General features: G+C 41.2%; 3 protein-coding genes across 4 annotated transcripts; all 3 read left to right on the forward strand.

Moving 5' to 3' along the window:
* Window positions 1-5,080: 5,080 nt before the first annotated feature.
* LOC149320010 (matrilysin-like) lies at window positions 5,081-10,051 on the forward strand. The gene is made up of 6 exons (XM_089508474.1): window positions 5,081-5,179; window positions 5,490-5,707; window positions 5,804-5,949; window positions 7,621-7,767; window positions 8,465-8,661; window positions 9,998-10,051. Exons 1-6 carry the CDS (start codon window positions 5,081-5,083, stop codon window positions 10,049-10,051), a joined length of 861 nt encoding a protein of 286 aa, XP_089364600.1.
* A 7,909-nt stretch (window positions 10,052-17,960) lies between these two features.
* On the forward strand, window positions 17,961-28,135 carry LOC149320011 (macrophage metalloelastase-like). The gene is made up of 6 exons (XM_089508475.1): window positions 17,961-18,059; window positions 18,340-18,557; window positions 18,654-18,799; window positions 23,952-24,077; window positions 26,788-26,949; window positions 28,122-28,135. Exons 1-6 carry the CDS (start codon window positions 17,961-17,963, stop codon window positions 28,133-28,135), a joined length of 765 nt encoding a protein of 254 aa, XP_089364601.1.
* Window positions 28,136-43,335: 15,200 nt separating this feature from the next.
* LOC149320012 (collagenase 3-like) lies at window positions 43,336-54,170 on the forward strand. Of its 2 annotated transcripts, none has more exons than XM_089508256.1 (6): window positions 43,336-43,446; window positions 44,180-44,403; window positions 44,491-44,636; window positions 46,288-46,413; window positions 50,646-50,843; window positions 53,892-54,170. In XM_089508256.1, the coding sequence occupies exons 1-6, from the start codon at window positions 43,336-43,338 to the stop codon at window positions 53,906-53,908; spliced, it is 822 nt and encodes a 273-aa protein (XP_089364382.1). In that variant the 3' UTR covers window positions 53,909-54,170. The 2 variants fall into 2 exon arrangements, with proteins under 2 accessions (XP_089364382.1, XP_089364383.1); XM_089508257.1 differs by having other exon boundaries at window positions 50,646-50,807.
* The last annotated feature ends 17,919 nt before the right edge of the window (window positions 54,171-72,089 follow it).

Genomic DNA, 72,089 nt, shown 5'->3' on the forward strand with positions numbered 1-72,089 from the left:
AACAAAAAAAGAAAAAAGGCTGTTCTGGAATAGCAGAGGGGAAGAGGGAAGAGGAGGAGACACTGACATCACATGACTGCGCAATCCCAGAACTGCCATAATTTAACACACCTGAGGGCTATCTCTATATCAACACAATTGGGAGTTTATGGACAAGTTTTTTCATCAGTGGAAAAGTGCAGGCTAACAATGATTCAAGGACAAGGCAGCAATGAGCGAGAGATGACATTGTGAATTAATATTTACAAAGGTGCCATTATCAAACTTTTATGGCAGTATTAAAGCCACATGTGAAAAAATCCAGTCTTTCCCAAAAACCCTCCAACTGCAGGTTTTTGGACTACATAATGATTTTGGTTTTTGGACTACATACTGGTTCCCACCCAGCCACCCATCAATGGAGCAGGTTCTTAGCAATGTAGTCTAGAAGGTAGTTTTCCCAAGCTGTGATTTAAGTGACACCATATGATTTAGGTGACATGATTCCTACCCCAGCCCACCCCCACCCCAAATGACAGCTCATCTCATTCATCAGAGCTCTTTACCTGGTGGGAAGCAAAGAGTGGGGCAGTGATTCACCTTCAGCAACTAAACTTCATGTGCTTAAATCTGGCTCCAACCTAATATGCCCTGTTCTGGTGCATGAAGAGAATTTTTGCTTCATTCATTCCCTTTTCCTCTCCTTTCAGTATTTTAGTACCTTTCAAAGCAAACTCCTCTTAAAGCAGTTCACAATCCAGATTATAAACAAGGTTTAAAAATATAAAGTATGTGCAGTTTTTTTTCCTTGTTTCAGTTAGCTTACAACTAGAAACATGTGATGAGGAATGAGATCTGTTACAAGGATATGGGGAAGGGTATAATAAAATCAACTTGAGGGTTGTTTTTTTAATGAAACATCCAGGCAGGAATCTATTCTAGACCTAAGAGAACAAAAGGATAGGCTTTTTCTTTCCTGGTTTGTGGCCAAGAGGTAGGTGCACTTGCACAATCTTAAACAAAGAGACCATGTAAAGGTGAAGGTTTAGTCATGGTGATGTTTGGGGGTTTTAAATTTCAGGGCATGGTGGTAAATGAAGTTTTCTTGATCATTTCTGTTTATTACATTTAATCTGACTTTCCACAAAAGGCTCTCAAAAGGTGCCTCACAATAAATCCTAGTCTGTCATGTTACATGTTGACTTTATGAAAGAGATCATAAAAGTTATTTATTTATTTATTTATTTATTTATTTATTTGGATTACAATTACAAGCATTTCCAGGCTCTGAGTACTATACATGTTATCTTGTGAATAAAGATCATTGAACTCAGTGGTACTTACTTCTTACTAGAGATCTACAATATTATGCTATTAGATGATGTAAGCTTAAAAGTATCATCACACTAAAACAACACACTTATAAGCATAAATTATTAAATTGTTATAAGTCACCACAAATTTAAATGTAATATTTACATTAAATGTTTTTAAACACATCCAATACTTTGTAAAAATCATCTAATAAAACAGAGGGCTTAGAAATAATCACTTACAAATAAAAACTTTCTTGTAATGAATTCTCTTTTCCCAAAGTATAAGGAAAGTATAAGGACTTCCATAATGTAGCTAGAGATAACCTCACTCCTTTCGCATTGTACTTGCTTTTATGTTGCATGTGTTCTCACTAAATGGGAGAGGAGGAATATTACGTAATTCCAGTGCTGGCTCATGCTTTGTTGTTTGAATTGAGATGGCAATGAGGTATAGAAAAGGAGGTATGTTTTGTAATAAAGAGCAGTGGCTTTTGGCATTCAAATAAGTTTTTTAAAAAAAATTAATCAGTAACTATTATAGTTACTTGTGAGAATTAAGGAAAGAAAAGAGTTATTTCTTAACATTTAAATTATAATGGGCGGTAGCCAGCCTGGGCAGCCCTGGCTCTATAGTTCAAACAAATTATTGTACTATTTAAAATCTTACAAAACATTCAAAGTAATGGTTATAGATGGGCCACATGTACAAAGCTCAACTCCATGCGCTGCTTCAAAAAAAGAGGGTGGGGGATGAGAGATGTCACAGATGCGGTTATTCACTTTAGAGTACCAGAATGATGGGAAATGTTGTTCCACACAGATTTTTTGTTCTTCCAGGAAATTAGAAGCAAGTAAATCACAACAGACTAGGGATAGCTGGAGAATCTGTTGCTGTGCAGACCATGAATCCACTCCTGATCTTATGGCCTCTGCTCTCAGCTGTTCTGACTTGTACAGGAGTTTTCCTATAAGAACCGGGGGACCAAAAGTCCAACATTTCAACCTTCTGTCCAGGAGGAATTCCCAAATGTCCTCCATGCTGAGCATAACTAAGAAGCATGAATTTATATTTCTATGAAAGTTTTTAACTTTTATTTTTGTAATGTTTTACATCTTTCTTGAATGTCCTACATTCAAGGGAAATTTTTTTAAAATGCAGTGTTAGTCACAGGCAATAGTTAAAGGTACTTCCTCTGAGATTCAAGATGTTCCCATTCCTTGTAAGGTCACACCCCTCTTTGCTAAGTTAACACTGAGTCTCTCAAGACAAGCCTCCATGTTTTTGAATTAGGAAAATTTTAGGTACTGGTTTCATAAAACATGTCAAATGTAGTCCCACTTTAATGTAATCCTGTTAGGCAACAATTTGTTGTTGTTGTTGTTGTTTGGGGGAGTTAGTTCTTTGCTGCCTTTCATCAGTGCATAACTTCAAATCATTTCCAACTTATGTTGACTGTAAGGCAACCCTATAATGGAGTTTAAAAAAAAAACCAAGAAAACCCTATGAGGGTCGTCATAAGTTGGAAATGATTTGAAGGCACACAACAACAACAACAACAACAAATGAAGCACTAGAGTGCTATGGATGAGATTTCTAAATGCTCCTCCCTAAATAACCTATCCCAGGATTCCATGGGATATTGCCATAGCAGTTAAAATGGAATTTTAACACTATAATTGGGTGGTATGTATGGGCCTCCAGACATTCATTCTGGGTTTCTCCCACATTCAGCTAATAATAATAATAATAATAATAATAATAATAATAATAATAATAATAAAATTTATTTATATCCTACCCCTCTACAAGATGCAGTAGGGGCAGCTTGTTCTTCCCACTGGAAGAAATGTTCAAATTTTGGTAAATTCTTAAAATGAAATGTGTAGACTTTGTTAAATTCTGATCCAAAGCAAGCTGGAATCTATAAAGCACACACACACATTTACAAACCACAATTTTTCCATCTGTCTCTCCTTGCAATTGAATGTGTCAGTGTTAAAAGACACAAATTTTCTTGTCACTGACAAGACAGAGTCTTTCAGCACAGATGGCCACATGATGTGAGAGTTTTGGTTTGGTTTGGTTTTTTGGTTGTTTTCATCTTGATTTGCATTTCAGGACAGTGCAAAAAAGAAGCCCATTCTGCACAAAATGTTGAGAGTTTGCACGAAAAGTTTTCTTGAGCAAATGATTTTTTCATTGAAAATTCCTCCCCCACAAGGCACTAAAAAGTGCACAAAAACTCTTCCATTCTCAGGAGAAACCTTATGAAATTATTTCAGAGGTGAAGATTTATATGCCACTTGTGTGTATCTGTATCTCATCCCTAAATCTCAGGTGGCTATTGTATTGTACCCAAACACAAGGGAGAAATTGTGCTATTGAATGGTTATTGTATTTTATTCAAACACAAGGGAGAAATCATGAACCCTGTCCCCTCTGCAATTCCCACTCCCATAAGTTTTCATTAAGGAAACATCAACAAGTATTTTCAGCAAATTAATGATGTACAACTGAATTCAATAATAATAATAATAATAATAATAATAATAATAATAATATGAAGCCAAAGGCTTTCATGGCCGGCATACATAGTTTTTTGTGCGTTTTTCGGGCTATTTTATTCAAACACAAGGGAGAAATTATGAACCACATGGCCACATAGCCCGAAAAACCCACAAAAAACTATAATAATAATAATAATAATAATAATAATAATAATAATTTATTTTTACCCCGCCTCTCTGTCAGGATCGAGGCAGTTTACAATAAAAATCCATACAGTACAACAGTAATCCCAATTGTTCCCTCTCTCCCCTAAAGCATCAATTAAATAATATTAAAACATTAAAATAATCAGAGAAGGGAGAATGAGGTTGCAGGGTATTCAATATGATGGTCGTTTTGATGGGTGGCTGGGTTCACTATTCAGGAAAGACCTGCTGAAAAAGATCTGTCTTGACAGCCTTTTTAAAGCTGTCCAGACAGGTAATATGATGGATCTTCTCTGACAGGCCATTCCATAATCTGGGAGCGGTTGAAGAAAAGGTCCTCTGGGTAACTGCAGCCAACCTGCTCTTCATAGACTGCAGTAGATTCTTCCTGGAGGACCTGAGTGCACGGGGTGGATTGTATGGAAGGAGGTGATCCCATATATAGGTTGGACCAAAGCCATTAAAGGCTTTAAAGGTCATTACCAACACCTTGTACTGTGCCCAGAAACTACTGGGGAGCCAGTGGAATGATTTGAAAATATGTGTTATATGGTCACTTCTGGTTTTACCAGTCACCAACCTGGCTGCCATATTTTGAACTCCCTGAAATTTCCAGACTAGGCACAAGAGTAGGCCGTGTACGGCGCATTGCAGAAGTTGAATCATGAGGTTACCAGCGTATATACCACAGTTTCCAGGTTCCCCAGTTCCACGAAAGGACACAGCTGGCGTATCAGCCGAAGCTGATAACAATTTAAGGAAGTTGTCTTCTCGATGTTTTCTGGGTTAGTGGATGACATCAAAGAAGAATGATGTTGGCTATTTTCTATAATAAACTGACATGAATAAATCTTTGAAAACGCACCACTTCACATTTTTCCACACATTACAAAATCCTAATTCTTAAAATATTACACAAATTCTCAAAATTATATACAATGTGACCAAATGAGTCACCACTAGATGCTAGCTGGTTGTGTATAAATATGCCGTCTCAGCTTGGTAGACATCAGAGGTGGAAAGATTACTCCTCCATTAGAGATAATACAGAGTGTTCAAGGAGGTTCACAATGAACTACTTCCTAATCTGCTCTGTACTTCTCCTGCCTTACAGCTTTGCCATTCCAATAGCTGCAGAAACAACTACTGAGGTTTGGAAGCTCCTACAGGTATGTAATATCAATACTTTTAGCTGTAAATCATATCATGGCTATGCTTTTGCTCCCCTTTGGACTGTTTTAAATTAGTGACATTTTAACATAGTTGCTGAATTCCAACATTTTTAATCATTGCTGTGAGTTGCATTAGGTCTCTTGAAGTGATATATAAATTAAGCAAACAAACATACTATTTTAAATATAAATATTAATAATAGCAATATCCCAGACCTCTTCCCATTCTCGACATTATTGAAGCATCCCTTTCAAGAGACTGGGGGAAAGTATATAAAGTGACCTCTTTTTTTAATTCCTGATCTAGGATTACCTTGACAGGTTTTTCCCATCAGTTGATAAGACATCCCACCATAGCCTGGAAGAACGGCTCAGGGACATGCAAAAATTCTTCCATTTGAAAGTCACAGGGAAAATGGACAAAGAAACTCTCAATGTCATGAAGCAACCTCGGTGTGGAGTACCAGATGTCGCAGAAAACCGCAGAGGTACAGTAAGATGGACGAAAAATGTGCTCACTTACAGGTTAGTTGTATTTCAACTCTTTTTGGTTTGCCTCTTTGTTTGTGAAATACCAAAAGCCCCAATCACTGAATATTATTTTTTTTCTTTTGCTGAAAGGATTAATAACTACACCCCAGATATGCAGCCAGCTAAGGTGCGTGAGGTGATAGCTAAAGCCTTCAAGGTATGGAGTGATGTCACTCCATTGCAGTTCAGGAGAACATCAAGGCCTGCTGATATTGAAATTTGGTTTGCATATGGTGGTAAGTCTCTCCTTGTTTACCAACTGTTTGGGGGAGAAATAACAGCACACATTTTTTTTTTCACAGTGAGATTGAGAGTGTAACTTTTTCTAAAGCATAATTTGGAAATGTGCGGGAATCATCACAGAATTGTCTCAGCTAAGTACATAAGAAAAGGAGGATGGAATTCAGTCTTCATCAGTTCTGGTGCAAACACCACTGATCTGTACCTTTAATTCAAACACTAGTTACCTAATATCTTTGATATTTCCCATGTTTGGTTCTAATTGAGGTTGCCAGACTGAAAACTGGAGAGGGCTCTTGCACCTTTAATGATTGTCTAGAAGAAGGCATTTCAGCATCTTCTGCTTGTTACTTGGTTGCACGACACACAACATCTGATAAATGCTTGCTTCTACACAACCATTACAGGCACAGGAGACCTCTCCAGCTTTCATTCTGGCAATCATATTTGTTCAAAATTTGAAGGGGAGGATTGAAAGAAATTTGAAAGAATGTATGTTTTAAAATTGATTTAAATGTGTATTTAATTAAACAAATATATCCTTGTATATTTCAAGCAAGCTTGGCCATGTTAGCTGGAGGATTCTAGGAGCTGTAGTCCAAACTCTAGTTAAGCTGCTCATCCTACTTCTAATTTAGTCAGTCAGCATCCACCATTCTGTTTATGCTAGGGTGCATTTACACTGTAGAAATAATGTCATTTGAGATCGTTTTATGTGCTGTTGCTCCATCTTATGGAATCTTGGGATTTGTAGATTTACAAGACCTTTAGTTCTCTCCGCCAAACTACAAATCCCAGGATTCTGTAGGATGGAGCCATGGCAATTAAAGTGGTATCAAATGGCATTATTTCTACAGTGTAGATGCATCTCTTCTGTTCTCTTCGAAGCCCTGGTGGCACAGTGGTTAAATGACAGTACTGCTGCCACTCACTCACAAACCACAAGGTTGTGAGTTCAGTCCCAGCCAGGGGCAAAGGGTCAACTCAGCATTGCATCCTTCTGAGGTCTCTAAAATGACCTCAATTGTTCAGCTTGTTAGGGGCAATTAGCTTACAGTTGTAAACTGCTTAGAGACTGCTTATTAAAGCGGTATATAAATGAAGCTGCTATTGCTCTTCCGTATCCTGCCTTAGCTCCACCTCCTCTCTGAGGCCATGTTGGCTAAGCAATTTTGGGAAAGTAATGTATCCAAGCTCTTTACTGAAGATTCAACAGGCAGTTCTGTTGGTTTATGCAACTGGAATGCAGGTGGAGGGTCATCTTCTTGTTCCATCTCAGGCAAAAGAAATGTCTTGGAGAATTCTGATGATAAATATACAGAGCATGTATGCCATAAAGCGAGCATGCACCTTACGGTTCTGCATCTAATAGCACTATATTTTTCCCATTTTGTTGATGTTTACCTTTAAGTAATTTCTGATTTAAGGCGACTAGGGCATATCTACTACAAGGTTTTCTTGGCAAAATTTGTTCAGCGGGGATTTGTCTTTGCCTTCCTGTGAGACTGAGAGAGTGTGATTTTCTCAGGATCACCAAATGGCTTTCTATGGCTGAGCCAGTCTCCAGAGTCGTGTCCAATGTTCTGATCACTACATCATGCTGGCTCTCTTACACTTATGCTCTTTCCTCTTACAATAGTTACTGTATATTTCCTTTCAAAATTTAGCCCATGGAGATCCTTACCCTTTTGATGGAAAAGGAACTGTAGAAGACAATGTTCTGGCTCATGCTTTCTATCCTCTACGACACCTAGGATCCCTAGCAGGGGATGCTCACTTCGATGAGAGTGAAAAATGGTCAGAATATGACAGAGGTAAGGCATTCCTTCAGAAGCATTGATGGACCTTTATAGGTATTTCCATGCCATCTTCCAGTGTACAGTGTACAGAGTAAATCAGGGATAAAGCACTTTACCCCCAAATTTTAGAGCCCCCCCCCCATGATACTGTTATAAGCCACTTATGATAAACACGATCAGTTAATAATGAATAATCAATAATAAAATAGCAACCATGATGATAAATGCCGAACAAATATTAAAAGCAGCAATCAACAACAGAGGCCAGTTTTTAAAGGGTATTAGCCACAAAATACTCTTCTCATTTGTGCATAAAATTAGGGAGCAAAAATTTTCATATCTATACTTTTAGAAAGAAGGGTATCATCCATCCATCATTGGGAATACAAAGTTATTCATCCTTAACTGTTTCATATTCATGATCATTACCTGGCCATAATTGTAATCCTTGTTGCCATGATCATAAGTCCTTCCCCACCCTATTTCACTCGGCATCAGCTATATGGGGAGAAACAGATCCATTCTGTTAACAAGTGGAGCAATGATGCTTCCATCAGATTTTGGGGAGTCCGGTCAGGAGAGATTACTCACTTAAGTAGCTGATACATAACTAAGCATCTGATAGAGAATTTGAGCATATATCTAACATTCATTTGACACTCTTTCTATCCCCTACCCCCTCCTTCTCTCTCCCTTGTGCTCTGTGGTTTAGAGACTAACCTGTTCCTTGTTGCTGCACATGAATTTGGCCATTCCTTGGGACTGGAACATTCAAATGTCCTTGGAGCCCTGATGTACCCTAGGTATTCCTACACGAACCCAGATACCTTCTCCCTTCCATATGATGATGTGAAAAGGATTCAGAAATTATATGGTAATTTCTCTGTGCTGTGTCTGTTTTTTATGAGAGTAAAGTCACTGTACCTCAGTGGTGATGTCTGCTTTCCATTTACAGGAGAATAGCAGTAAAGCTTGAAAAATCCCTCTGCCTTTCTAGGTGCCATAGTCCAAAAAGTAACTTTTCAGTCCTTTACCAAGCCTCAGTTAAATTCTTTCTGCTTTGGAAGAGCAGAAGAGACTTAAAGCTGCCTTGTTACTTGGGTCTTTTTCCAAACTTGGTCATTTTTGAGACATGACTGTCATCATATTAATCTACCCAATATATGAAAGAACCCTCACTCAGAACAATATCATGCATACATAAGTGGACTGTATCTCTATAGAATCCTAGATTCCTAGAGTTGGAAGAGACCTCAAAGGCCATCCAGTCCAACCCCCCTGCCATGCAGGAACTCCCAATCAAAGCATACCCGACAGATGGACATCCATTCTCTGTTTATAGATCTCCAAAGGAGACTCCACCACACTCCAACAGAGCATGTTCCACTGCAATCAGCTCTTACTGTCAGGAGGTTCCTCCTAATGTTTAGGTTAAATCTCTTTTCTTGTAGCTTGCATCCATTGTTCTGGGTCCTATTCTCTGAAGCAGTAGAAAACAAGCTTGCTGCATCCTCAATATTACATGCCTTCAAAGACTTATTCAGGGCTGTCACACCACCTCTTAACCATCTGTTTTCCAGGCTGAACATACCCAGCTTGCTAAGTCCCTCCTCATATGGCATGGTTTCCATACCATATATATGTCCACAAGATAGAGAGTACAAGGCATGTTTACAGATTGCATGCCTCAACCCCAAGCTACTTAATATCAACATAAAACTTACTAATGGGTCTGGATCAGGGCTTTAGGATTATGCTGGAGAGAAATAAGTAGAAATAAACAAACTGGCTCTTAAAATCAAATTGATTGTCATTGCTGAGGAGAAGGAGGAGGTAACCTGAAAAACAACAAAGGCTTTTGTTGAACCTGTGATTAATAAATGAATTGTACTATATGAGTTTGCATAAATCAAACTATATATAATGAACTCTCTGTGTAAAGTTCTTGTGCTAACTCCATGGGAGTGTGCTATTCCTTTCGTGTCTAGCTGGTGGACTTCCCACAGACATCAGGTTGTATGAAGAAAATGGTGAACTAGGCTGTTAGTCAGATTCAACATGACCATCAAGATGCTACAAGACTGTTCTTTTTGCTGCAATGGGCTATTACTATGGGAGTAGCAACCTGGAACTAATCTTGTCTGAAGATATTGATGTAGATCTATTTGCTTTATGCCTTTGAGAAGAACAACTACTGATTTCCAATCTCCTAAACAATATCCTTCTGTTTCTGTTTCTGTTTCAGGAAAGAAAAAATGAACCCCTTGAAGAACTTCATTATGTCTTTCAGCAAACATAAATTATTTCTGTTTTGTGCTTGTGATATCTATTTTGGAAGGGAGAAAAAACTCTTCTTTTCATAATAAAGCAAAATGGAAAAAAAGTTCTTTCTGTGTATGTCTCTTTACACAGTGGCCATACAGACCTCACACATGCTGCTTTCTAAGGGACAGCTATAGGATTTTATAAGATGTCCTTACCTGATGTTATCATCTGTCAGCTGGACTTCAAACTCCATTTAATTCCAGATATAATGGTGGTGCAGTAGCCATGCTTTTGGGATGCGGTGGGTTGCCTCTTTGGGGGGAGCAAGAAAGAAGGATCGTCCTGTTGCTCTACCTTTTTCCTTAAAACACACAAGTTCTTTAACTTTACATATAGCTGGGCCTGGAACAAATTAGCAAAGGTTGTATGCAAACTCCTATTTACCATTACATTTTACCATGGCCAGGGTACAGAAGCCCAAATATCTGGGGTCCCTCAAGGATAAATATGGGGACAAAGGTTTTTCTACATGTTCATAAATGGCCTGTTTCTGCCAAAAGCAGATTTGGGGAGGAGCAGTGGTGTCATTTTTCCTTATGGTGGCACCTGGTGCAGTCTGCATCCCCTGCACCCACCTAGTCATGCCACTGTGAAAGTGATATCCACCAGTAGCATCACTAGGGTGGTGAGGAGTGCAGGCCACACCGGGTGACACCATTGAAGGCAGAGAGAGGCAGAGGACCTGGTGCTCCCCATCCCTGCCCTGGAAGTCGTCATTTTCAAGCCTCACATGGCAGGTAGGCAGAGGACCCAACATTCCAGTCTTTGCCCTGCGTGGCTTTACTATAAGGTAAAGCCATGTGGTGCAAGGACAGAGGGGCCTCTTTTGGCTCCACCCCAAAGCCCCTGCCCCCAAAGCCCCCCCACTGGGTGCCAGTAATACACTGACCCCCATTAGATTTGAAAGAGACCTTCAGCATCTTCAGATTTTCATTCATTAATTGATTAACTGATTAAAAACCAAACAGTTTTTAGTCATTTCTCAGACACTTTACCACCTGTTTCTTACTGCAAAGAGGAGCTGGTTGCATTTTCACACCTGAATGGCTTCATCCCTAGAGAACAATTGAGGAGAATATGGGAAGATGAAGAGAAGAAAGACTCTGGTTAGTTATCTTGGAAGCTAAGAAAGGTCAGCCCTGGTTAGTATTTGGCTCCATCAACTGAAATCTGGAATTTGTCATTTTGTGTAGCCCCAGAGCTCTCTGATAGAAAATTCTACTATTTCACCAAACTACAAATCCCAGGATTCCATAGGAAGAAAACATATATGTTAAAGTGGTATCAAAGTTCTACATGTGTATAGTATGGGTATGCTGCAAGCCTTATCTTTGCAGAATTTAGTAGACTCATCCCTCTATTTTTGTTTGTTTTGTTTGTTGTGTGCCTTCAAGTTGTTTCCAATTTACAGCAACATCATGGGGTTTTCTTCACAAGACTTGTTCAGATGAGGTTGCTATTGCCTTCCCCTGAAGCTGAGAGAGTGTGACTTGCCCAAAGTCACCCAGTGGGTTTCCATGGCCAAGCTGGTCATGAAACCCTGGTCTCCAGAATCACAGTCCAGCACTCAAACCACTTTGCCACTTAAAGGCTCATACACACACATATATTTTCGCTTACGGATGGATATAAGAGCACATATTTCCTTTGTCCTTAAAGAAGCAAGGAGGTGAGAGAATTAAAGGCAGGGAGGAGGGAAAGATTGGCAGACCTGCTCAATGGATTATTATAGGTTAATTGACTATTCTGGGGATCATAGTCTACCAAGCCAATGAGCTTGTTTTTATCTGTCTCCTCTGAACAACTCTTGCCAAGAAAACTCCATGATAGTTTCGTCTTAGGGTCACCATAAGTTGGATTGACTTTAAGACACACAACAACCACAATAAATAGTGGCATATTGCTGGACTAGCTTTGTGCTGTTCCTACTGTGTGTTATGTTTTTAACAGAATGAGATTGCAGTTGCAAGAAATGCAATCCAGAAGAACTAGGCACAGAACTGGACTTTTGCTTTGTTGTTATAAGTGACTGTTCTGCAAAGGAAGCTTATTGTTCTGCAAAAGAAGTTGTGTGTACATAATTAGATTCCATATTCATCCAATAGGAAACGAATAGTAGTTCAGAGCAAAGGCAAGCTTTTTTCAACTCTTAGGTTAGCTATTGTTAGATGAACAATTTGTATTCAGCTGACTATTTTAGAAGCTACACCCTCAAGAGAAGATTTTCTACCACCCCCTTCCAAACCACCCTTAGATAGTTTATTACTGTATTGTAATCCATATGGTGAAATTCCATACTGGTGGCCAAGGCGCCGACTGTGGCACAGATCACAAATTACTCATATCAAAAATAAGAGTAAAACTCAAGAAGAAAACAAAATCAGATCATACCAAAATATGATCTAAACAACATCTCATCAGAATTTATCAACAATAAAAGGAACAGATTTGCACTACTAAGCATCATCAACTGAGAAACAGAACTACGGTGTGAAGCCAGGGACATAATAAAAGAAGAATGTAGACAGACACACCCAGTAGACAAAAGAAAGAGAAGAAACCATCAATGATAGATAAAAGGTTACAAGCAACAAAGGAAAGAAGAGAAGCAAAACAAAAGGAAACAAACTAAGAACTATGAACGCAACAGTACAATGGCTAGTGCAAAAAGATAAAGAAAACTACTCCAACAACCAATGCAGAGAAATAGAAGGCAACAATGAAAAGTGGAGAGCAAGAGACCCATTCCACAAGGTACAGGAAATCAAAGGACATTTCAAACCAAGGACCAGGATGCTTTATGACAATAAAAATAACATAATTTAAGACCAAGAAGGAATAAAAAATGATACATGAAATGATGGTCCAGATATTACATATTACCCTACCCCTAGACCCTCAACTCTTCCTACTTAATATGATAGATGATAAGATTTACACTAATAATAGAAGACTATCTAAACTCATAATATACATGGTCACATCAGTGAGAATTCTGTATGCCAAATATTGGGAAAATTCGCAAATACCTACTAAGGAAAAATGGATATTGAAGATCAGAGAAAATATGGACATGGGTCTACTCACAAGTCTACTGAAAAATGAGCCAACAAAAGAGATTATAAAAAAATTGGGACTGTGTCAAAGAATACGGGGAAAAACAAGGTTGGGATTTTAATGACTGATAAAAGGAAACTTATAATAACTCATCAAAATACGATTGAAGGGGGGAAAATACAAATTAGATCCATAAACTGGATCTTTCTTTTTCCCCATTTGACTAGAGCTGGGAATTTTTTTTAAAAAAAAAAGAAGGAATAAAAAGACATTGAATGCAATACACAGAAGATGTATATAAAAGAGATTATAAAATAAATGACACGTGGAACAAAGAGCCATATGAAGTTAAGCACCAAATTCAAAAAAGCGAGGTGGAAGCTGCAATAAGAGAAAAGGCAAAAAAAACACATCACCAGGAACAGATGATATTCCAATCGAACTGCTCCAATCCACACTGGCAGAATCAACACCAGTGCTAACCAACAAATGTCAATAGACATGGAAAACAAAACGATGGCCAACAGATTAGAAATTATCAATATACATCCCCATCCACAAAAAAAGGAGACACAAAAGACAGCAGCAATTATAGGACCTTAGAATTAATCTCCCACATCAGCAAACTTATGCTCAAAATTCTGCAATTTTGGGACAAAACAGATGGCCATGAAGTGGCAGCTTAACACTGCCCCTTTCAGCACTGGATCGGGCCCACAGCAACTCCACGCCACAGGCCCAGTCTGACACTTTGCTGCATCAACAAGAACCAGCAAAATGATGCTCCTTTTTAGAGAGGCAAAAGGGTGCCCTTGCCACCATGGCAAATGTATTCACAGAGCAAAAATGTATTTATTTTATATGCCACCTTTCTCCTAGCAGGGGCCCAAGGAAGCTTTCACAAACATTAAAACAATTGCATTGCTTCCCTGCTACACAGGAATAAATTATAATACATCTATCAGCTCCATTTCTTTTGGAAACAAAAGTTGTAAAAGAAAACTGTGTCCAAATTCTCCTTCTTATAATTTCTCTTTTACAGTATTATAATGTCTGTTTTATATTCTCAAAATTTCACCTTTTCCAAATATTAAAAAAGCTTGATCCCCATTCTTCTTATATTTCCCTATTGTCTTTTATAATCACGTAGGGTTAGTCATTCACATTCTTTGCCACCATTTCCTTGTCCATTCTTCTTTAGATGGTAACTTCTGCTTCTTCCAAAATTTTGCAATCAATATACGTGTCAGTGTTATGCTTTCAGTAACCTGATCTTCATCCATGCTTTACATTGGCCGATCCTTTATTGTGTCCCCAGATCCAAATAATTCTGATTTTAAACTGTATGTTGTGCTAAAGTGCATAATGAAATTCTCATTACTAGTTTTCCGATTGGACTTTATACATACCGCTGATAGACTGAATGGGGAGAAGGAATAGAGCTTGAGATGTTACTGGTTCTCATTGTTAGAGTATCAAGAGAGATGGGTGTGGTTTTTAAAAGTAAATCTTTAATTTCTTAGAAGCAACTAAAATAACCACTCAGCTACTTTTTTTAAAAAGCCCCTTCCCAAGAGACTAGCCTGGCACCTTCCCATTCTCCTTTCACCATCAGGCAAAGTCTTTTTTGCTTAAGCAGACTTTTAATGTGCAATTCTTCCAGGGAGTTTTCTTATGCAGGTCAGTTAGTCAGTGCTTCATTTAAGTTTGCAGGGCAACTCTATGGTCAATATCTGCTGGAGGTTGACCATAAAATTGCACTGGAAAGACCTACAAATGCCTAGAGAAGTGTTCTGTCTAGGAATCTCTAGGTCCTTCAGCATGACATTTGGAAGCAAACATAAGGTGGCTCTAAATCTACAAAACAGTGGTGCTGTACAGACAAGCCCCAAAGGGGCAGCCTGCAGCTGCCCATTTTCACACTGGATTGGGGCCAGGGCAGCCTCATCGGCAGCCCTGCGGCCCCAATCCAGTGTTTTTCTGGGCCACTGAGAAGCAGAGGAGAAAGGGGTGGCCGCTTTCTACTCAGATTCATTCCCGTGGCCGTGTGGTTGCTGTGAGAATGGTCCACTCTAGGAAGGAGCTGCGAAATGCAGCTCCTTCCTGTGATGTCATAAGGGCTGTGTTGCAGCCCTTATGACGTCACTTCCCCGCGCAGCCATGGGGATTCTGCGCAGCGGCAGAGTCATCATGGCGGCCCCCGTGTGAATGGGAGGCCACCATGAAGCCATCGCCCTGACGTTCTAGGGTTAGGGACCATGCCATTGGTGTGTGGTCCCTAAGCCTAGAATCGCTGTCTCCACACCACAAAGCGCCCATCTGTCTTGGGCCAGTGATACCTTTCTTCTGACAACCAAGATGCAGAAAATATATGAGGCAAGCTTTCAAAGCTCCATTGGCTTCTTCATCAGGCAAAGGTATTTAAAATCATACCGGAGGGGAAAAATTAAAAATTATGACGTTAGTCACAGGCAAAGGTACTTCCTCTGAGGTCCAAGATGTCTCTGCTGCTTGTGTGGTCACAACCCACCTTGTTAGGTAGTGAACACTGAATCTCTCAAGAGAAGCCTCCATGGTTTTACATTAGGAAAAGTTTAGGAACTGTTTTGGTCCCAATTTAATGTAGCCCTGTTAGGCAACAATTTGACCTGTTTGAGGGTGGATGTAAAATGTAAAAGGGCCAGTCTCCTCCCTGCAGGCCAGATACATCTCAGCAGACCAAGCGTGTATCTACACTCTAGAAATAATGCAGTTTTACACCACTTTAAGCTCTATATCTCCATCCTTATGGAATCCTGGGATTTTTCATTTTAAAAAGTCTTTAACCTTCTCTGTCAAAGACAGCTGGTGGCTCACCAAACTACAAATCCCATGTTTGTGTAGGATAGAGCCCTGGCAGTTAAAATGATGTCAAATGGGATTATTTCTATAATATAGATTCATCCCAAAATACTTCCCTTTTTCTTCAAAGTCATTTTCAAAATTGCAATTGGATGTGATATTCCCTCCCCCTCCCTTTTTTTTTTTGGGGGGGGGGGCAATTTATTTTCCATATTTCTGCATTGGCTATATGGTTTGGGGCCAAAAACCATCCAAACCTTATGTCAGATTAGGGAGCTATCAGAGACAGGCAGTTTTCAAGGATCCCAAAAGCGAGGTTAAAAGGCCGCACTTTCCTCAACCTTGGTCTGTTCTAAACCCAAAAAGAATTAGACATGGTTAAATATCGTATGTTAATTCTGGTGTCTTCTGCCTTCATAGTTCATAAATCTCAACTGGAAGGCCTCAAACTGGTGTGCCTCAAATCTGCAAATTCAGTAAACTTGACCAAAAAAGTGAATTAAAACAACTCTTGCTTCTGTCTCCATCAGCCAAATTCAGCAAGTACTGCTGTTCTTGGCATGGAAAAGACCTGTTAAAGGTGTTAAAGATGAGAGGGCTCTCCAGGGGGGAAAAGAGAGAGAGAGGGGTGGTGATTTTAGCTCAGTGTGGAAATGCCTGGGGAATGAATGCCTGGGGACTGAAATCTAGGGCCCATTTGCAATGCACAAACACAATGCTATATTCTACAATACATCATTTGCCACAGCAACATCCTATGGAATCCAGGATTTTGTAGTTTAGTGAGGCACTAGAGTGCTATGGCTGAGATTTCTAAATGCTCCTCCCTAAACTGGCTGTTCCAGGATTCCATGGCTGTTAAAGTGTAATCACAACACTATAATTGTGTGGTGTGAATGGGCCTCCAGACTTTCGTCTGTGTTTCTCCCACATTCAACTTCTTAAAATCTTGAATTCTTTCCACTAAAAATATGAAATGTTCAAATTTGGGTAAATTCTTCAAATCAAAAATGTGTAGCTATTGTTAGATTCTGAGCCAAAGCAAGCTAGAATCTGTAAAGCAGACACACACATGCATACGAATCACATGCCTTCCATCTGTGTCTCCTTGTAATTGTGTCTGCAAGTGTCAAAGACACCAGTTTTCTTGTCATTGACAAGAAAGAGTGTTTCAAGAAACTGGGACGTCTCAGCATAATGACCACAAACTGTACATATTTGGATTTGTGTTTTTTTTAATTTGTATTTCAAGACTGTGCAAAAAAGAAACCCATCTGCACAAAATGTTGGGAGTTTGCATGAAAAGTTTTCTTCCGCAAATGAATTTTTAATTGAAAATTCTTCCCTATCACTTCTCGGCCTTTTGGCTAAGATCAAGTGTAAACAATTCCTCCTCCATAAGCCATTAAAAAGTGCACAAAACTCTTGTGATTTCTTCTATTCTCAGGAAAAACCTTATGAAATTATTTCAAAAGTGAAGACTTATATGGCAAGTGTGTGTCTGTGTGTCCCATTCCCCAATCTCAGATGGGTATCACATTCAAACACAATGGAAAAATCATAAACCCTATCACCTCTACAATTCCCACATCATTAGTTCTCATTAAGGAAATAGCAACCAGTCTTTCTAGCAAATGAATGATGTGCAGCAAAATTTAAGGAAGTTGCCTTCTCAATATTCTGTGGCTTTAGCAGATGACACTGAAGGAAAATGATGTAGACTACTTCCTATACTAAACTGACATGAGTAAATTTTGAAAATGCACCACTTCACATTTTTTCCACACATTACAGGATTATAACACTGAAAATATTACACAAATTCCCAAAAGCACATACAAGCAATGTGACCAAATGAGTCATAAGGGGGATACCACTACATGCTAGATGGCTGTATATAAACATGCTGTCTCTGTTGGGTAGACATCAGAGGTGGAAAATTTACTCCTCCATTAGTTAATAAGTTATTTTCAAGAAGGTTCACAATGAACTACTTTCTAATCTGCTCTGTACTTCTCCTGCCTTACAGCTTTGCCATTCCAATAGCTGCAGAAACAACTACTGAGGTTTGGAAGCTCCTACAGGTATGTAAATCATACCCTACTGCTTTCCTTTGGTGTGTTTTTAATTAGTGGCATTTTAATAGGGTAGCTCAATTGTTTTTTCAACTTTTTAATCATTGCTATGAGCTGCATTAGGTCCCTTGACGTGATATATAAAATAAGCAAACATACTATTTTAAATTTAAATATTAATAATAGCAATATCCCGGACCTCTTCCCAATCTCCACGTCATTGAAGCATCCCTTTCAAGAGATTAGGGGAAATTATATAAAGTGACCTCTTTTTTTATTCCTTGTTTAGGATTACCTTGACAGGTTTTTCCCATCAATTGATAAGACATCCCACCATAGCCTGGAAGAACGGGTCAGGGACATGCAAAAATTCTTCCATTTGAAAGTCACAGGGAAAATGGACAAAGAAACTCTCAATGTCATGAAGCAACCTCGGTGTGGAGTACCAGATGTCGCAGAAAACCGCAGAGGTACAGTAAGATGGGCAAAAAATGTGCTCACTTACAGGTTAGTTGTATTTCAACTCTTTTTGGTTTGCCTCTTTGTTTGTGAAATACCAAAAGCCCCAGTCACTGAATATTATTTTTTTTCTTTTGCTGAAAGGATTAATAACTACACCCCAGATATGCAGCCAGCTAAGGTGCGTGAGGTGATAGCTAAAGCCTTCAAGGTATGGAGTGATGTCACTCCATTGCAGTTCAGGAGAACATCAAGGCCTGCTGATATTGAAATTTGGTTTGCAAGTGGTGGTAAGTCTCTCCTTGTTTACCAACTGTTTATGAAAAAACAACAGCACAGTTTTTTTCACAGTGAGATTGAGAGTGTAACTTTTTCTAATGCATGATTTGGAAGTGTGTGGGAATCATCACAAAATTGTCTCAGCTAAGTATATAAGAAAAGGGGGATAGAATTCAGTCTTCATGAGTTCTGATACAAATGTACTTGATCTGTACCTCTAATTCAGAAACTAGTTACCTAATAGTTTTCATGTTTCCCACTTTTCGTTCCAACTGAGGTTGCCAGATTGAAGAAGGCTGTTGTAACTTTAGCAATTGTCTTGAAGAGGGAATTTCAGCATCTTCTGCTTGTTACTTGGTTGAATGACAAGCAACATCTACTGAAATGCCTGCTTCTACACAACCATTACAGGAAAAAAGACACATCTCCAGCTTTGATTCTGGCAATCATATGCATTCAAAATTTGAGGGAAAATTAGAAAGAAGGTATCTTTTGAAATTCATTTAAATGTATATTTAAATGAACAAATAACTAATGATTTCAGCCAAGCTGGCAGGGGATAGGTTAGCCTTGTTAGCTGAAGGATTCTGGGAGCTGTAATCCAAGCTCTGGTTAAGCTGCTCATATTACTTCCAACTTGGTCTATCAGCAACCATTATTCTCCTGTTACAGTAGATTTACACTGCAGAAATAATGCAGTTTGACCTCAATTTATGTGCTGTATTTCCATACCTAAGGAATCTTGGGATCTGTTGTTTAATAAGGTCTTTAGCTTTCTCTGCCAAAGAATGATGGTGCCTCATAAGATTACAAATCCCAGGACTCTGTAGGATGGAGCCATGGAAGTTAAAGTGGTATCAAATTGCACTACAGTGAAGATGCACCCCTTCCCTTCTCTTCCATACCTTGCCTTAGTTCCACCTCCTCTCTGAGGCCATGTTGTCTAAGTGATTATTGGAAAGTATCACATACAAGCTCTGTATCAAAGTAAGGAGCCTATCACATGAGCCTTGGGGAACAGGCCTGACACAGAACGGAAGGGGGTGGGAAGGGAAGGGAACAGAGATATCACCCATTTTACTGCATGGGAGAACGCTGCCGAAAGTCCCCAATCTGTTCCCCAACCAACCCACAGGAGGCGATTTTCAAGAACGATTCTGAACAGTTCTTGAAAATCACCTGCTGTGGGATGGCTGGGAAACGGATTGGCAACTTCCAGTGGCATCGGCAGCATTCTCATGGCATTCCCCCATGCAGTAAAATAGGTGATATCCCCATGCCATTCTGTTATCTTCCTGCCCCCTTCTACACCAGGCTCATTCCCCAGGGCCCATGCGATAATCTCCTAAAATTCAACTGTCAGCTCTTTTGTTTTATGCAGATAGAATACATGTGGAGGGTCATCTTGTTGTTCACCTCAGTGGGAAAAAAAATGTCTTGGACCATTCAGATGATGTGTACAGAGGGTCTATGCCATAAAGGGATCATACACTCCCATACCCTGCACCCTGGTGGCACAGTGGTTAAATGCCTATACTGCAGCCACTCACCCAAAACCATAAGGTTGCAAGTTCAATACCAGCAAAAGGGCTCAAGCTCAACTCAGATTTGAATCCTTCTGAGGTCGCTAAAATGAGTACCCAGATTGTTGGGGGCAAATAGCTTACACTTTTTAAACTGCTTAGGGAGTGCTTTAGTGCACTGATAAGCGGTATAGAAATGTACTGGCTACTGGATACTCGGTGAAGGACCAGCGCAGGTTAGGTGGGCGGGGGGGGAGTGGCCTTGGTACATAGGAACACCGTGTCCCTCTCCAGGAACCACATCCGACAGACCTCCTATATCGAGTGTATTTACCTGACCCTAAAAGCTAGGGACAGTCTAGGGATTCTGTTAGTGTATCGGCCACCCCGTGCATTAGCGGACTCCCTTAACGAGCTGACACAGCTGGTCGCTGAGCTGATGCTGGAGACTCCCAGGCTTATTGTCCTGGGTGACTTCAACATCTCCCTCACGGCCAGCTATGTTCCACCTGGTGCGGCTCGGGAATTCATGGAGACCATGGCGGCCATGGGCCTGTCCCAGCTGATACAGGGTCCTACGCATTGTGCGGGTAATACTCTCGATTTGGTCTTCTGTTCGGAGGCGGAGAATCCGTGGGTGGAAATAGTTAATGTTTCCCCCCTGTCATGGACGGATCATTTCCTGGTAGAGGTGAAATTCAAGGCCTCTACCCAGATCCCCCCCGGGGGTGGCGGACCTGTTAGGATGGTCCACCCTCGAAGGCTGATGGAACCTAAGAGGTTCCAAGAAGCCTTAGAGGGGCTCACGGTTGGAAATGACGGCGACTCTGTTGATGCCCTCACCGGTATTTGGAATACCGGACTTTCTAGGGCTATACACAGGATCGCTCCCAAGCGCCCTCTCAGGCCCGCTTCTAAACGCAAGCCCTGGTACACGGAAGATCTCCGGGCAAGGAAGCGAGCGCTGCGACGGCTAGAGTACCGTTGGCGGAAACACCTTCGCTTAGACGATAAGACTCTCCTAGACCAATTGTTAGAGGACTACGGAGAGGCAATACGAGCAACAAAGAATTCGTTCTATGGTGCTCGTATTGCGTCCGCTGAGTCGCGTCCGGCAGAGTTGTTCAGGGTGGTTAGGGAGCTAACTCAGCTCCCTCCCGCCCTGAACCAGATCCTTGAACCTTCTAAGGCCTGCTGTGACTTGTTTAACGACTTTTTTGCGGATAAAACTTCTCGTATAAGCGAAAGTCTGAACGCCGACATTAGTGCAGAACCTAGGGTAGAAGTGTCCAGAGCCTCCGTGGACTATGTTAAACTGGATCAGTTTGAGTTGGTGAGTACCGAGGATGTGGACAAGATCCTCGGAAGTGTTCGGAAAACAACCTGCTCTCTTGATCCCTGTCCCTCGTGGCTAGCGGCCCAGGGGGGACCGGCGGTAACATCATTGTTACGCCGGATAATTAATTCATCTTTGAGGGATGGGCTATTCCCATCGGATCTTAAATTGGCCATTGTAAAACCGATCCTAAAAAAGCCCTCCCTCGACCCCCTGGTACATAATAATTATCGGCCTGTCTCGCTGCTACCATTTTTGGGAAAGGTGATCGAGAGGGCGGTTGCTATCCAGCTTCAGGCGGTCTTGGATGAAACGGATTATCTGGACCCATTTCAAACTGGCTTCCGGGCGGGTTACGGGGTTGAGACGGCCATGGTCGCCTTGGTCGATGATCTCCGTCTGGGCATCGACAGGGGAAGCGTGTCCCTGCTGGTGCTCTTGGACATCTCAGCGGCTTTCGATACCATTGACCATGGTATCCTTCTGGGGCGCCTGGCAGAGGTGGGAATCGGGGGCACTGCGCTCCAGTGGTTCCGCTCCTACCTCTCCGGGAGGTCCCAGATGGTGCAGCTGGGAGACGTGTGTTCCGACGAGAGGCCCCTTAAAACTGGGGTCCCTCAAGGGGCCATTCTGTCTCCCATGCTATTCAACATTTACATGAAACCGCTGGGAGAGATCATCCGGAGACATGGGGCGCGGGGTTATCAGTACGCTGATGACACCCAAATCATTTTCTCTATGTCTCCGACTGATGCAGTGACTGGGGATGGCGTCTCTCCTCTCGTGGCCTGTCTAGAGTCAGTAATGGGCTGGATGAGGGAAAACCGACTCAAGCTGAATCCAGAGAAAACGGAGGTACTAGTGATAGGTTCTCCTGGTCCAGGAATGGCGGTGGTTCCACCTGTCCTGAACGGGGTCACGCTCCCTGTGAAGGACTCCGTGCGCAGTCTGGGGGTGCTTCTTGACTCGTCGCTTCACCTGACAGCTCAGGTGAATGTGACGGTCAGGAACACCTGTCATCAGCTTCGGCTGATTCGCCAGCTGCGCCCATACCTGGCCCAGAGGGACCTAGAAACGGTTGTACACGCTCTGGTAACTTCGAGATTGGATTTCTGCAACGTACTCTACATGGGGCAACCCTTATACCAAACTCGGAAGCTGCAATTGGTGCAGAACATGGCAGCCCGGCTGGTCACTGGTGCTCCCAGGGCCAGCCATATAACACCGGTCTTAAAAGATCTCCATTGGCTGCCCATTCACTTCCGAGCTCAATATAAGGTGTTGGTAATTACCTATAAAGCCCTAAATGGCTTGGGCCCAGGATACCTAAAGGACCGCCTCTCCCCGTACATTCCGCTCCGCACCCTCAGAACGTCTGGGCAGCAGCTACTGAAGGTGCCTGGGGCTAGGTTGGCCTCCACTACTCGGAGGACGTTCTCCATAGCTGCCCCAGCCCTTTGGAATGCGCTGCCCACAGAGCTCCGCTTGTCTACTACCCTGGCCCAATTTAGGAAGGATCTTAAAACCTTCCTATTCCAACAGGCATTCCCCGAATAAATATCCTGTGGGCCTCCCTCCTCTTTCCGTGGCCAAGAGGTTGGGCTATGGGGTGTTTTTTTTTTGTTTGTTTGTTGTTTGATTTTAATTATGTAACTGTGTATTTCTATGTATTTTATGGTATATTTTTAAATTGTTGTAAGCCGCCCTGATCGTAGGAAGGGCGGCATATAAATAAAAATTTTATTTATTTATTATTATTGCTACTTGCTACACTTTATGATTCTCTATTCAATGTCACTATTTTTTTTCCATTTTGTTGATATTGTTTTCCTTTAACTAATTTCTGACTTACGGCAACCTTAAGGTAAACAGGGTTTTCTCAACAAGATTTGTTCAATTTGTCTTTGTCTTCCTCTGAGAATAAAAGACTGTGACTTTCCCAAAGTCACCCAATGGATTTTCTATGACTGAGCAGGCATTCAAATCCTGGTCTCCAAAGTTGTACTCCAATAAATAATAAATAAATAAATAACTTTATTTATATACCGCCCTTCGAAACATCAGGGCAGTTAACAGCAATATTCAATACAATTTATAAAAACAATACCATTAAAACAGTAATAAAAGAACTTGTGCCAGATCACAAACAACTGACAGAGGGGGGAAGAGGACTCTCAGGGCAAAGAATCAGGGGAATGCTCAATGCTCAATGCTCAAACCACTGCACCATGATGGTGCTCTTATGCTTACTCTTACAATTATTCTCTTTCCATTTACGATAGTTATATTTCCTTTCAAAATTAGCCCATGGAGATGGCAACTCTTTTGATGGAAGAGGAGGAACTTTGGCTCATGCTTACTTTCCTGCACCAGGCCTAGGAGGAGATGCTCACTTTGATGAGAGTGAGCAATGGTCAGAATACAACAGAGGTAAGGTATTCCTTCAGAAGCATTGATGGACTATTATAGGTATTTCCATGCTGTCTTTCAGTGTACCGTGTACTGAGTAGATCAGGGGATGAATAGGGAAAAGAGTTTACCCCCAGATTTCAGAGGAGCACCCCCATAGTACTGTCATGAGCCACCTACGATAACATGATAGGTTACTAACTTAAGCTGGGACGCAGTGGATTAGTGATTAAAATGCTAATTCTGATGATCGTAAGATCAGAAGGTTGGCAGTTTGAGGCCCAAGTGCCGCATGACAGAGTGAGCTGCCATCACTAGTCCCAGCTTCTGCCAACCTAGCAGTTTGAAAGCATGCAAATGCAAGTAGATAAATAGGTACCACTTTGGTGGAAAGGTAACAGCATTCTGTGCAGTCATGCTGGCCATATGACCATGGGATCATAGAACTGGAAGAGACCACAAGGGCCATCCAGTCCAACCCCCTGCCATGCAGGAAATCTCAATCAAAGCATCCCCGACAGATGGCCATCCATTCTCTGTTTAAACACCTCCAAGGAGGGAGACTCCGCCACACTCCGAGGGAGTGTGTTCCACTGTTGAACAGCCCTTACTGACAGGAAGTTCCTCCTAATGTTGAGATGGAATCTCTTTTCCTGGAGCTTGCATCCATTGTTCTGGGTCCTGTTCTCTGGAGCAGCAGAAAACAAGCTTGTTCCCTCCTCAATACGACATCCCTTCAAGTATTTAAACAAGGCTATCATATCATCTCTTAACCTTCTCTTCTCCTGGCTAAACATCCCCAGCTCCCTAAGTCGTTCCTCATAGGACATGGCTTCCAGACCCTTCACCATTTTAGTCGCCCTCCTTTGGACACTCTCCAGTTTCTCAATGTCCTTTTTGAATTGTGACACCCAGAAGTGGACATAATATTCCAGGTGGGGCCTGACCAGAGCAGAATACAGTGGCACTATTACTTCTCTTGATCTAAACACTAAACATTGATGCAGCCTAAAATTGCATTGGCATTGACTCATGTTCAACTTGTGGTCTACTTGGACTCCTAGATCCCTAGAGCTTTATCGCATTGGGCTTTAGGAACGGCCCGGCAGGAAACGGAACGAGTGAGGGACGATTTTACCGCACACACCATCCCTCATTCGTTCTGTTCCCCCTCTCTTCTGTTCCCATTCCGTTGCAGAGGGAACACTTTTTGAGAACTGTTCAGAACAGTTCTCAAAAATTGCCCCCTCTGGAACGGATTAAGAACGGAAGAGAGGGGGAACGGAACGAATGAGGGACGGGTGTGTGCAGTAAAATCCATCCCCCACTCATTCTGCACTCGTCCCTGCTCCTTCCGTTCCATGCTCAGAACGGAATGGAAGGAGCCAATGCGATAAAGCTCATAGTCTCGTTCAGCCAGGTGTCCCCCATCCTATATCTGTCCATTTCATTTTTCTGCCTTAAGTGTAGTACCTTACATTTCTCCATGTTGAATTTCATTTTGTTAGCATTGGCCCAGATTTCTAGTCTATTCAGGTCGTTGTGAATTTTGATCCTGTCCTCTGGGGTATTAGCTACTCCTCCTAATTTGGTGTCATCTGCAAATTTGATAAGTATGCCCCCAATTCTGTCATCCAAGTCATTGATAAAATCTTTGACAATGCTGGCTCTTCAGCTTAGTAGTGGAGATGAGCGTTGGCCCCTACAGTCAGCTATGATTAGACATTCGTGTCAAGGGGAAACTCTTTCTTTTACAAACTTTAATAATCCGTAATAAAATAGCAACCATGATGATAAATGTCAAACAAATATTAAAAGCAGCAATCAACAACAGAAGCTAGTTTTTAAAGTGTATTACCCACATAATAATCTTCTCACTTTGTGCCTTAAAAATGAGCAGAAATTTTCATATCTATACGTTTAGGAAGAAGGGTATCATCCATGCATCCATACATCCATTATCGAGAATACAAAACAGTTATTCGTGCGTAACTGTTTTGTATTAATGATCACTACTTAGCCATGATTGTGACACTATAGCCACAATCATAAGTCCTTACCAAAACTACTTTACTAGGCATCAGTTGTATGGGGAGAGGTAGGTCCATTCTGTTAACACTTGAATCAATGAAGTTACAGTCAGATTTTGGGGAGTCAGGCCAGGAAAGATTACTTACTTAAGTAGCTGATACTTAACAGAGGCCCGAAACAAACAGGGTGAAAGTGCCGTGCTGGTGCCAAAATTAGGGTTCCAGAGCACACGGCAACTGCACGCTCTGGAACTCTAATACATATGGACGGCACTATCTTTACATGATACCGTCCATACATGGCGTGCGTGCATGATGCAAGCGCGGTGGTGCATGTGCACCACCAAGTGCTGTGCTTGCATCTTGGATGCATCACAGTGTACCAATGGCGCACTGGTGACGTCATCCCAGAGTGCCAAAAAAAAACCAGTTTTTTGCGGGTTCTTTTTGGTCCAGAGGGACACCACACAGTTTGGCTGCTGTGGCGTCCCTCTGGAGTTAAACTAGGTGCCTCCAGTCAGTCCCTTTGGGGTGGTCTGGATTGCCCCTATGTAGCTCATACAGGATTCTAGCATATATCTTTAACATTCATTTGACAAACACCTCTCTCTCCCTCCCTCTTCTCTCTCTCTCTCTCCCTCCCTCCCTCCCTCCCTCCCTCCCTCCCTCCCTCCCTCTCTCTCTTGTGCTCTGTGGTTTAGAGACTAACCTGTTCCTTGTTGCTGCACATGAATTTGGCCATTCCTTGGGACTGGATCATTCAAATGTCCTTGGAGCCCTGATGTACCCTAACTATTCCTACAGGAACCCAAATACCTTCTCTCTTCCATATGATGATGTGAACAGGATTCAGAGATTATATGGTAATTTCTTGTGCTGTGTCTGTTTCTGATGAGATTAAAGTCACTGTAGCTTAATTGTGGCTTTCCATGTACAGTAGAACAACAAATGCATCTGAGGAAGCAGACTTAAGTCTACGAAAGGTCATACTGCCAACTTCTTTCTTTCAGTTAGTCTCAAATGTGCTACAATATCTCTCTACAGTAGAACAACAGTAAAGCTTGAAAAATACCTCTGCCATTCTAGGTGTCATAGGAGATTAGTGCACTGGCTTTAAAGTGCATTTAATTTTCAGAATGAGTGTTTTCACATATACCCATGCTGGGGTGAATGCATAAAACATACTAAAAAGTCTGGATCAGGCCTTTAGGATTATACTGGAGGTAAATAAGTGACACAATCAAACTGGCTCTTAAAATCAAATTAATTGTCAATGCAGAGGATGAAGAGGAAGTTACAACCTGAAAAACAACAACAGGTTTTGCTGAATAAGGGAGTAATAAGTTTGTGGTTTTGACTCGTGCAGATTGATTATTCATAGATTTTATTAACATGTTCTCTCTAGAAATATCTAGGTCCTCCAGTGCAACTCTGTGGTCAACTTTATCCAAAGGTCGCACTAAGGGCCTAGATATTCCTAGAGAGAACACTCCACTAGGCATTTGCAGCTCCTCCAATGCAATTCTATGGTCAGTGTCTGGCAGATGTTGACCATAGAGTTGTACTGGAGAACCTACAGATTTCTAGTGAGCTGTTATCTCAAGTAAAAACTTAATGTTTTTTTTTAATCTGTGGTTTTTTTCCACATTCATGGGAGGTCTTGTGCCCCTAACCCCACCGAATGTGGAAGGATAAGTGTATATTTAATGAACTAGACACTGATACCTGAATTACATGTAAAGTTTTTGTGGTAACTCAATGGAAGTATGCTATTCCTCTCATGTCTGGCTGGTGGATTTCCCACAGACATCAGGTTGCCCATTGTGGACTAGTCAGGCTTTTAGTCAGATTCAGCATGGCCATCAGGATGCTACAACGCTGTTCTTTTGCTGCAATGGGCTATTACTATGGGAGTAGCAACCTGGAACTAATCTTGTCTGAAGATATTGATGTAGATCTATTTGTTTTATGCCTTTGAGAAGAACAACTACTGATCTCCAATCTCCTAAACAATATCCTTCTGTTTCTGTTTCAGGAAAGAAAAAATGAACCCCTTGAAGAACTTCATTATGTCTTTCAGCAAACATAAATTATTTCTGTTTTGTGCTTGTGATATCTATTTTGGAAGGGAGAAATAATAATAAAGCAAAATGGAAAAAAAATTATTCTTTCTGTGTATGTCTCTTTACACAGTGGCCATACAGACCTCACACATGCTGCTTTCTAAGGGACAGCTATAGGATTCTATAAAATGTCCTTACCTGATGTTTTCTGTCAGCTGGACTTTCCTACTCTATTTAATTCCATATACAATGGTGGTGCAGTAGCCATGCTTTTGGGATGTGGTGGGCTGCCTGTTTGGGGGGAGCAAGAAGGAAGTATCATCATGTAATGGTTGACTGGTTTGCATTCAACATTTGCTGATTTGTTCCAAGCCCAGCTATATGTAAAGGTAAAGAACGTGTGCATTTTAAGGAAAAAGATGGAGTGGCAGGATAATAATAATAATTTTTATTTGTATTTTCCTACCGTGGGAAAATACAAATTATTACCTTTACATATAGCTGGGCTTGGAACAAATCAGCAAAGGTTGAATGCAAACCAGTCAACTGTGACATTTTACCATGGCCAGGGTACAGAAGCCCAAATATTTGGGGTCCCCCAGGGACCAACGTTTTTCTACATGTTCATAAATGTTCTCGAATTCCCCTGTGGGATGTGAATGCTCAAGGAACTGGCAAAATCACCTCTGAGTATTTCTTGCATAAGAAAACACTATGAAATTCATGGGGTCCCTGTTGAGTAGAGGCAAGTAAAAGGCATATAAGCACGTACTCCAATTTAAAGCTAGCTAACCTCTTAGTAAATCTCCACACTGCAGAATTATAGCAGCATTCAGATAATACCTTGTTGTTGTTAACTGTCCTTGATTCAGTCCCAACTCATGATGAGATATCTCTAAGACCCTCTATCCTCAATTACTCTGCTTAGGTCAAGTAGATTGAGGCCCTAATAATAATAATAATAATAATTATTATTATTATTATTATTATTATTATTATTATTATTTATGTCCTGCCTCTCCCTGTATTGGATTAAGGTGGGTAACAGCATACAAAAAAGAACAATAAAATCAAGAACACAGACAATAGATAAAAATACAATGAACTCCCAATTCCCACTTCACCCCTGCCCCCTTAAAATTAACATTAAAAGCAATTCCCAAACATTGGGCGATAAAATCAGTCAGAAATCAGATCAGTTCGAGGGGAACAAGTTTGAGCAAGTGGAGAGTGAGATAGGGGGTCAGTTTGGGAAGGCCCACCAGAAGAGTTCCGTTTTTATTGCCTTCTTAAAGGCCTCCAAAGATGTTAATTGGCGGATCTCATCCAGCAGATCGTTCCAGATTTTTGGAGCGGCAACAGAGAACATCCTCTGAGAAGTAGTTGTCAGTCTAGTTCTCTGTGACTGCAATAGGTTCTTCCCTGAGGACCTGTGAGTGCGAAAAGGATTATATGGGAGGAGGCGTTCCATCAGGTAAGCTGGACCCAGGCCATGTAGGGCTTTATAAGTAATGACCAACACCTTATACTATGCCCGGAAGCTAATAGGTAGCCAGTGAAGGGATTTTAGAATAGGTGTGATAGAATCGAATTTAGAACTTAGCTTCCCTGACTGAATCTATCCATCTAGTGTGCAGTCTTCCTTTCTTCCAGGCCTCACCTGGAATATTGTGTCCACTTCTGGGCACAATACTGGGCATAACAATTCAGAACGGATGTTGACAAGCTGGAGCATGTCCAGAGGAGGGTGACCAAAATGATGAAATGTCTGGAAGCCATGCCCTATGAGGCGTTAGCAAGGGAGGTGGATATATTTTGCCTGGGGAAGAGAAGGTGACAAGATGAAATGATAGCCCTATTTAAATATTTGAAGGGATGTCATATTGAGGAGGGAGCAAGCTTGTCTTCTGCTACTCCAAGAATAGGACATGGAACAATGAATGCAAGCTACAGGAAAAGAGATTCCACCTCAACATTAGGAGGAACTTCATGACAGTAAGATTTGTTCGACAATGAAACACACTCCCTCAGAGTATGGTGGAGTCTCCTTCTTTGGAGGTTTGCAAATAAAGGGTGCATGGCCATCTCTTGGAAGTGCTTTGATTCTGTGTTACTGCATGGCAGGGACTTAGACTTGATGGCCCTTGAGGTCTCTTCCAACTTTATCTGCTTTATCATACTAGGGGGCAAACAGGATTTAAATAAGAGTTAAAGTAGAGAAAACCAGGAAATGGTGTGTGATAAACATCAGGCATTTCCTGGTTTTCTCTAGTTTAACTCTCATTTAAATCCTGTTTGCCCCCTAGTGTGATAAAATAGTGATTCTGTTATTCTACTGCTTGCTACATTATTGTCTTTCCTAATGAATTGTGCCTTCTCATGCTGTAGCCAAAGTACAACAGCCTCAGTTTAGTCATTCTGGCTTCCAGGAAGAGCTCAGGTTTGATCTGTTCTAGGAGCCATTTGTTTATCCTTTTGGCTGTCCATGATATCCTCAACACTCTTTTCCAACAACACATCTCAAATGAGTTGATTTTCTTTCTTTCTGCTGCCTTGACTGTCCAGCTCTCACATCCTTACATGGTGATGGGAAATATAATGGCTTGGACGTCTGTAACTTTAGTGCTCAGCTTTAGGATATTATCCTTACACTTTAGGATCTTATTTAGTTCTTTCATGGCTGCCCTTCCCATCCCTAGTCTTCATATTTTTACTGCAGTTTCTGTTTTTAATGGTGTTTGATCCAAAGTATGGAAATTTTTAACTATTTTGATTTCCTTATTAACTACCTTACCAAATTACAAATTCCAGGATTCCACAGGATGAAAACATGACAGTTAAAGCAGTATCAAAGTTCTATCGTTGTGTTGCATGTAGGGATGCCATATTCCAGCGGCTCCCAGGACAGTCCCATTTTTGGAGGAACCGGCCCCGTCCCGTCCCGGTTCTGCAGCCATTGCCGCGGCCACTAATGCAGCTGGCCGGCCACCCACCTCCTCCTCCTCCTCGGCCGTGCCGCCCTCCTCCTCCTCCGCTCCTCCTCCTCCTCCTTCCGCACAGCTGCTGTGCTGCCCAGCAGCACTTGCCCGGGCCACAGCCGACAGCAGTGTGCGCTTGCCCCTCTTGCACGCCCGTGCGCGGGGCTTAAAAAGGAGCACTCATCCCCTAAGCTGTCTGGCCAATGGCAGAAGAGTGGGGGCTGGCCTGTTTCCAGCCCCAGTCTGCCATTGGCCAGTGTCAGGAGCTTTGGAGGAGGAGGAGGAGGAGGAGGAGGAGGAGGAGGATAGGCCTCTGGCCAGGGGGAGGGAAAAGCGTCATTTCCTGGTGCCAAATGCATCCAATGATGATGAAGAGGAGGAGGAGGCGGGGAGGTGAGTGGCCATTTCAGGTCTGCCTTGGTTTTTATTTATTTATTTATTTGTTATTTTTATTTATTTATGGTATTCATACCCCACCCTTTAGCCAAAAAGGCTATCAGAGAGGCTAATAGTCTCAATCCATATTTATATTATTAAAAATATACAAGTCTGCCTTGTTTTTTATTTTATTTTATTAATTTTTATTATTAAAAATATACAAGTCTGCCTTGGTTTTTTATTTTATTTTATTAATTTTTATTATTAAAAATATACAAGCCTTGTTTTGACAATGATGATGGTGATGATGATGATGATGATGATGATGATGATGATGATGGTGATATTGATATCAGTCAGCTTCTGCGCCACGTGCCCACTGTTTCTGAAGCTGGGAGACTGTGACTTTTCCAAAGTGTGTTTTTTGTGTTTTTTTTGTGCTTTTAATGCTAACGAGTCTGAAATATGCAAGAGGCCATGTTCAATGAAGATATGTTAAATGCCCAAATGTGCTGTTGTGTGTGTTTTGGAATGGAGGGGGAGTGGTTTGGCCAGAAAGGGAAGTACATTTCTGCCATCTGTCTAGGAATAATGCCAAAATGTCCTCCATTTTGAGCATGCCTAAGAAACATGTGTTTATATTAATGTTTTTTTAAATTATTAAATTTTTTCGCATGTCCTCCATTCTCAAAATATGTCCTACATTTTGGGCTAAATTTTGTCCTACATTTTTTTACATTTGTCTTGGTTTGGAGGTTGACAGTTATGGCAACCCTAGTTGCATGAATATACTGTGTGTGAGTCTTATCTTTGCACAGCTTAGCAGATTCATTCTTCTGTAGAAAAAGTGCATACACACAACATATTTTTGCCTTACAGATATAAGAACACATATTTCCTTTGTCCGTAAAGCAATGTCCATAAAGCAATGAGGTGAGAGAATTAAAGATAGGGAGGAAGGAAAGATTGGCAGGCCTGTTCAATGGATCACAATCTACCACAAACCAATGAGCTTGTTTGCATTTGTGTAATAGTGGGCAAGTCACATGCTCTCAGCCTGAGGGCAAGGCAATGGAAAAACCTCCTTTGAACAACTCTTGCTAAGAAAAACCCAATAGAATCATCTTAAGATCATGTTAAATTGGAAACATCAACAACAAAAATCAATAGTCGTATACTGCTGGACTGTCTTTGTGCTGCTCCTAACGTGTGTTATGTTTTTAACAGAATGAGATTTCAGTTGCAAGAAATGTAATTCAGAAAAAGTCAGTGCAGAACTGTTGTTATAAGTGACTGTTCTGCAAAAGAAGCTGAGTCTACATAATTAGATTCCATGCAGCTCAGAGCAAAGAGAAGCTGTTTTCAGTTTCAGGCTATCTTTTGTTAGATGAACAATTTGTATTCAGTTCAGTGTTTTAGAATCTACCTCTTCAAGGGAAGATTTTCTACCTTCCAAGCCACGCCTAGATATTTCATTATTGTATTGTACTGAGGACTTCGCATTACCACATCATATTCAATCCACTGTCAAAAAACATACAGTACTTTGAACTAATTATCTAAACAACATTCCTATGAACAGGAATTAATGCATTAAAACTGAAACACAGTAACAATTTCATAACCTCGAACTGTCCTAATTTGTAAGGAATGGTCCTGATTAACCCTTTGTTGTCTCACTTTTGGGATGTTTTTTTAAAAAATCCCAGTTTGTCTCCCCTCATCCTACTTTCCCTCTTTGCTTACTTTAGTTGTTGCAAAATGATTTCAAAATGCAGAAGAGGTTTGCATTCAACAGTGGGAAGAAATGGGGGCAAAATCTTTTCCTTCCCAGTAAGCTCAGGCAAAAGCAAACTTCTGCAGCCTCTTCCAGCTTTGTCTTCATTGATACCTTTTGAAATCTTGACCATACCCTGATGTTTCTTGTGTCCCAGTTTTCGTCTGTGAAATGATGGAGACTTTGTGACTTGCTAGAGACCAAGGTGATGTAGTGGTTGGAGCACTGGACTATGACTATGAAGACCAGGGTTCAAATCCCAACTCAACCATGTGAATCCACTGGTGACCTTAGCCAAGACACACAGTCTCAGAGGATGGCAATGGCAAAACCTCTCTGATGAAACTTGGCAAGAAAATCCCATGATAGTTCGCCTTATGGTTGTCATAAATCAGAAATGACTTGAAGGCACACAGCAACAACAAACAAAACAAACAAAAAACTAAGCTTTTTACAGTGACTTTTCTAAAAGCTGTATTTACAAGTAATCAGCTTGTTATCTATTCTTAGCTGACAGGTTTCCCAAGTCACTGACTTATTTTACTTTTTGATCTGAAGTTGTTCACTGGCAAAATTTATTTTTCATTACTAAAGTTCCAACAGCAATTAAGATATCATTCTCATCCTAAAGTTTTCCATGAGTGTATCTGTAATGCACTTGATGCAAGAGACCCTGCTAGTATACTCTCTTGAACAACAGTACTAGACCTGTCTGGCAGAGAATTCAAAATACCTCAATCAAACTATAAATCCCAGATTATATAGGATGGAGCTGTGGCAGTTAAAGTGGTATCAAACTGCTGTTAACAGTGTTATATTTTTATCCTTTCCTATTTAAGAAAGCACCAACAACCATTCCTCATTCTATCTGTTCATCACTATCACAAAACAGATTTAGATAAATTGCCTGCTGTGACATTATGCAACGTAATTAAACATCCAGAAAGAGGTTATAATCTCACAACCAGGGCTGATAACAAATGGTCCCTTTCATTCATATAGTGCTTCAGGGCAAGGGAGATCTGTGTTCTCACCCCATAGCTTCCTGGATAAAGTGTGAAGCGTACATTTACTCTAAGCAAAACAACCGGCATCCACCAAGTCTTCTTGTCAAGTTTTAAATACAAAATAAAAATTCAGTTTCAGCTTCATCAGAGGTCAAGGAAGTAAGGTTATGTTTATGTGTTAATAGGTAATGTAAAACAAACATGGATAGAGTCAGTGCTAGTCACAGTCAGGAGGAGCAAGACAAGACAAGGAACTGGTATTATTTCTCCTTCAATGCTTTGTCTTAATAATCACACACACACACACCCAAAAAACCCCAGATAGATCTGTGGACCTTTTAGAAGCAGGAGCCTTAGACATCTTAACAGAGAATTTGCAGGAAATGTTCCCCCAGATCCTCAAGATTCTTTGCAGAAAGCTAAAGTGTTATGTTAAATTTATTTATTTTCCAAAACTTAAAAAACATATATTAATATACATAACATAAATTGCTAAAAGAACGTACATAAACAAGCAATAAAGGCCACAAAGGCAAAATTAGAAAAAACAAAACAAGGAAAAAGAAAAAAGACCAAGACAAAAAAAGAATAAAAAGTGAGAGCAAGAAAGAACAAAAGAAAAAAAAGGAACAAGAAAGGAAAAAATAGAAACAATCCTGTTTATTACATTACATTATCCTTATCAAGCCTTTATTAATCATCCAACATACATTCACATGTCAACTTTCTGTTCCTAAATCTTGAATTTTTTTACTTCTAAGATAAAGTGCTATAAAACTAATGCAGGCATGAAAGACCAATATGGCATTGACAGTTTTGCTCCTTCTTTATCAGAATATAGCTCATAAAGGGCAAGATCCAAATCTCAGCTTCTGAGAGGAACACAGTCAAATCCAGAGGAAGTGGGATAGGGGACAATCTCCTGGTTTTTCACTGTAGACACCACCGCCTGGGGCAGATCAAGAAGTAGCTCCAAACAGCTGGGAAATCCTTCAAACTTGTTTTTTTAACAAATATGAGGCATGCAAACAGACAGACAGCAGGGACAGGGGAGGACATGCTGTCATGTTGGTGTTGCAATGCCGGCATCTGTTTGAATTTCAGCTAAGATGATACTATAGACCAGGATGGGAATCATGTGGTCCTCTGACATTGGGGAGCTTCAAGCCCCAGCTTCCTTCAATATTGGTTGTGTACACTACAGCCTGCAAAAGTGGCAGTGAATCCAAAAGGCCACATAATAATGCCTTGTCCATCTCTGCTGGACATATTCATTGAAAATGCTGTAGAAAACCTGGTTCTCTCTCTCTCTCTCTCTCTCTCTCTCTTTTAATACTGTAAACCACAGAAATTATAAATCCTTAAATGGGAACATTTCTCTGCCCACTGTCACTGTGTAATAGACCTAAATCCCAACGAACTGCATTAAAGCAGTAGTGGTAAAGAGATCCCCAGTTGCTTCTTGCAGGAGTGCCAGTTTACCTTATGGAACTAAGGCGCTGTACAGACAGCCCATAAGGGGTGGTGGGACGCCACCCCTTTCCTAACCGGATTGGGGCCACAGCAGCCACACGCTGCATCCCTAATCTGACCTTTCCACAGTTTAAAAAGGAGCTGCAGAAAGTGGCTTTTTGCACTGCAGAAAGGGCACCATAGCTGCCAGTGCTTCAACTTTTCGGTGTTCCTTTGGCAAAGAAATAAGCTGGCTTACCTCTTCTGCATTCAATTCAGGATCCGGGATGCCCTCTGACGTTATCAGATCTAAATTGCCACTGATCTAGCCACAATGCCACCACCCGGATGAATCCGGATCAAAGCCTCATTCAGCCAGCACTTTTTTGAAGTGCAAGTCTTTGACCCTGGACACATCCAGGCAGCGGCATTGCAGCTAGATCGACAGCAATTTAGGTCTAATAACATCCAGGGGCATCCTGGATCCTGAATTGACTGCGGAAGAGGCAAGCCAGCTTATTTCTTTGTCTGATAAACTCCTAACATGACTGCCTCAGGTCCAGTCCTGAACATCTCCTGGGGCACTCTTGCTGCCAATCAAAGTAGAAAATACTGGGGTAGATAAACCAAAGCAATGGTTTAACACAATTTCAGTCAGCTTCCTGTATTTCTGGGTTGACTTCACCAAGAACATGTCATTACATATTTGCTAGGATTAGGGACTGTGAAAGAAGCAGGGGGGGGGGGGGGTGCAAATAAAAAAACACTATTTTTTTTAACCTGAGAGAACATCTCTCTAAGAATCGCTAGGTCCTCCAGCACAACTCTATGGTTCACGTATTCCAGAAGCTATGGGTAGAAAAAAATTGTGCTGGACGACTTACAAATGACTAGTGAACTGTTTTCTCTAGGAATCTCTAGGTCCTCCAGTGTAACTCTATAGTCAACATCCTACAGCAGTGATGGCGAACCTATGGCACGCATGCCAGAGGTGGCACTCAGAGGCCTCTCTGTGGGCACACATGCTCTCTCCCTAGCACAGAGTTTGCCAGTTTCATACTAGAAAGCCAGAGGGACGTGGCACTTTGCAATAAATAAGTGGGGCCTGGGTTGCAGTTTGGGCACTCAGTCTGTAAAAGGTTCACCATCACTGTCCTACAGCATCATGCTGGAGAACCTAGAAATTCCTAGAGAACATATTAATCAAATCCATGCACAATGAAATCTGCAAAGGTCTAACCCACAAATGTGGAGTATCGACTATAATTATTTTTATTTTTGCCATTTTTATCCCATCTTTCCCACCTTTTTATTGGGTGCATAATACTAAACCACCACAACCTTAAAAAATAACAGCAAATCACAGTAATCTGAATACAAGATAAGTTTTTTAAAAAAATATATAGTGGCCATAAGTATATCACTCTTTTGAAGAAATTATCTATTAGAATTATCTGTTAGTGCAGTGGTCCCCAAACTGTTCTCTTTAAGGGATTTTGGACTTCAGTTTAAAGATTCCCAAACTATTGGCCAACATGGCTGAGGCTTCTGGAACTGAAGTCCAACATCTCTTAAAGGGCACAGTTTGGGGACCACTGTATTAGTGTGTTTTGTGAAACAGGATAACTGACTTGTACACATTGTATTGAATTTGAGAGCCAGACTTCATCATTCTTACAGTAGGCCCTCTGAAATTAATGGGATTCACATTAGCCATGCCTAGGTAATCCTACTGATTTCAGTACTACTAGGTAGTCCTACTGATTTCAGTAGGACTCTTCTAAGCATGACTAAGTGGTGATCCAAGCCATTGTTAAGGAGATTCAATAGCATACAAATCAATAAAGAGCATGATCATTAACAATTAAAATGTTAGGCTTTCCAAAAATAGATAGAGCTGAAAGGTGCATTGTTAGGCTTTTTGAAGTCACTTAATCACCAGAACTTCCTCCTGACTGAGGGATTTCCCAGACTTTCTGGGTAGAAAAAAACAGTCTGGTTCCCACAAGGTTGTTCAAAGGTTGTTATACATCAGAAAGAGACAGTCACCATTTGGGTTTATCTAAATTAGGAGCCTAACCTGAGTCAGGGCAGAGATAAAGGCTGACAGAAGGAACATCACACCTAAATCATCCTTATTCCTTCAGTTGTTTAAGACCTGAGAACCATCATAATTGACTTGGGAGACTGCAACACTGGACAAGCTTTCTGTATTTCACTGTTCAGTTATAGGTGGTCATGCAGAAGCCCCTTGAAATCAATAGGAAGAGTTCATCGTTGTTAATTTCTGACTTGTGGTAACCCTAAGACAAACATATCACAGGGTTTTCTTGGCAAGATTTGTTCCGGGGGGGGGGGGGGGATTTGCTTTTGCCTTTGGGTAGCTATGGGGGATGGAACAAGAGCATTGCTGGGAATTCAACCCCCAGTGAATTTTTCAACCAGTCCCCAAATATCTAGCATTACAGAGAGTAAAAGTTTGGAAAGCATTGATTCTTCTGCATTTCCTTGGTAACTTTGCTCCTTTTCTTTGGATGCCTTAATTCTGTTTCTAAATGTTGTACTGTGGTTTTAAACTACTACGATGCTAGAAATTTGGAGCCCGAATGAACATTTCATTGGGAAGAGCAGAATTCTCATTTTGGAATGGGCGGTACCTTCATTTTTTCCCCTCCTCGTAGCTATGTCCCTCTGATGCATATTTATTTCCGGGTGGCAGATGTGTTATGTCACATTGACATTACATGTGACACGTGTGCAAATATCATTCTTCATGTACTTTTCATTTAAATATGCTGGCTGCCTCCATTTCACTCCCGCTAACTGATCTAACCGGGCTACATTACTTTGGGGAAATCTCACCAGGAGATGGGCAAAACTGGATTATAAATTATACACTTGGAGGAAATGCACTAGGGACCCAAGTAGCTAGGGGTCCAATGTTGTTGCTATCACTGTACACTCAGACACTTATGCACACATACTTCTTATGCTGAAATGAAATCAAGACATAAATGTGTGTGTTGTCAGAAATTTGGAAAATGAAACTGTAAAACATGTAATTGTCAAATGGGCACAGGATTTTGATGAACCCAATGAACTAGAAACATGGGGAAAAACTTGGAAGGCTACTAACAAATTTACCTTGTGTCAAGATTTCAAGGAAAACCTCTTTAAAATGATGTATAGATGCTACATGACTCCTTCCAAATTAAATGCAGTTTATAAAACAGATGATATAAAGTGTTAGAAATGTCATAAGCCTGAGGGAACTTTCTTTCACCAATGATGGGGATGCCCAAAGGCTAAAATATACTGGAAGAAAAGTCAAGAACTGATGGAAAAAGATACTGCAGATTAAATCTTTTTTAAAAACACTTATTTAGGATTAAGCTTTGAAATAATTATGAAATATTTTGAAATAAGAAGATTTGAAAGGTACAGGAGCTACATTTTAAAAGTTAATGGAATATAAAGGAATTCAGCAAATTTGGTTAAGATAAGGTGACTTTAACTGGTTTAGGAAGATTCATAAAAGAAGATGAATATCTTCTATGATATCTTTTTATGTTTGTCTAATTGTGTGTATGTAATATATTGGATTGTATTATGTTCTTATGTCTGCAACTTGTCGATTTGTTTGTATATTTTTATAATAATAAAATTAAATTTAAAAAATAAATGTGTGTGTTGTGTGTTTAAAGTAGGCTTCAACCGACTCTATGAATGAGACATTTTCAAGACACCCTGTCCTCAATAGCCCTATTCAGTTCTTGCAGACTCAGGGTGATGGCTTCCTTGATTGAGTCTATCCATCTGGAATGCAGTCTTCCTCTTTTCCTGTTGCCTTCTACCTTACCTAGCATTATTTTTCGTTTTAGTGAGTCATGCCTTCTCATGATATGAACAAAGCACAACAGCCTCAGTTTGATCATTTTGGCTTCTGGAGAGAGTTCAGGATTGATATGTTCTATAACGGACTCATTTATTTGTCCTTTTAGTAGTCCACATTATCTGCAGAACTCTTCTCCAACACCACAGCTCAAATGAGTTGATTTTATTCCTATCAGCTTTCTTCAGTGGTCACTGGTCAGCTCTCACATGCATACATAATGATGGGAAACATGAGGGCATGGACAATCCTACATTTAGTATTTATTGAAATACCTTTTGACTTCAAGAACTGGTTAATTCTTTCACAGCTGCCTTTGCAAGTCCTAGGCACGATACAGACCGCCAGATTGCGGCGGTCTGCTGCCGCCACCGGTTGCTGCGTCCGGGAACCGCAGCAGCCAAACAGCGCGGTTCCCGGATGCAGCAAAGAAGGAGCATGAAAATTGCGCTCCTTCTTGCAGCCCAGAAGAGACATCGCGAGGCGCTAGTCGCGCACTCACAGCGTCACTTCCACTGCGTGACGTGCGGACGCAGAGCGTCCGTTACGTCAAAATGGCGGCGGCCGTGTGGAACGGCTACCGCCATTTGTTACGGACTCAGTCCATGCTAGGGTTAGGGGCATCTGGAAGAGACGCCCCTTTCTAACCCTAGCACGGACTGAGTCCATCCTAGGGTGCCCGTTTGTAACGGCCCTAGTCTTCTGCTGATTTCTTGACTGCAGTCTCCATTCTGATTAAGGACTGAGCCAAGGTATGGAAAATCTTTATTTCAGTGTCTACTTTATCTACTTCAAAGTTATGTTAATCATCTGTAGTCATTATTTTGGTTTTCTTAATGTTCAGCTGTAAACCTGTCTTGACTTTATTCAGTAACTGTTCCAGGTCTTTGCTATTTTCTCCTAGTAGTATGTTGATATCCACATATCTTAAACTGTTGATGTTCCTTCCTCCAGTTTTCACACTTCCTTCCTCTAATCTTGCTTTGTGTATGATATTTTCAGCATGCAAATTGAAGAAATATGGTGATAGAATGCAGCCTTGCCTGACCCCCTTTCTGATTGGAAACCATTTTCTTTCTCCTTTCTGTTCTAACAGTAGCCTCTTGTCCTTAGTACAGATTATGCATCGGGACAATAAAATGCTGTGACAACCCAATTTTTTTTTAAGAGCAGTCCATAGCTTTTCATGATATATACAATCAAAGGCTTTGCTGTAATCTAGAAGCTATAAGCTGATTTTCTTTTGGAATTCTTTGGTGTACTCCATTATCCAATGTATGTTTGAAATATGATCTCTAGTACTTCTTCCTTTCCTAAATCTAGCTTGGACAGCTAGCATTTCTCTTTCCATATATGATAAAATCTTTATTGTAGAATTTTCAGTATCACTTTGCTTGCATAGTAAATTTATGCAATGGTTCTGTAACTGCTACAATCATTTTTGTCCCCTATCTTTAGGATTAGAATGTGTATTGATCATATCCAGTTTGTGTGTTGAACTAGATGCCCATTGGATTTTCTTCCAAATCTATAATTCTATGATTCTAATGTGATTTTTCAACATAGGAAGTCCATTGCTGGGCATGATAGACTTTTGATCTCATTGAGCAGGGCTCTCCTTATTTTTAACATTGTTTGGTATAATCCACTCCTCCAGAGTTGTAAATTTACACTACAAGGAGACTCCCAAAGCAAATTTGATAGATTAAAATCTGTTTCTTTTGTGGAATGCTTAACACTGATCTTTCAGAGAACAGGATGAACAAATTCCAACAGTGAAAAAGTAAGAACAACCAATAAAAATCCCACTGTGCATGCTGCACCACAAGTTCAGTGCACATGAGATTACCCTCCTTGGCATTTTATACTAATATATTATTATTATTATTATTATTATTATTATTATTATTATTATTTATTTGTATCCCATTCTTTTCCCAGGACTGGGACTCAGTGCGGTTGATCTGGGAGAAAGACTATTTTCCAACCACTTTATCCAATCCAAACACTTAAAGAGACAATGGACCTGCAAGAAATTGATACCAGTCTGACAGGGGCATTCATGTGTCTTCCTGTAATCCTCTGGCATCCCACTTTTGCAGCTGGTTTTAAAATTTCTGTTTCTCTCTCCTCCTCTCACTTTCCTGCTTCATCCTTAGTTTACTTCAGTTGCTGTGAACTGAACTCAAAGTACACTTGTCCCTCCATATTCCCTAGGCTTAGGGGCACAAGACTCCCGTGAATATGGAAAAACCGCAAATAACAAAAACACTGTTTTTACCTGAGAGAACACCTCTCTAGGAATCTCTAGGTCCTCCAGTGCTACTCTGTGGTCAACGTCCAACAGACACTGACCACAGAACCGCACTGGAGGAGCTACAAATGCCTTGTAGAATAGTCTCTCTAGGAATCTCTAGGTCTTTCAGTGCAACCTTTAGTTAAAGTTGACCATAGAGTTGCACTGGAGGACCTAGCTATTCCTAGAGAGAACATATTAGTACAATCTGTGAATAATCAAAACCTCAAATATCAAAGCCACAAATACGGAGGGATGAGTGTACAGAAATAGTTCTCAGTCAGTTAGCTCAGCCAAAGGTAGAAAGAGGAGGGGCAGATTCTTGTCCTTCCAATGAATTTAAAACTTGAATGGAAGTAACTGACTAAACAACATTCCTGTAAAGAGAAATCAGTGCATTTCAAATTGGAAAGTAAATACTATCTGATTTCATATCCATGTCCCAATTCACCTGAAAAGGGCTCGATTGATCCTCTGCTCCTCTTTTACAGTTGCTTTTAAAATGTCCCAGTTTCTCTCTCCTCCCACTTTCTCCCTTTGTCCTTAGCTTACTTAGGTTAGTGCAAAATAAGTTCAAAGTACAGAAGTATTTTGTGATCAGTTCAGCAATGGAGAGAGGAGAGGAAGGGGCTTAATCTTGCTCTTCCCTGTAGGCTCAGGCAAAAGCAAACTGCAGCAGCGTCTCCTAATTTGTGTGTTATTTCTCAGAAATAACTTTTGACCACACTTTGATGTTGCTTGGCTACATGTGTCCCAGTTTCATTCTGTGAAATTTTGAAAAGTATGCTGGCCATGCTTGATTGACGGATCCAGCAACATACAAGAGTTCCCCAGTACTGATGTACAGACACTTTTTTAAAAAGTGCACTACTTCTCAGTTTTAATTATACAGCTAAATTGTGAATGAGTCGTGGCTTTGCATTTTTCTACCTGTCCAAGTGTTTCTTCAGAAGCAAAATGTTGCAATGAGTTTCAGTGGCAAACAAGGGAGGATTGGGCAAGTGAAAAAAGGTGGAGTTGTATAGGAGATGTATTGGCTGAGTTTAGAGGAGCCAACTTCCCTATATTCTGTGGTTTTTGCAGATGAAAGAAGAGATGGGGATGGAAGAGAAGGGAAACAAAACACCTCCTGCTCAGGTATGACATCAATGGAAATGTCAACAAGGAGTAGAAGGGGGGGGGATGAGATATCATTTAATGCTTCCTCCTAATCATTTTGGAATCGTGACACTTGAAAAAAAAAGTTTAGAAACATGAACAAAAAAGCAGGCAAATGCCATAAAGTGAGTCATCTAGACTTTTACAACATGTCACCAGTTAGGCTTATATAAACTCTGGCCCCTCAGGCTGTGAGACATTGATGGTTCAAGGCAAGCTGCATTCAGCAGACACAGACAACATCCACCATGAGGCATGTGATGCTGCTATGCTCTCTGATGCTGCTCCCTTGCAGTTTTGCCCTTCCAGTAGCTCACAGATCTGTAGTATCAAAGCTCAAGGATCTCAAATTCATAGAGGTACGTAACGTCACAAAGTTTTGTCTGCTATTGCATAGAACTGTGTCAGTTGTGTGCTGTTGCATTTTAAGAATGGCATTTGTTTTCAAGATTCATTAAGTGATATTTTTGCAGTGTGTGGCTTCTTCCCATATATTTGCAACTGCAGGCAAAGCGTAGACCCACTGAAATCAATGTGATAAGTTAATAATGATAACTAATTTACACCCCATTTTAAATGTTCACAGCATGTCAAAGTGTGGATCCAGCCCATAAAAATGAATGAAAGTATCTGGAGGAAGAGAATGAGAGTGTAGAAAATTTTACGAATAAACAGGAACATGGGAATTGATGTGTACAACAGTTACATTGTAAGCAGTCCTTCGTTCACATCTTGCTTCACCTGTGGATTCACTAATATTGATCTCCATTAAAGGGGTGTAGAAAACCTAGAGCTTAGAAACATTACTATTTTTAGACTACAACTCCCAGAGTCTCCTGTCAGCATGGCCAGTAGTGAGAGATGGCGAGTTGCAATGATGAGTTGCAAACCAGAAATATCTTGAGGGCCACAGTTTCTGTATCCATAGTGTAGTAGATATCCTGGGGGATTCTGAGAAATGTAGTTTATAATGTAACTGTTCCAAACTCTAGATTAAATTTATTGAGATACTGTTTGTTCAAGTGTTTATATTTCACCTGTATCACCACAGACACAAATTCAACTGACCTCCCTCCCCCTTTGCGTAACCAGACTTACCTTGACAGGTTCTTTCCCATTGTGAATAAAGCAATCAAGGAGACCCTGGAGGAACGTATAAGAAAATTGCAGGAGTTCTTCCATTTGACTATAACAGGAACAATTGATACAGAAACTGTAAAAATAATGGAACAGCCCAGATGCGGAGTTCCTGATATCTTGGAATACAGTACCTTTCCAAGAACACCAAAATGGAATAAGTATTCATTGACTTACAGGTAAGTTGTGTTCCATCTTTTAAGAGGTGATTAAACAAGCAGCTATTTTCTAATTACTAATACATTGTGTATCTTTATTGCTCAAAGGATTAATAACTACACCCCTGACATGCCTAAAGACAAGGTGGAAGCAGCCATAGCAAAGGCCCTTAAGGTTTGGAGTGATGTGACCCCTCTCCAGTTCACAAGAACAACAAAGCCTGCTGATATTGAAATTTGGTTTGCATCTGGTGGTAAGGCTGCCTTGTTTTGATTATTGATTGCAGGGCATGGAAACGTTACTTTCTGGACCACAGCTCCCAGAACCCTCAGCCACAAAATTGTGGTTCCTAGGCTGATCTGGGAGTTGTGGTCCTGAAAGCAAGTCTGATTAATTGTCCCATACTTCCCATTCAAAAGATGATCAATCGGGGGGGGGGGGGGGGTTATATAAATAATTGAGATAATTTGTAATGTTTGGTTTCGAGGAATCTCACAGGAAATTTATGACCTCCCAGCCTATGTGGGTTCCATGGGAGTGAGCTGGAATATAAACTTGCAAAACTCTAAAATGAATTTACAGTTTTGTACTTGAAATCAGAATTGTATAGAACAATGCAACACTTGCTCACTTTGAACATGAGGAATTGGTTTTTAAAAGACCAGTGGTGTAGGAGAGTCAAGGCCCAAGGGGTTCAAGTCCCAGGACTTTTTAATTAGCAGAGGCTGTGGTCCAATCCACACTGCAGAAATAATCCAGTCTGACACCACTTTAACTGCCCTGGCTCAATACTAGGGAATTCTGGGAATTCTAGTTTGTGGGACATTTAGCCTTCTCTGTCAGCTCTGGTGTCACAATAACTACAATTTCCAGGATCCCCTTGCACTGATCCAGGGCAGCTAAAATGGTGTTGAACTAGATTATTTTTGCAGTATGGATTAGACCTACGACACCAGTAGACACTCCCTTAGAATGCTCCTGTTTCCTCTGAATTTAGCTGTAGTCTCTGCATTAGCTGGAGGGGAAATGGATTTTCCCAGCAACAGTATATTGTTATAAACTATTTTCTGTTGTAATCCAAAGAACCTTGGGGTGGAATGATTTTGAATGAGGTTTACAACAGTCCTCTACTAACAGAGATTAAAATTACTGGAAATGTGAAAGCCACTAGCCGCCAGTAAATAGCACGGGATGATTTAGTCTATGCTTAGCCACTCATGAAGCATAATAAACTAGATATGTGTGCATGTCTTTTTTTATTATATTAAAGCTGAGTACTAATGGGCAAGCTATACTTTTAACCTAGAGGTTTCCAATTTGAGTTCTCAAATGCTGCTGGACTATGGCTTCTGGAATCACTGGTTATTCATTGCCAAAGCTGGCTGAGACTTCTCTGTGAGATGGAGTACAAAAACATCCAGGAAGATATGTTTGGGAGGCATTGGTTTAGCATCTACTGATAGTATCTACGTAATCTCCCCCCATGCCTTCAAAATCTGTTCTAAAGGGGAAGGAATATATTTCCAGTATACATACTCCAAAATATATTTCAACCAGCACAGAGGGACTGAACCGAAAGACTGCTTGCACCAGAAGTCCCATTCAAGAGCAAAAGATGGGAGATGCTAGATTTTAATGCAATAACACCACAATCCATATATTATATAAACTCATCCAGTCCCAGAATTTAAAAATGATATTTTTTGGACATCAATTTATAGAACCCCAACCAGTATGGCCGCTGGCCATAGTGAGTGAGGAATCAGGGCCATTAATCTTAAAAAGTTATTTTTCTAATCTCTAACCTAAATATGAACAAGCTTCAAGATGTTGGACACAATATAGATGAGACTTGGGAATCCCTTGCTTTGATGGTAATATTATTGTTATCTCTTCCTATTCAGCCCATGGTGACTTCTACCCTTTTGATGGGAGAAGTGGAACACTGGCCCATGCTTTTGCTCCTGGACCGGACACAGGTGGAGATGCCCACTTTGATGAGGATGAGTCCTGGTCAGAAACCAATAGAGGTAATGTCATTTTATTAAAATACAGATGTTCATGAGGAGATTACATTATTACATGGGAAATATAAACTATAATTAACTATTTCTCATTCTGGGCAGGCAAACATGTGGGACTCCTTTTCTCCATCAATTGCTCTATGACAGTGGTTCTCAATCTTTGGTCCTTTATCAATGGTTTCCAAACTTTAGTCCTCCAGATGCTTTGGACATCAACTCCCAGAATTCTCAACTGTTGACCAAGCTGGCTGAGGCTTCTAGGAGTAGAAGTTCAAAACACCTGGAGGACCCAAGTTTGGGAACCACTTCTCTAGATGTTTTGTGACTTGGCATTTAGCTACATTGGCTGGAACTTTTGGGAGTTGAGGACCAAAAGCTGAGAATTGTTACTCTATGCTTAATGGGGTATCGCCAAGTACATCTACAGTTTAGCAACAAAATCCAACTGTAGATCTTGAAGAGCAGGTAGACCTCATAGCTGTCTGTCATACATTATATTGTCCAGCAATTAGATGTTATTACAGCAACAGCATATAAGGTTCTGTGTGCCCTAGACCAGTGGTCCCCAAACTGTGCTTGTTAAGGGATTTTGGACTTCAGCTCCCAGAATCCCAGACTATTGGCCAACATGGCTGAGGCTTCTGGGAGCTGAATTCCAAAATCTCTTAAAGGGTACAGTTTGGTAACCACTGCCTTAGAAAGACACTATAAGAATTGTAAATACCTGTGCATTATACATTCAGCCCCCGATATCCGCAGGGGATCCCCCTAGCTATTGTTTCTCTTAGCTTGAGACTCACTCTATTAGACTCTTTTTTCCTCAACAGCTGCAGGTGGCAATAATTTATCACCCCCCTGGCCCTGCCTCCCAGTTCCTTTCAGACTTTGAGTCTTGGCTGACATTTTTTCTATCAGATGCAGTACCCACTTTGATCCTAGGTGACTTTTATATCCACCTTGATGATCCCAAGAATCCTCCAACCTCTCACTTTAGCTCCCTTTTAGCTTCTTTTGGTCTTCAACCTCATTCCAACTCTTGAATCCATTCTCTCGGTCACTGCCTTGACTTAGTTCTTGCTGCTAAGTGTGTCATTTCTGACTACTTGGCATCAGATTTTCCTTTGTCTGATCATCATTTAATTTCTTTTACTCTTACTTATATCCCACCTCCTCGTCATACTACTCAGTGCTATTTTCGTGATCTTCAGTCTGTCACCTGTGACCATCTCAGTCAGTCTTTGGATTCATCTCTCTCTTCTCTATCTCTTGGGGACTCTGCTGACTCAGCAATGTGTTTATTTAACTCTACTCTTTCTTCAGTTCTTGACAGCTTTGCCCCTGTTTCTGTATGCGTGTCTTCCTCTATGAATAGGCCTCAACCCTGGTTTACTCCCGTTGTTAGGTTCCTCCGGCCCTGCTCTCAAGCGGCTGAATGTTTTTGGAAAAAGTCCTGGGAGTGGGCTGATTTTATTCATTATACATTTGTTCTTTTATCCTTCTCACGCGCCCTATCTATGGCAAAACAGAATTACTATAAATCATTAATGCGCACCGATAAGAGGCACCCGCAGAGTTTGTTCTCCTGCTTCAACACCTTGCTAAAACCTTCCTCTCCCCCGTCTCTCCATTATTTTCTCCTACTGCCTTTGCCAACTACTTCATTACTAAGATCATTACTATCCTATCTGAGATAGTTCTTCCTGACTCGTCTTCTATTGCTAATCTTCTAGTACCTTCAACTGAAAAATTCTCTGTGTTTCCTCCTGTCGCTTTGGACAAACTCTCTATGCTGCTGAACTCTTCCAAACCTGCAATCTGTTCTCTTGATCCAATTCCCTCTCGCCTCCTAATCTCTATAGCCCCTTCTTTCCTCCCCTCCCCTCGCTTCTCTTTATCTTTAATCTCTCTCTTTCTACGAGCTCCTTTCCTTCAGACTTTAAACATGCTCGCATTTCGCTAATTTTGAAAAAATCTTCTCTCAACCCCTCTTCTTTGTCCAGCTATCATCCAATTTCTCTTTTTCCTTTTCTTTCTAAGGTTTTGGAACAGGTCATTTATTCCCGCTGTCCTGAGTTTCTCGAAGCCAACTCCATTCTAGATCCCTTTCAGTCCGGTTTCCGCCCTTGGCATTCCACAGAGACAGCCTCACAAAGATCACTAACGATCTTTTATGGACCAAGGCAAATGGCCTTTACTCTGTTATTATTCTCGTTGATTTGTCGGATCACCATGGATCACTGTCTTGTAGCTGATATACTTTCTGACCTCAGGTTCTCAAACTCTTTTCTTGATTGGTTTAAATCTTATTTGTCAGATAGATCTTTTGCAGTGGTCACAAGTGTTCAGACTTCATCCTCTGTTCCCCTGTCTGTTGGAGTTCCCCAGGGCTCTGTTTTGGGCCCCCTACTGTTCTCTCTTTACACATTGTCCCTAAGAAAACTTATCAGCTTTTTTTGGTTTTTCCTATCATCTGTACGCCGATGACACTCAGCTGTATCTTTTCACACCTGACCTTTCTCCAAGTCTTGAACTGCAGGTTTCCTCTTGTCTTACAGCTGTCTCTCAGTGGATGCATCATCGGCATTTGAAGCTCAACATGTCCAAGACGGAGCTTCTTGTCTTTCCACCTAAGTCCTCCCTTCAATACTCCTTTTCTGTTTCTGTCGACAACACCTCTATTCGACCAGTCCAAGAAGCCCGCAGTCTTGGTTTCACTTTTGATTCCTCTCTGTCTTTTATCCAGCACATCCAGGCCACAGCCAAAGCCTGTAGATTCTTTCTTTACAACATTGCCAAAATCCACCCATTTCTCTCAGCCTCCACTGCCAAGACTCTGGTCCATGCCCTGGTGGTCTCCCAACTAGATTACTGCAACCTCCTTCTGGCAGGGCTTCCTCTCTCTCATCTTTGTCCTTTAATTTCCGTTCAGCATTCAGCGGCACGCATCATTACATTCACTTGCTGCTTTGACCATGTTTCTCCTTTATTATCATCCCTTCACTGGCTCTCCTTTCCCTTCCATATTCAGTATAAGCTTCTGTTGCTGACCTTTAAAGCCCTGCATGGGCTGCCCCCCCTTATTTATCTGAACTTCTTTCTCTTCACCTTTCCACTTAGGCCTTCCATTCTAGTAGTCAAGGTCTGCTGTCCCAGCCTAGGATCTCCACTGCCCCATCCCGGATTTGTCCCTTTTCACTTGCTGCCCCTCACTCCTGGAACTTTCTTCCCCCATGAACATGGGTCATCACTTCTTTGACCACTTTTAAATCTGAGTTGAAGAACAGCCTGTTCAGTGAAGCATTCCCAGGCAGATTATCTATCTGATGTTTTATTGGATAGCTGATGTTGATGTTTTAATTGTTGCCTGCTTATTTTAACCAGTTCTATCTTATATTTTTACCTATTGTTTTATACGTATTTTGTAGATTGTATGCATTGGCAGATTTCATTTTTATTGATTTGATCATTTGTATGTACAGCGCTGTGTACATTTACAGCGCTATGGAAATAAACTATAATAATAAATAATCCATTCTGGACACATACACACACTGCAGATTCCAAAAGCCACAGATGCTCAAGACCATGTTGCCCCCAATGGCACACAGCCACACCAGCATTAGGGACAGCCCCCTTGTCCTATGGTGGCATGTGCATGCAGCCATGTTGACATTTGGAAAGACAGAACTAAATGGCAATGCAGCTGCATGCATGCACCACCACCGGACAGCAGAGGGCTGTCTCTAATGGTGGTATGGCCATGTGCATGTGCCACTATTGGGGACAATGTGGGCTCACCATCCAGAGATGTTTGGATCCATAGATGGCAAGTCCACAGATACTGACGGCCAACTGTACTTATGAAAATATAGTCAGCCCTCCAGTTTCATGGGGGATCCATTCTGGACACCACCACCCCCTGTGAAAACAGACACTGGCCAATATTCAAGCCCCATAGGCTTGAATGGGGTACATGCCTGTGAGCACACATGGGCTGTGCTCTACAGGGGTGTGCCCCATTGAAAATAATGGAGGTCGCCTCTCCGTGAATATTCAAGACCACGGATCTCATGTCCGTGAGAACGGAGGGGTGACTGTATTCTATGTGATGTATTATCTGCAGTAATCAATCTCTCCCTTTACTTCCTATTATTTCTGAATTTTGTAAAACTTATAGAACATGTGAGACATGAGTAAGCCATAGTCATGACTTGTCACCTTTGCTTTCTATGTTTTAGAAGTCAACCTTTTCCTGGTTGCTGCACATGAGTTTGGTCATTCCTTGGGACTGGGTCACTCAAACGTCCTTGGTGCTTTGATGTATCCTACTTATTCCTATATGAACCCAGAAACCTTTCGCCTTCCAGCAGATGACAGGCGAGGAATACAGCGATTATATGGTAATTTCATTGTGGAAAAGCTTTCACATTTGATAAGTTAGTGGATGAATAGCTACAATTTATGTAATAGTTTTCTTTTTTAAAAAATGAAGTTGTTCTATTCTTATAAAACTGCAAATACTAAAGAAACAGAACAAGAAAATATCAGACTCATTAAACATCTGAGTATTTGAAGAACAGGTCAGGCTTAGGTAGCTGATGGCGTATAACATTTCTATATGCATATCTTGACAAGAATATTATGGAAAATTGACAGGATACAAAAAACATATTAACTGGAATCCTATGGGTCAGTTCCATCTAGAGTAGACCTATTCAATCAATTGTTAAATGGTGAATCAACTCATAAGGAAATCCACTGGATGCAGTGGGAGCCAACTGGAATGGCAGTTGAATCTTATTGCAACTGTAGGAATTGGATTAAAGGCTTCCACCATATGCTTGGGTAGCAGGCTAATGTAAGAGGCAGGTCAAGCCACATGGCACACACAGCTATCTCCTTGAAGACAGGATAACAACAGGGAGGTCAGTGTTGCTGCCACTGCATCCCAACATATGTCACTTGTAGCAGCTGTCTCACTGTGCCTAATAGTAGGGTTGTCTTGCTTCTGGTGGTGGTGGTGGTGGTGATGATGATGATGATGATGATGATGATGATGATGATGATGATGATGATAGAGCAGATCCCATCAGATTAGTACATGCAGAATTAAGGCAGTCCATAATTTGTCTAACCACCCATGCTCCAGCCACTAATTCCTATCTTTGCACAGCAGTTGAATAGGCCTGGCTCCAGTGGGGAATGTTTTCCAGAAAATACCAGGATGCTCTTTGGATATTTTGGTGCCCTAGGGAAGATATAATTGACAGACACAGCAGCAGCAGCATAAAAGCAAGCACAAATCAACAAGAGAGTCCAGCAGCACCTTAAATATTGCATAGTTTATTGAATTAGTGAGCTGCAGTCTGATCTTGGAAGTTAAGCAAGGTCCTGTCTGGTTAGTATTTGCAAGGGAGACTGCAAATGAAAACCAGATGCTGTAGGAGGGAACTGGCAAAACCACCTCTGAGTACTCCTTGCTTAAGAACACCCAACATAATTCATAGGGTCACCATAAGTCAACGGGTGACTTGAAGGCACATGTGCATGCACACACACAGACCACTCCTTCACACAACCATGGAGTATTGGTTCATATACATATCAATGGAGGGAAGTATAAAGCAGGCATAAAAATCCAAAGGGTACAGCCACTGATGAAGATTTTAATATTAGTTGCTTAGCAAGCACAATTGTTGTTTAGCGGTGAGAGGGACATTCTAGCATAGAGAAGGAGACTGACATATGATTAACTGGAAACAGAGGAAACAGAAATGCATAAATCAAAACCACTGAGAATTGTAAAGAAAATCTGGATAATAACACAGACATTCCTGTGTAGATGAAAGTGTCACACGCAGGAATATCTATCTGGAGTCTAGAATATCCTTTTATCTAGAAAGGCTACAACTTGGGAGTTTATTTTGGAAAAAAGAACTAATGAGGGGATATGTTAGAGATTTATAAAATCATGCATTGTTGAAACTAAAGAGGTTTCACTGCCCTGATACGTATCACAAACATTTAAAGCAAGAGTGGGGAATCAGGCCTCCAGTTGTTGGCAGATTGCAACTCCCAGAATGCCTTACCTATGCTGGCTGGGACCTGCAATTCAACAACATCAGAGGGCCACATGATTCCAAGCCTGCTTTAGAATATAACAGGGGCTACATTAGATTGAGAAAATGAGAGATTGATTATTTACAGTACTTATTTATCTACATTTATCTACATTTATCTACCTTCACAATGTGGCAGTGGGAAGGAGCCAAAATTAAAATAAGCTAAACTTCTTTGGGCCATTGATAGGTTTTTGTCCCCATGCAATGCACCCTTCTCACTAGTGGCACTAACAGTAGATCTCAGTTCGGAGGTAGGTGTTCCTTCAAATACTGAGATCCCAAGCTATTTCAGGCTTTGAATGTTATCACCAGCACCTTGAATTTTGACTGGAAGTAAATTGGCAGCTAGTGCAAACTACTGTTATATGCCTGTAAGATACTCCCTTGGAGGGAATAGGAGCAGGGTCAAGAAGGAATATTTCAAGATGATTTTACAACATGATCTAAAGTGAACTAAATAAAGTACAGCATTTTCAATGGGTCAGGAAAGAGAGTGCAAGAGAGCAATCATGACAAAGTACCAATATAATAAGTTCATGCCACCTGGCCCCAGTTAGCAGTTTCATAGTTCCTGGACTAAATGAAATTTCCAGATTGTTTTCAAAGGCAGCTATAAATACAACATGATGTAGAAATTCACATCATCTTCTTGCTGCCACTTCTAATGCCCAAAGACACTTTTCATACAAAACTAGAAGTGGTAGAGAGGCATATCCAAAAAAGGAAAGTTAAAATACCTGCGACTGCAATCTTCAAACCATTAACAGGAGAGTAATCTCACCAGTGATATATTCAACTTTTTTACTCCAAATCTCAAGTCAAGTCTCAAGTCTCTACCTTCAAGTCCTTGCAAGATATTTTCAAATCAAGTTTCAAATTGAATCTCAAGTCTGGGAGCCAACTTTAACAGGGGAAAAAGGATGTGGAGATTCAATAACTAGAAAATCAAGAAGGTGTGCATAAAGTTAAGTTTAAAAAATTCTCAGAGGGATACAGCAGATGCATTGGGCAATGGGCTTGAGGTGGAAGGATCCTTCAAAAGCATCTGAAAAGCTTTAGAATGCTCCTCTGATATGCATCAGGGACAGACTGCTGAGTAGCCTTCATACCATTGTCTAACACATTTACTGTTTCTAGATGAAACTGGGCCACCACAACAATAGCTAAAAATATTCAAGTCTCAAAAATATTCAAGTCAGGGCATTAGCTCAAGTCTAAATCACTGAAATTTGCTGAGCTCGGTGTGACTTCTTTTTGGATATACACATATAGGACTGTGCCCTCTGATTCAAATTTGGAACAATCTTGCCTGCAGTAATTATTGTGAGCATTTTCTTATTTTGTTTTATTTCTTTCACACAGGGAGAAGGTGGAAGTGAATAACCTCAGTGTGTATGTTTCAGAAGAAATAAAATGGATCTATTTTGTACTTATAGTAATTTTACAATATGTATTATCCTTTCAATGAAACAAAATTGCAATAATCCCTGAAATTTTAAGTGGAGAATAGTGAAGTGAAATCTTAAAATAATCTCGTGCAAGGGGATGCTTCTGCCCTAAACTCACATTGTCATGATCCAAATAAGTACTTTAGACACTATGAGATGGAGAATTCCATGACAAAATCTTTTTTTTTTAAGTAACTAGGCTGAAAAGTTCTTGAGAAAGTTGATTAAAATTATATAATGTATTGTGTATTATACTCTCAATGAACCTGATTTCTTGTAAAACAGAATATGTAAGTAAAAGATTGTGGCTATGTTTGAACTAAACAGTGAATGAAATGCAGGTTAGAGTACTGCTCTTTTTAGATTGCAAAATCTTCAAATAAAAGAGTTTAAACAACAAACAAAGCTGTCTTTAGCAGCTCCCCTCTTGGGCAAAGGGGTTGTTTACTATCTGGCACAGGAGGTGGTGGTTTGAGGAACACACACACATATGTGTAATGCCAAATTAGATTGATCCTACAAAAGCAGCAGAAGAGGGTGTGGCAGAATGCTGAAGGGAGACAGAATGAACTGTATCACAATACTGGAAGTGTGAGGTACAATTTTTGAATGTTTGGCTGTGTAAATCAAAACACCTTGCAAGGAAAAAAAATCCAAGTATACATTCAGGAGAATGATTCTACCCCCATCTCATTCTATTTCCCCATTAGTTCTGTACTAGTGGGAAATTTATAACATAAGAAGCTTACAAAAATGTAATTCTCCAGCAAAAATATGATGTGACACAGTCTATGATACTGCTTCAGAACTCTGACATTTAATTTTGTTGCATGAGTAGAAAATGTTATCTGAGTTATATACTGGGAGTGCAGGAGGGGGTATTTGGTTATAAACTGAAGGGACTGGATGGGATTAAGGCCTCCACATATTAGCTTGAACAACCTAAATGAACAAATAAATTTGCAAAAATTTAAAGCCTGAAACACACCAAATTTTTCCTCTTCTGCCATTGAGTTTCCTCCTCAACCATCATATTCTTTTTCTCTCCCCACCATCCAACTAATTATCCCACCACCAAGGAATGCAAAAATGTTTAAAGTATATTTTAAAAAATAAAAATATATTAACAACAAAATACATTCAAGCATCATAAAAACCGCACAGTGACAGAGATGAAAAACAGATTTGAAGCTAAAACATATTACAAGGCTGGTCAGGGGCATCTTGTAACTCGTGCTCAATCAAGATCTGTTTTAAAATCCCATTTTTATCCTATCTTTCTTCCATTGAGCTCAGCTCAGCATACAGGGCTCTCCTTCACCTTCACCTGTGAGAGTATGGCGCGTTACAGAGCGCCGAGAAGCGGCGGTTTGCCAGCGCTGCCAGTTGCTCCATGAGGAAGCTGCAGCAGCCAAACTGCACGCCCCCACGCTGCAAAAAAGAAGCGCCAAAATGGCGCTTCTCTTTGTGGCGTGCTAATGACGCCACGAGGTGCCAATGGCGCACTCGTGGCATCATATGTGCCACGAGACGTGCGGACACAACACGTCCGCTACATCAAGATGGCGGCGCCTGTGTGGAATGGGCGCCACCATTTTGTACGGATTCGGTCCGTATTAGGGTTAGGGGCATCCGGAAGTGACGCCCCTTTCTAACCCTAGTACGCGCAGAGCGCGTACTATATGTCCATGCGGAACAGGCCAAGGTTAGTTTGACAGATAATGTGTCTGTCCCAGAGAGTTGCTGGTATGAAAACTGGAGACAACTCTTGCCCCTTTAATGACTATAAAAGAGGGAAATTGAGCAGATGTTCCTTGTTACCTGGCTGCATGACAAGCAACACTTGAAACTCCTTCTTCTACACATCTGTTAAAGGGACAGAAAGCATATCCAGTTTTCACTTTGGCAACCCTACTGATCCAAGATTACCCAACAGGTAACCTGGATCTCCCAAATCCCAACCTAGCAATCTAATCATTATACCACCCTGCCCCCATATTAGCCTCTTTGCAGAAAATTTCATTTAGTTTTGTTTCATTTAGCTTTATCTGGCAGAGAACACTGGTGCCACAATAAACTATAGTTCCCAGGATTCCCTAGCACTGAGCCAGGGCAGTTAAAGTGGTCTCAGACTGGATTATTTCTGCAGTGTGTTTTGGACCCAACACAATGTTCCACCACTGAAAAGACTCCTTCTCCAGTAACCCCCCACCACATCTGGTGAGTGGCCATTTGGGGGGAAAAGGTCTCTTGTAAAAATTGAAAGATCTAAAAAATGAACATGAAGACAGGTGATGCTTTAGATAAAAGCTGTCTCCTTTACTTCAACATTAGGAGGAACCTCTTGACAGTGAGAGCTGTTCAACAGTGGAAGATACTCCCTCAGAGAGTTGTGGAGTCTCCTTCTTTGGAGAAATTTAAACAGAGGCAGGATGGCCATCTGTTGGGGATGCTTTGACTGAGATTTCCTGCATGGCAGGGGGTTGGACTGGATGGCCCTTGTAGTCTCTTCCAGCTCTATGATTCTATCATTATCTGGAATTCCAAAATCTGAAATACTCCAAAATGCAAAATTGTCCACATGGGTGGCTGAGATAGTGCAAAAGTGGTATATAAATTATTATTATTATTATTATTATTATTATTATTATTATCATCACACCTTTGCTTTCTGATGGTTCAGTTTACACAAACTTTGTTTCATGCACAAAATTATTTAAAATATTATGTACAAAATTGCCTTTATGGTATGCATATAAGGTGTATACAAAATATAAATGAACATAAACGAGTTTCACGTTAAAACTTGGGTACCATCTCCAAGATATCTCATTATAAATATGCAAATCTTCCATAATTCAAACAAATATGTAATTCCAAACACTTCTGGTCTCAAGCATTTCGGTTAAGGGAGACTCATCCCGTATTACATACAAATTAGTCTCTACCAACCTGTGTTGCCTCTTTGATTATTTACCTTTCCTTTCCACCAGATATCTTCCAGGTTTCCCACACACTGGCCTCCTAGCACCCCACCCATTTTCTCCTGCACTGAAACTGTTTCAATCATTTGGAAACATTGGAGAGAAGCATGCCAGTACCCACAAACCAAATGTACCCGGAAAGGATTAGGCTGACAAAGAAAGTGTTTTTGGATTTGATTATGTGGCAATAGGTCTGTTGTCAAGTTGCTGGACAGTACAGCTCTGTGTTGCTTAAATGGGATGGAGAAAGAGTTATTAGGGAACGCTCATAGAGGTATTATCACATATCAGAGAGGTATTTTGTACATCATGGGGTTCTGTCAGGATTTCCATAATGCAATGTATCTCCTTTATGTGGAAAATGGCAAGCAATATCCTGGAGTCTGCTAAAGCTGCATGAATCACATGCAAACACACAGCCTCCAGGAAAACTGATGGGATAACATTGGCTTTCCGGATATCCTGCTACCAGAGGGACCAAAGGAACATAGGGAGGCCAGAAGGAAGCTAGCTAAAACTGTTAAGGTTATCAGTGGGTTACTTTCACCTGTGGAATGGAGTAAGCAGGAGACTCAAGAACACAAAAGAGATTATCATATGACCCCCATTCTTGCCATGATCATATTAATGAAAGGAAGTGCATACATACCATTTGGGAACACTCCCTATTGCACTTCCCTCCAATAGCACAACCGACTTGTTGCTGACTCTCTTCCAGCCTCAGCCCTGCCTCTCTGCCCAGCATACCTTCCATTTGTGTCTCTGTATGTTTTTTAACACACTTCTGGAGTTATGCTAATGCAGTTTAAGGGAAAAAAACAAGAAATAAAAGAAAAAATACAAAAACAAAACAAACTGTTGTTGAATAGTCAAGGGGACTCAGACAGAGGAAAGGAGACGACACTGGCACCACCTGACAGTCCAATGCCAGAATTGCCACAGGAACAACTTTCCACACTGGAAGACTATATTGTATATCAGTCCAATTGGGAGCTTATTGACAGATTTTTCCTGTCAATGGCAAGATGTGGACTAACCATGCTTGGAGGACAAAGCAGCACCAAGAGGGAGACAGCATCATATGACAGGGATCACCAAAGGTGCTATTATTCAACTTGTACAGCAGTTTTAAAACCATGTGTGATAAAGTCCAAAGGCTGCTAAAGTGAGCAACAGTGGTGTCTGGAGGCCTACACTTGGTCTTCTCCAAAAACGTTTATGTGTAACCTCTTTTCCTGTAGACTGAATCCATTGCTTCATGTCCTAGCCAGTTTTCTTCCATATGACACTATGGTTTAGTGTTTTCTCAGCTTTTGTATGTTCTCCCTCCCTCCACTGCCCTTCTAAAAGGTTGAAATGCCTCTCCTCAGGTTAGTTATTGGTTCTCATAAGAACTCTCAGTTAAATTTTGCTTTGCCATCACTGCAATGTGGCCCCTATGAACTTCTTTTAAAGATAATGTTTTCTGTAGCTTGAATCCATTGAATATGGTCCTCAGGCTGAAGGAGATTGCCCGCACTTTCCCTACAACAGGAGTGAGGAAAGTGTGCTTCAGAGGCCACATATAGCCTCTTTATTGTTATTGATGTTACTTTTGCTGTTATTGTTTCTCTTATTTTTCCCAGTTTGGGACTCATAGAATCATAAAGTTGAAAGAAACCACAAGAGCCATCCAGTCCAACTCGCTGCAATGCAGGAAGCCACGATCAAAGCACGCCCAATAGATGGCCATCCAGCCTCTGTTTAAAAACTTCCACAACAAGTAGTTCTTACTGTCAGGAAGTTCTTCCTAATGTTTAGCTGGAATCTCTTTTCCTGTAGCTTGAATCAATTGCTCCATGTACTAGCCTCTGGAGTGGCAGAAAACAAGCTTGCTCCATCCTTAATATGACATCCATTTAAACATTTAAACAGGGCTATCATGTCATTCCTTAACATTCTCTTCTCCAGGCTAAACATACCCAGCTCCCCTCCCAAAGCCACTCCTCACAGGGCATGATCTCCAGTCCTTTCACCATTTTGGTCACACACTCTCAAAACTCATATCTCAAAACACGGACAGATTCATAAGGAAAAATACAGTTCTTCAAATGTTATTTTGTGCCCCCAAGGGTTCTCAGAACATTCCCCCATTGAGGAAAAAAACCCACAAGATATTGCCCTCAAATGCTTCTAGCAGGTTTGTTAGTCTCCCATTTGTTCTGTTTGCCTTTAAGTCTTTCTGACTTATGACAACCCTCACTATCAGCATTTAACATACTCTTAATGTATATTGCAAATTACATTTACTAGTTAGTTTTATTTATTGGTTTTTTGTTAAATTTATATCCCACTTTTCGTTTAATTGCTCTTTTCCTCCCCATCTTTGTTCTTACAATGATCCTGTGAGATGATATAGCACCTTTGAGACTAACTGAAAAAAAGAAATTGGCAGCATGAACTTTAATAGACTTCAATCTACTTCCTCAGATACATTTATACATTAATGCATCTGAGGAAGTAGACTGAAGTATACAAAATCTCATGCTGCCAATTTCTTTCTTTCAGTTAGTCTCAAAGGTGCTACAAGATCTCTCTACATACTGATTCTACAGACTAACACAGCTATCTCTTTGAATTCTACCACCTGAGAGATGAGTAAGAATGAGAAAGAGTGACTGGTCCAAGCAGTGAGTTTACTGATTTAGTCAGCCTCAAAAGCTTAACCTGGATCTCCCAGTCAAAAGCCAACACTCTAATCAGTATAGCACATTGGCTCCTGATTGTGCTTGTACATTTAACTGCTAACTTACATATTTTATATGGCCCTGTACAGACAGCCAAAATAAAGCTTCTTCGAGTCACTTTGGAGGTATGGTGTTTCAATGATGCATGCATCCTAAGAGTCTGGAAGCTGCACCAAAGCTGCACTCCAGTCCTTAGGACTGGAGCGTGACGAAGCAGCTTTATTTTGGCTGTCTATATCAGGCCTCAGTTAACTATATTCAGTGGGATTTTGATAGAAATGTCACAAGTTAAATCAGCTTTTCTCAATCTGGTGAAATATTGGACTACAAGTCCCATTATGAGAGTCTTCCAATCTGAACATGTGGAAGATACCAGGTTCCTTGTAGTGTGGCATACGAGTTCCACAGGTAGAGCTCTGTTGTGGTTCCCTCCTCACCAGGATTCACAGTGGTATTCTATGAATGGTAGAGCGTACTGGTGATCAGAAGAGCATCTGGCTATGCCCCATAAACAGATGCATACCAATGATATCTTCTGTTGAGATCTATCAGATGCTTCTTTGATTCCCCATGTTTTCCACCTAGCCATAGAATGGCCATTCAGGGGTCTATCATAGCAAAACTGAGGAGGAGGCTTTCATTGTTGTGAAGAATGAAAAAGAATACCAACCATCTCAATGATTAAAAAAGACATGCATGCATAAGGTGAACTCATACTTGTGCCTGGTACTAACAACATACTGGCCATGATATGTTGTAGCTGCTAGCGTATAAATGAAATGCATGTTGCATTTATAGCATCAACACCATCATTGTTTACATCTTGCTTCTGTAGTCAATTTGAAGGATTTAAAGAGATTTCCGAAGAACAGACATCCTAAAGAGTGGAGGGTGGTTTTGATTTCTGTGAGCCAGCAAATCCAGTCATGATTCCCAGCCCTGACTTTAAAGGAGTTATCCAATCTGCTGAACCTAAAACTATTTCCCCATCTAGAAAACTTCCTTTAGAATGCAGACAAAAATCTAGAGCAGATTCGCAATTCCAATGGCATCACAGCAATCAGCCTCCATTGATCCCGACATTGTTACCTGCTCATTGAATTCTTGCTGAAGGAAGACTGAAGGAGGATCTTCGTGTATGTGTTGTTAGCCCTGAATTTATATACCATTTCTGAACCCTTTGTTAATGGCTATACTTCAATGAGTCAGTTCAAGATTTGCAAATACAAGACACCCAACTGAATGTTATCTTTCCTTCTCTGCCAATAAACCTGGCCATTCAAAGGTCCATTCACAACACTACTGGCCCTCAGGGAACATTTTAGTCACCCAGAGTCCCATTTTGTCAGAGAATATGTCCAGACATGGATCTACGATATAGGTCACTTGCTCGGTGGTAAAGGATGTCTCCAAAGTCACTTGCCTTGTATTCTGTTTTTTAAAAAATTAAATTAAATAAACAGCCAAAAAAGAAAAAAGAAAAAAACTACCAGAGACAAATAATTGTTTGAAATACAACAACATCTCAGCATTTAAAGACTTTAAAATGTATAAACAAGAGCAGCAGTGTCAAGTATTTTCCAGGGATCCAAAATCCCCTCATCACTTATTCAACAATCCTTGGAGAGGTTTAACTTTTCTGCAAACTAATCTTTCCACCTCTCTTCCCCTTATTCTCTCCCTTCTACCAAAACTGCAAAAACTAGCTTAGTCCAATGTTCGCTTAGCACCCTTAGAGAGCATTTCTATCCTTAATGGAATTTTTACAATAAAAGCTTAAGTTTGTTTCTTTAGCCAGTGGTGTCTTTTCCCCTTAATCAGAATTGCTAGCAGAAACATAGGTGTGGTACAGACTGCCAAAAAGCGGTGCACCAGCGCCAATATTAGGGTTAGGGAGCACGCACCATCTACATGCTCCCTAACCCTAATACGTACTGCCACCGCCATAATGGTGGCGCCCTATGTACACAGGTACCGCCATTATGACATCATGGCCATGCCGTGTCCAAACAGCGCAGGCATGATGTCTTTGCACCGCATCAGGCCGCTTTTGGCGGCCTAATACTGGTGCTGGAAGGAGCTCTGAAACTGAGCTCCTTCTTGGGGAGCGCCTCGTTCCCACAGTCACCAAACAGCTGCAGGAATGAAGCCGGGGAAAGGGGCCAAGCAGCCCCTTTCTTTCCTGGCTTCGGCTTCCTGGGGTGTCCTGGGGCATGAAGCCTCAAGGACACCCCTTTTTGGGACCAGGGAGAAGCAGCATTTTGCCGCTCTCCCTGGTCCTGAAAAGTGCCAGATTGGGGCCTTTGGGCTGCCACTGTGGCTGCCCTGGCCCCAATACATGGCACAAAGGGGCGGTCTGTATCCCACCATACTCTCCATCAACAACGCCTCAAAACTTGTATTGATTTTTGTCATTGGGCAAAACATCCTTTTTTGTTCCAGAATTCATTGAAGTAAGGACATACTGCACAAAATAAGAAATATATATTGTATTATAGAACCATAGAATCATAGACCTGGAAGGGCTGCATGGGCCATCAAATCCAACCTTCTGCTTCATGTAGGATCTTCAGCTAAATCATCACCAGCAGGTAGCTATCCAACCTCTTTTCGAAGACACCCAAGACCAAAGGAGACCCCCACCACCTCTTTAGGCAGTTGGTTCCATTGTCAAGCTGCTCTTAATGTCAAGACGTTTCTTCTAATGTTCCAACAAAATCTACCATAGTGTAATTTCAAACCATTAGACCAGGTTCTACCTTCTGAGACAGCACAGAATAGGCCTGCCCCCTCTTCTCTGTGCCTGGCCATGAGGTATTTAAAGAGTACCATTGTGTCAACCCTCAGTCTTCTCTTCACCAAGCTGAACATGCCTAATTCCTTCAGCCTTTCCTCCTATATTTCCTCCATACCTCTTATCATCTTTGTAGCCATTCTCTGGAAAAAGGAAAAGCACCTTGTCGGGTGCCTTTTTCCTTTAGCATGTCTAGCCATGGGGTTCCACATGAACTTGTATTTCCTGAACTTGTATTGTTTTCTTGAAATCCAGGGTCCATGTTTAACTATACACTTTTTTTGTCCTATCCCACAATTATGAATTCTAACTTTACATGGTCATTTTCCACATAGCCACTACCAACTATTTTGATTCCAGTGAACAACCCCTCCCTGTTGGTTAGAATCAAATCCAGGATTGCTGATCTCCTGGTTTCTTCTTCCAGTTTTTAAAACAGGAAACTATCTGCAAGTCACATCAGGAATTTGTTGGGAGAGCCCATACTTAACAGAGTTAATCTCCCAACAGATGTCAGGGTAACTGAAGTTTGCCATAACTACTGATTCTTGCATCTTTGAGATTTCTGATATTTGTTTCTGAAAAGCATCATCTACCACCTCTTCTTGGTTTTGTGGCCTGTAGTAAACTCTTGCCAGAATACTGAATGTATTTATCTTATTGCTCTATTTATTTTTACCCAAATGTTCTCTGCTCATCCACTCTGATCACTATGATGGATTTCTGTACAACTGAATTTAACTTTGACATATAACGCTACTTCCCTCTTTTCTGCCACATCTATTGTTCTTGAATACGTTAAACCCTTCAACTGTAACATTCCACCAAGTCACCGTACCAAGTCTCTGTTATGCCTATAAAGTCATATTTACCTTCCTGCACTAGGACTTAAGCTCATCTTGTTTGCTTCCCTTACCGTGTGCATTGGTGGATAGACATTCAAAGCTTTGTTTGTCCTCACCTATTAATTTACTGTCATTTTTGTGGATCATATCTCTCTTTCAGCTTCTCCTCTAGAATTCACATCTTTGTGTTTAGAACTTGCCTTTGAGCTGATGTTTAAGCTATCCTCTCCAACCCCTCAAGGATTTAGGAGATATATTTTTGTGGGTTTTTCAAGCTGTGTGGCCATGCTCTAGAAGAGTTTATTCCTGACGTTTTACCAGCATCTGTGGCTGGCATCTTCAGAGCAGACTGGCATGGAAGAAAGTAGGGTGTTTGTGTGTGTGTGCACGCACACACACACGCACACACACACTGTGTGACCCTGGGTAAGGAGGAGTGATTTCCATGTTAATCTGTGTATTGTTCTGTTGTTGATGGTAAGGCCTCAGGGTGGGAGGAGATGCAAAGAGGATTACTGTCTAATTAGTGACCATTGTCTGCTGAGAAACCCCTGACCTTGGGTGGTTTTTCATTTGCATTTGCGGAGTCTTAATTTTGCTGTTTCTCAGGACTGGTAGCCAAACTTTGTTCACGTTAAGGGTTTCTTCTTTCCTGTTGAAGTTGTCCAGGTGTTTGTGGATTTCAATGGCTTCCCTGTGCATTCTGACCTGATAGTTGTTGACATGGTCCAAAATTTCAGTCTTTTCAAACACTGAAATACTAAACAGATTTAGGAGATTATTGCATTGCCTTTTTCCCGATCTGGGCACGGGTTGAGACAGGACTGTGAAGATGTGCTATTGCACAGCTCTGTGCCCAGATCGTTACCATCCTGTCCCCAATCGGAGTGCCTCCAGTGATGGAAAAGAAGTGTTTTTAGCCAGGGACGAGAGAAAGATGGGATGGTAATGATCTGGGCATGGAGCTGTCTCCTTAGTTTAAAGTCCTCTTGATCAAACCTGCCATGTCACTACCAAAGACATTCTTCCTAGTCTTTGTGAAGTGCAGCCCATCTGTAGCCAATGGTCTTCTGTCTAGGAAGTGAAGACCATGGTCCCAGAAAATTGTTACTAATTTTAATTGTGTATTCTAATTTGCATTTTCTGGCTCTCAGTGTTTGAATGAGACACACATGATTCTGCTCACATAAACACTTTTTTGGACATTTTTATACCAGGCAATACATTGGAATTCTCATTGCAGTCAGCAAATACCCAACAAACAGATCACACACAGTGCAACCTAGTTTAACCTGGGGCATGAGGTGTAAATTAGGGACATGAAACTAGGACATCCTGGTTGTTTTACTCATTGCAGACAGTGACAATGGGAAACTGTGTTTTGTACAGAACTGTCTGCTCCCAAAGAAGAAAGGTGGAGGTGATAAAAGAGGCAATTACTATGAAAACAGCTATATCTGGTCTTCTGAGCCAAGCCTACTTACCACAGATCAGCAAGAAATTGTACAGCCAGCCCTTTTAAAAATAAAAAGACAAGAGAGAGTGCAATTTATGCCCTCAGAAGAACTGTAGCAAGCAGGATTTTCAACTGTATTACATCAGGTACAGAAATGGGAAGACAGACTACAGGCTCTACACATTACACAATTAAAGTGCTACATTGTACTTTAATTGCTTTGTCTACATTTTATGGAATCCTGGGATATGTAGTCTGGAAAGGTCCTACAGCACTATCTGATTGAAAATAGCCCTCCCTAAACTGCAGATTTTAGGATTCCATAAGATGAAACTATGGCAGTTCAAGTGAAATCATAGTGCTGTAAGTGTATGGCATGAAATGACCTTACATATTTGAATGCTTCCCCATGAACACATCCAGTACACAGTGCAAAATAGAAGCAGGTCAGGAGGAAAACTAGGACTGACATTCTGGTATTTGGGGCATGGGGAAATGAGTTGGGAGTTGTTTTATGTGTAATCCAGTTGAGGAAAAGCTTAACTGTTATTACATAAATCGGCCCAAAGATCATTGAGGTGGAAGGAATGAAAAAGCTGTTTTGACTATCCCTTTGACAGAAGAGAAAAATCATACATTCACTATCCCCCACAGCTAAAATTATCATCCAGATGGGTAAAAGAGCTGCAGCCAGGTTTTTAACTGGAACTGACTACAAGGAGCACACAACTCCCTTGTTGCAACAGCTCCATTAGCTGCTGGTCTGTTTCTAGGCACAATTCAGTGCTGGTTCTGACCTATAAAACCCTTTATGGCTTTGGTCCAGCCTATTTGGATAACTGTATATCCTTTTATCAACCCACTAAAATACTGAGATTGTCCAGAGAGGCCATTCTCTCTGTCCCACCATCTCCCCAGGCTCATTTGGTGGGAACAAGAGAGAGGGCCTTCTTAGTGGCTGCTCCCAAGCTCTGGAACTCCCTCTTTAGGGAAGCCTGGCTGGCTCCATCCCTGATTTCTTTTCAGAAGCAGATAAAAACATTTTATGCTGCCAGGCTTTTGCACACTGACATGGGTCCTGTATATGGTTATATAAAAGGTTTTTTTTAAAGAGCTTTAACTTTTAATAATGTAACGTTTTTAATCTTTTGAAATGGTTTAGTTGTTTTTTAAACTTTGTATTTTTAATGTTGCAGACTGTTTTAACTTGAACTGTTTTAAATTTGGTTAGCCACCTTGGGTCCCTATATCAGGAGGAAGGTGGGAAATAATAATAATAATAATAATAATAATAATAATAATAATAATATTCAAAATAACAACATAATTAAGCATAATTAAAGTGAGCCCTTGGTATCCACAGGGGTTGGTTCCAGGACCATCACCCCCCACCCACCCATGCATACCAAAATCCATAGATCAGGGGTCGGCAACCGCCAGCCCGTGGGCCTAATGCGGCCCACGGAGGCGCAGGGCCGGCCCCAGCACAGTTCTGCCGCCGCCACCGCCTCCCCCTCCTCCTCTGCCCCAGGCCGCGCGGCCATCCTCCTCCTCCACCGTGTGGAGGAGGAAGAGGAGGGCCGCGCGGCCTGGGGCAGAGGAGGCAAAGGGGGAAGCCCCGCGCTGCCCTCCCTGCCTCCCCGCACGGTGGAGGAGGAGGAGGACCACGCGGCCTGGGGCACAGGAGGCAAAGGGGGAAGCCCCGCGCTGCCCTCCCCGCCTCCCTGCACGGGCCCACGCTGCCCTCCCTGCCTCCCAGTGCCGCCCACCTCCTTCTCCTCTGCCTCCTCCGCCCCACCCCCAGGCTGTGCGGTGCATGGAGGAGGGGGGAGGAGAAGAAGGAAGAGGAGAAGGAAGAGGACGAGGGGACAGCAGGAGGAGGAAGAGGAGGAAGAGGAGGTGGGGGCAGCAGGAGGAGGAAGAGGAAGTGGGGACAGCAGGAGAAGGAAGAGGAGGAAGAGGAGGTGGGGCAGCAGGAGGAGGAAGAGGAAGTGGGGACAGCAGGAGAAGGAAGAGGAGGAAGAGGAGGTGGGGGCAGCAGGAGGAGCAGAAGGAGGAGGTGGTGAGTGGCCAGAGGCCTCAAGGTTTTTTTAAAATTTTATTTTGCGTGCTTTAATTGCTAACAAGTCTCCCTTGCTTTGACAATGATAGTATGATGATGATGATGATGAAGATGATGATGATATGACTCAGCTTGAGAGGCATGCAGGCACTGTTTCAGAAGCCAAGAGAGTGTCACCTTCCAAAGTGTGTTTTGAGTGCTTTTAATGCTAACAAGTCTCCCTTGCTTTGACAATGATAGTGTGACGACGACGACGACGATGATGATGATGATATGAGTCAGCTTGGGAGGCATGCATGCACTGTTTCTGAAGCCGAGAGAGTGTGACTTTCCAAAGTGCCTTTTCTGTGTGTTTTTGGTTCTTTAATGGTGATATTGATATCAGCAAGCCTCTGAGGCAAGGCCAATGTAAATTGCTGTGATTTTTACAAACCCATGCGCAGTGAAGAGAAACCAAAGTCCCTTGACCAAGTACACACTTTTGAGAAGTACACTTGGTGCAAGAACGGTGAAACCACCTTGACATGTTCCATATGCATAGCCATGTTAAAACATGCTAAGTGTTAAACCCAAGGGGTTTGGTTATGGAATAAGCCTCTGAAATATGCAAGAGGTCATGTTAAGTAAAGCCATGTGAAATGCATAAATGTGCAGTTGTGTGTGTTTTGGAATGCAGGTTGGGGGTGTTTGGCCAGAAAGGGACCGAGGAGGAGAGGGCGAACAAATGCCTCCTCCTCCCCGCGGGGCTTCGGTGGAAGCTCCGCCCCCAGCGTGCAGCCCCGTCCCTGGATGGTGGAAGCTCTGCCCCCGGCATGCGGCCCCGCCCATGGAGGGTGGAAGCTCCACCCCTGGCTTCGGCCCCCCGACTTGTCTGAGGGACAGCAACCCGGCCCCCGGCTCAAAAAGGTTGCCTACCCCTGCCATAGATGTTCAAGTCCCTTTATGAACAGTGATGTAGTCAAAAGGTGTCTCTTATATAAAATGTCAAAATCAAAGTTGGTTTGGGGAATTTATATTCTTTTGGCATATTTTCAAGCCATGGATGGCTAAATCCATGGATAAAAAATTACAGTTGACTGTAATCTAAGAACATAGTTAAAAACAGTTAAAAGCAAGACCATTGGGGTAAAAAAACAAAAACAATGACAGCACATTCTAAAAGGTCCCTTTCCTTCTGACCAATCAACCATCAAAGGTCTGCTGAAAAAGAAAAGTCTTCACTTGCCTATGAAAGGATAGCAAGGAAGATGCCCAGTCTAGCCTCTCTAGGAAGGGAATTCCAGGGCCTGGAGGCAGCCATTGAGAAGCTCTTCTCCTGTGTTCCCACTAGATGTACCTGTGAAGGTGGTGGGACAGAGAGGAGGGCGTCTTTAGAAGATCCTAAAACAATGTCAGGTTCATATGGGAGAAGACAGCTCTTCAAATAATCTGGACATGAGCCTAATCTTACAAAAATATTAGTATTACTATTAGATGATGATGCCCACAACTTACATTTATTTCCCGTTTTTACTCATCTGAGCTCTAGGCAATGCCCATACCTCTCTTCTTCCTCACTTACAAAAAAAATATCAGTCAGACTGGCCCCAAGGTTGTCCAGTGAATTGGCTGCATGGGGATTTCAGCCTAGATTCATCTGTCCAGACAATTGTGGAACTTCTTTAGCTAGCTGGGAGTTTCCTCTGGGTTTGTGGATCTGAAATGAACTAACTTAAACACTTCATGGCTGCATCCACACTGCAGAAATAATCCAGTTTGACACCACCTTTATTGTCATGGCTCAATGTTATGGAATGCTATGAAAAATTATAGTTGTTGTGGCACCAGAGCTCTCTGACAGAGGAAGCTAAATATCTCACTAAACTACAAATCCCAGAATTCCATTGTATTGTGCCATGACAGTTAAAGTGCTGTCAAACTGCATTATTTTTGCAGTGAGAACAAAAAATTAAGGGTTTTTCAAAAGCATAGTAGGAGTTTCTCAGGTCTCTGGCTGCCATCTAGTGGTCCATGCAATAGACTCTTATAATCATAAACAACTGGCCTAGGATCACATTTTCATGAAAGCAGACTTTCTTACAGTATAAAAGGGCAGGAGGGAGGGAAAAATAAGGAATGTGACAGTACCTTTATTTTAACATTTTATTTTAGCTAAAATAAAAAACAATTAGTCTTAAAGTTTCTATCACATTCTATTTTTCTTCTCCATCTCTCCTCTTCCTTTTTAATGTGTTCATTAGATTAGAATATGTGACTAGTGGACACAGGTTTCATGCAAAACCTCACAGCCAAAATAGAGGTTATATGCCAAAAACACATCTGTCCAAGTTCTGCTTAAAGATACAGTGCACAGTAATTCATTCTGCCCAAATATAGTTTTTCTAGATCTGAAACACAAAAATTAGCTAGCAAACGTAGCAACACTTTTCTTTTTGCTCAAGGAGAGAGAATAAAATGATTTTCCAATGATTTGATTCCATTGTTCAGTTGATTAAACTGACCCAGTGATGCCAAAAATAATGGGCATTTCCACTTGTGGTGGTCTCAGTGGCAACAACAATCATTATTTTTTGTTTCACAGTCTGATGTTATTGACTGCAGTTTGAACCATCACTGATTGATAGTCTGTCCAAGAAGCTAGGAATCATGAAGTATCATCATTGTTGGATATTACAAGAAGTGTCGGGTTTTGTAATTGTGCTATTGTTATTCTGTCTGGAAGAGACCAAAAGGGCCATTCAGTACAACCCTCTGCCATGCAGGAATACACAATCAAAGCACTCCAGATGACCCAAATGTTTCCGCTACTGATAGATTGTTGATTATATTAATTCATTATTCATCATTATAATCATTATTATCTTCATTACTACTATTCCTAGTACTACTGTTTCGATTTCTTGGGTGTGGCCACCTTTTTTAAAAAAACATAACATAGAGGTCTTACAGGTAAAATACACAAAATTTACAAAAATGTTTAACAATGAGTATATGATTAAAGGAAGACTTTCTCCCAATAATCATGTTTCTGTGTGAGTGTGTGTTAAGTGCCCCGGCTCATGGCAACCTTGTGAATGAGACATCTCCCAAGACTCCCTGTCTTATACTGCTCTGCTATAGGTCCTGCAAATCCAGGCCGGTGACCTCTCTGGTTGAGTCTGTCCATGTAGTCTTCCTCTCTTTCTGCTGCCCTCTGCCTTTCCTAGTGTTACTGTCTTTTCTGGTGAGTCGTACCTTCTCATGCTGTGGCCAAACTACAACAGCCTCTATTATCTTGGCTTCTAGGGAATATCAGGCTTGATCTCATCAAGGACCCATTTGTTTGTCTTTTTTGCTGTTCATGGTATCCTCTCTGGCACCACATCTCAAATGAGTTTATTTTCTTTCTGTTGGCTCTCTGTATGTCCAGCTCTCACATCCATACATGTTAATGGGGAATGCAATGGCTTGGATAATTCTGACCTTAGTGTTCAGTTGTACATCTTTACACTTTAGGATCTTATCTATGCCCTTCCCATTCTTAGGACTTTACCGAACGGACCCGTTATGTTCCAAAAAGGGGGCGTTCTGGGAATGTGATGGTACCCAGAATGCAGTTTACCGCACACAGGAATGCCGCAGCTGCTGCCGAGTGTTCCAATTGCGTCCCTGATCCGTACCAGGGGGTGTGATTTCCGGCTGCGGCGTTCCTGCGTGCGGTAAACTGCGTTCTGGAGACCATCACGTTCCCAGAACACCCCCTTTTTGGAACGCAACGGGCTCGTTCCTGGGCCCGTGCGGCAAACTCCATAGTCTTCTTATTTCTTGACTGCAATCTTCGTTCTGATCAATGTTTGATCCAAGGTACAGGAACTCTTTAACTATTTCAACTTCTTCATTAACTAGGTTGAATTTATGTCAATCCTCTGTGGCCAATAATCATAGGGATAATCAAATTTTGCTAATCACATCCTGCCAAATGCCTGGGAGAAGATAAGTGACTTAACCTAGGGCTGAAAAGATGTCAAGTGGGCCTCCTTTGGGAAAGTACTCCATACAAGGAGAGCTAGAACTGAAGAGGCCCTCTACTTAGTCATCACCACCTGAGCCTGTTTTGGAGGAGACAGTCAGAGGAACTCAGTTGTTGGAAACCAGAGGTATACAGTATATTAATTGTTGGACAAGGACTCTGGAGAACAGTGTTCAAATCCCCATTTGGCCATGGAGACCCATCAGATTACCCTTGGGCATGCCACACTCCCTCAGCTTCAAAGGAAGGCCATGACAAACATTCTCTGAAGAAATCTTGTGAAGAAAATCCCATAATAAAGTCACCTTGGGACCACCATAAATTGGAAACTACAATGCAGATGGAGACATCAGATGATGACTTTTTAGGTAGGGCAAGTTTATAACGAGAGAGGAGTTCTGTTAAGAAACATTTGCCAATAGGTAGTAAACCCGCCATTTCTACCCACAATAGTCCCAGCTGGGTTCCCACAGCTGAAAATTGTGAATAAAATGGATAAACCCTGAGCTACTGTTAGCCCTGTAAGGTTTTCCTTTCTGGTTTTCAAACTAAGCAAATTTCTTGGCAGTAGGAAAAGTAAGCTGTGGAGAGAAAACAGACAGATTAGAACGTTGGCAACAGGCAATAGGGGCTAAGCCAGGAAAAGGTGGAAGCTGCTCCCAAGAGCAAGTATAAATAGAGGGACAGAGCAGTGTTTGGGGTCAGTTAAAAGAGTTTTATTTTACCCTTAGGAGTTTAGCAGATGAAGAAGCTGAGGAAGACTGCTATGAGGTGCAGTTAGAATGAGGGTTTGTGTACCCAAGATAGGGAGAGATGTTGATTGTACCCTGAGGAGTTAAGAGCCGCTGAGGTTAGGATAGGCTGCTGTGAGGGGCAGCTGGAAAAGAGTTTTTAGGCACCTGAGATAGGGATGAGGAATGTTCTTAATTAAATTGTTGTGATAGTAACCTGTGGGAGATATAGTGCTTGGTGACTACTGGAGTCACAGAAGTGTTAAAGGATACAGAATTAAGGATACAGATAAAGGTTTTGTGAGAACTTAGTCTCTAAAGAAACATTTATACAACTATAAAGAAACAATTACAAAGATAAGCAAAAGAAACTATTAAACGGTGTAACTACTAAAGAATTTATACAGTATATCCATCTTGAATGCCATCCACTAAGATGCAACCTGATTTGTAAATAAAGCCCTTTTGTTTGTTCAACAAGCAGTTGTCTGAAGTGCTGAAAGAA

Source organism: Sceloporus occidentalis, unplaced genomic scaffold (genome assembly GCF_023333645.1).
Source record: "Sceloporus occidentalis isolate IW3139 unplaced genomic scaffold, rSceOcc1.0.p SCAF_2, whole genome shotgun sequence".
NCBI lineage: Eukaryota > Metazoa > Chordata > Lepidosauria > Squamata > Phrynosomatidae > Sceloporus > Sceloporus occidentalis.

What these genes read in the sequence shown, in the direction of transcription:
- LOC149320010 (XM_089508474.1), top strand. Translation starts at nt 5,081, where the DNA reads ATGAACTACTTCCTAATCTGCTCTGTACTTCTCCTGCCTTACAGCTTT. An exon ending in AAAAATGTGCTCACTTACAG is followed by an intron (nt 5,708 to 5,803) that starts GTTAGTTGTATT and finishes TTTTGCTGAAAG; the next exon opens with GATTAATAACTACACCCCAG. An exon ending in TGTGTCTGTTTTTTATGAGA is followed by an intron (nt 8,662 to 9,997) that starts GTAAAGTCACTG and finishes TTTCTGTTTCAG; the next exon opens with GAAAGAAAAAATGAACCCCT.
- LOC149320011 (XM_089508475.1), top strand. Translation starts at nt 17,961, where the DNA reads ATGAACTACTTTCTAATCTGCTCTGTACTTCTCCTGCCTTACAGCTTT. An exon ending in AATTTGGTTTGCAAGTGGTG is followed by an intron (nt 18,800 to 23,951) that starts GTAAGTCTCTCC and finishes TTTCAAAATTAG; the next exon opens with CCCATGGAGATGGCAACTCT. An exon ending in ATGGTCAGAATACAACAGAG is followed by an intron (nt 24,078 to 26,787) that starts GTAAGGTATTCC and finishes TCTGTGGTTTAG; the next exon opens with AGACTAACCTGTTCCTTGTT.
- LOC149320012 (XM_089508256.1), top strand. Translation starts at nt 43,336, where the DNA reads ATGAGGCATGTGATGCTGCTATGCTCTCTGATGCTGCTCCCTTGCAGT. An exon ending in AGGATCTCAAATTCATAGAG is followed by an intron (nt 43,447 to 44,179) that starts GTACGTAACGTC and finishes TTGCGTAACCAG; the next exon opens with ACTTACCTTGACAGGTTCTT. An exon ending in AAGTATTCATTGACTTACAG is followed by an intron (nt 44,404 to 44,490) that starts GTAAGTTGTGTT and finishes TATTGCTCAAAG; the next exon opens with GATTAATAACTACACCCCTG.